A 72,089-nucleotide genomic window follows, 5' to 3' on the forward strand; every position below is an offset into this window, starting at 1 on the left:
ATTGCATCATCAGCATATATTTTATATAAAATGTCCCAGACTTGCCGTGATACCCATTAATTTGCAGAGATCCCCAGAGTCCTGAGATTATTTTGAGAAAAATCCTATCAAAATATCGAGACTAGTTTTCAAATGAGAAGGATTTGCGAGCTATTATTTTTCTATTAATCGTCATGATTATCATCATGGAAAGAGAAAAATAATATGTCAGATATATTTTTCAATAAATATTTCGAGAAATAAATCTTTGTTAAAAGAAAAACCGTCAAGAATAATCTATAAATAGAATGTATTTTAAAGTCAGATAGAATTAACTTTTTAAAATATTTCAGAGTCCAAAACCGGAAAGGAATTTAGAAGACCCAAAATTGTCATATTGGAAAGCGTGCTAGTATATTTGTGAATTCTTTTCAATTTCTATCTTTTCAATTTGCGAATATCTTTTTCTGTTGTAATTTAATATCTACATTTAACAATGTAGCCAAAAAGGTCAAACTTCAAATTTCTATTTCTCCTGTGCGCGCGCGCGCGCATGCGTGCGTGTGCGTGTGTGTGTGTGTGTGTGTGTGTGTGTGTGTGCGTGTGTGTGTGTGTGAGCGCGCGCGCGCTGTGTGATCATATCATAGCATTTGATTCACATTTTTTATATAAATTGTCATTATATTATATCGTCAAAACACTCGTAACATAACATAAGTGATGATTAATTAATTTTATGTATAAAAATTTATATTTAATAAATTTAAAAACAACTTTGATAAACAAAGTAAAATATGTACCAATAAAAAGATGTATCAGTAAAATATGTACCTTTTAGATTGTATATTATAAATATAAATGGAATAAAACATAATAAATTTTAATATTTTCAAGAAAAAAAGACTATATCTTCAAAAATAAAATAAAGTATAATGATCACGATTGTTCCAAATCAGGATAAGTTACAAAAATTAGTTTTACAAATCTTAAATAGTATTCTTACCTGTTTTATTGTCCTTTACGTAAACCGGTAACCTACAACAAATACCACAAACTGCTACTGACTTTATAAAAGTGAGAAATTCATAGCAATAAAAATGACAAAACTCATCATACAATATTTATAACCTATCATATTTCATATTGTAAACAAGATAAAAAAATTCCTTACTGATTCTATACCTACATCTACACCTACATAGTTTCTGTGAAAAAAATCTTTTTGTACGCCGAGTCGACTATTTATTAATACTATTTATTAATGTTATACTCAACTTTATAAAGATACAAATGTTACATAGAATCAGCATCCCGAAGAACTTAAATCTATTTATAATTGTTATTATATTTATTTTCATTTACATGAGTTATTATACGAATTACAAATTAATGTATAAATTTATAATGTATAAATATGTATAAATTTTGTAATATTCGTAATATTACTACTTGAGTCTCTCGCTGCAGTCATATTGAATTATGACGTCAGAGGCGAGAAATGACATGTAAAAAGTTTCTTGCGTCGTATACTTTATTTTGTACTTTTTCCTTAAAAACATGATATTTTCATATTCTTAAAACTTGTAAAAAATATCAGAAAGTAAGATATCTGGCCAATAAATCACGTAAAAGTGTACAATATTTCTTGAAATAATGGTACATTGCTTAGTTATCAGAAATTACCAGACTACTAAATCTAATTATTAAATAGTTAATTTTAATATCAGCTGAAACCACATATTTATATTTTTTTAAGGTAAAAAGCTCTGAAATAGTTTACTTACAAATTTGTAAGACACATCAATAATTAATAAGTTTTTATCCGTCACCGACGAAGAGTTGAAGGGCTTCGGTGTAAGCGAGATGATCTCGAAAGTCTTTTTCTGGCAGTTTCGACCATCCCACTGCGATATAAAACCGCTGCATTATTCGATATGTCGCCGCCGGAGGATTCCGCGCGGCAGCCACATTGAACTGCGGTTGTCGTTGCTCCGGCGACAAGCTATGGAGACGTCTAGGACATTATGCACGGACAAAATCGTAAAGGGACGATTTTACGAATGTTTGAGATCCCCTTCGTGTCCCGGCAGCCGTCGGCTATCCACTATTCCCACCGTTTTAAAACGCGCCCGGATAAAAGCGACATACAGCAAGAAAACGATAAAAAAAAAAAACGCAAATGTATGTTCTTAATAAACAACGCAAAATATATATGTTCATTTATTTGTCGGATAGAAAAAATGTTTCGTTAACTTGTTTTATAATTCGCTACCTCATTTCCAAAAAAAAAAGACTTTTAAATTTTAATATAGAAATTTGTATATTAGTAAATCTTATTTTAAAATTTACAATATTTCATTTATAATATTTATAATATTTAAAAATATTTTGAATCTTTATCTTTATCTTTATCTTTATCTTTATCTTTATAATTAAAAGTAAAAAATAAAGCAGGAAAAATATATCTTGTAAGAACTGCTGTAACTTATTAATTTACGTACATTTTAATTGTTACGTTGTTATCTTTATGAAAAAAACGTACCTTTTTTAGAAAATCTTTCGTTTCGTATGACAAGAATTTTATTTTAAATAATAAAAATAAATTCTATACAATGGCAACATATAATTGATTGAACAGTTCGAGAGATTATTTTTAATATTTTGTCAGAAACAAAAAGAAGATACAAATCCGTATCTGACGAAGGCGCGGCAGACTGCTGTCCTTCACGATTCGTTGGTATTGCAAATGGTCTGCCTTGAACCGAGGCCGGTCGGCCGCAGAATCCAGGATTAAAGTGAGATACTCACGGATACGAGGCACGACGTAATTCTTTAATTGCTTCGGCTAATTGGCTCCGAGTGGCGCCACAACGCCACGGAATATCGTCGATGACAATTATTCCGCGGAAAGCGAACGGCCCGTAAATTGTCCATGTTTTTATTTCTCTCTTAATCGACTGTGCTCTTCACTTCATGTCTCTCTCTCTCTCTCTCTCTCTCTCTCTCTCTCTCTCTCTCTCTCTCTCTCTCTCTCTCTCTCTCTCTCTCTCTCTCTCTCTCTCTCTCTCTCTCTCTCTCTCTCTCTCTCTCTCTCCCCCCTCTCCCCCTCTCCCCCCCTCTCTCTCTCTCTCTTGATGATTTGAATGCTTTTTCGTGCGAATATAATATAGAAGCATAGATGACAAAAGGAAATCTTTAACGTGCAAATCCGGATGTTTGCTCAAGCGCAATGTCATCGGCAGATTACACATACAAGTCTAGTTGTATGCTTGAATACTTCGCATTCTTGATGAGAATTTATGGGCCGTTGGAAAGCTTTTGATTTTATATCATATCGGCGTATATGGTATATGACTTTGTAAGTAACGTAAGATACATGTACGTACGTATATTTTGAAGAGCGCCGCAGGATGGTGGCAATATAAATACCTAGAAACACGCAGGGTTTTACACACGCGCGTTTAATGCTCCTTAGTTCGGATAATGAGTCCATAGTATTAATGAGATTATATAATTCACGTTAATTATTACAAGCAACGTGAAATATATGAAGCTACCGTAGCGTCGGCTACAAAATTATGCATGTATCTATTATGTATCTGTCATATCTATCATAGTAAATTTTATAATTTTATAATTTTAAAAAGAGAGAAATTGCATAATGTTTATACTAATTTTAAAATATGTGCTTTCTTTATCTGAATTTTATAATATTTTTTGTAAGTTTGTACGCTTTTACAACTCTATTCATAATTATTAAAGTAGAATTCATAATTATTAAATAACTGAATATCTTGCTTTTATTTCTTGAAAAATTTTCAATTGTATTCAAAATTTCATATTTGTAATATTTAATAGTTAAAGAATCTTTCTAGAAAATATCATAATCAATTTATTTTAGTACAAAGATGTCAATTTGATCTTTTTATAAGGAAAATATTCCGATTAGATACATGAGCTTCAAAGATTCATAAAAATGTTCTGGATTAAATATCACGAATTTTGATTAGAACTTTTGCAAAGCAAAATTCAACTTTGGAATTGGAACACGTTTTGAAATTACATCGCCGTCTGTGACGTGCATCTTGTGAAAGTTCTTGTAATTAGCTTACGTATTAGATTTGTAGGCGTCTTCGAGTCTTACTTCTCGGTGCGCAAATGATTTATGCACAGGCGATACGAGCGACTTATACGATTCCGAGGGAGAGTAACATTGACGACGAGGTCTCTCTAGCTCGTCTCTGACAGTTCAACGAGCGAGGAACATCTATAATGACAAACCGCTTTGGTCTCTCGCGAACGGACGGACACTGGGCGGTTCAGGGCCGTGGCCAATGTTATAAATGCATCGTCGAAAAAAAGCGGCACAAACCGCTTAGGGATCTATCGATAGATACGATATCCTCGACGCGCGCACGAACGTGACCGCGGTAAGATCGATTTGTATCGAGGGGGCTTGAGAGAGGGCGAGATGGATGGGTCGGGCCTCGAAATCTATTAGTCATCACCCACACGATACCAAGACTCTCTCTTTCTCCCTTTCTCTCTCGTCGGTGCGGACAGGTAACTCGAATCAATGGCATTGTACCTCGCCAATCGTGATGTACTTTTTCCGAAAGGAACGTTGATAGGTTCATGGAGGGTTGCGATCCATTGGAAATCAGGATGATAAACAAAACGAGAGAGCGCACAAGTATCATATAACAACTTCAATTACGCTAATAGCGCTAAATTCCGATTGATAGTACGGTCGCGGAGATCGCGAGGAACAGACTGACTTAACATTATCCAATTTTTATCTTATCGCGATGATAAGAACTAGTCTATTAACGCGAAGCGTTAATTGTTGAAACAACTAGTCCAATTTACAGCGTAAATATTTTAAAATAATAATTAAGACTTTACATATTCTTCGTGAAAATTTCTAGAAACTTTTAAAATATTAATAGAAATGTTACTATCTTACTTAGAGACTACTAGACTATACAGAATATCTTGAATATCTTGAGATATTTGGATATAACAAATACGCGACGTGGATTAAAAACGGCTATTATATATACGTACGCATTTATACGCATTAACTTGATTATGTTAGTTATTCCAAAACACAGAACGAACTTGATGGAGGGGCTTAAGCCGTCTCGTCGAGGTTGCTCACTTCCCGCCACTCGGGAGCACTTCGAGTCCATTCACTCAATTCATTTTCATCTCCAATTCACCGTCCACCCTTCTTCCACTGTTCTCTCATTAGCGTTCTTTCCGGTGACCCCGAGAATCAGAACGAGATTCTTCCTAAGAAAATTAGCGCTCGTTTCCGTCTGTAAGACTCAATTATTCCTCGATGTGGAACGAACATGGAGGCGGACGGCTAGTTGTTCGCTTTCTGTCTGATTGAATATGTTGTAATGTATCATGATAACTATATGGCAACAGATTTATTTATTCAAAGAAGCATGATATTTATCTTAAAAAGAGGAATAGCCAAAAGAAAAGAATCAAATTGAATAAAACAAAAATTGGATTTATAGAAAATTCTAATCTATTATATTTATATATATATATATATATATATACTATTTATATTATATTTATTTATAATCTATTATATTTTGATCATGTTATTTGATATAAAAAATTTGTAGCTGAAGAGAAATTAAATAGAGATTAAATTAAATAACTGTATTAAATAACTGTAAATTGTATGTCTGAGAAAGATTATACGGAAATTGATAATATCGTGTATGTAAATATAACTATAAAATAATAAAGACAATAAAACAAATTTTAAGCGCCAAATTCATTGAACGTCTACAAAGGTCGTTCGATAAATTAGGTAAAAAAGCAATAAAATCACCTATTTTCTGGAAAATTATTTTTCACTTTTCGACGTAGTCTCCTTAGAGCTCTACACATTTAACACCCAGTGATGTTTCAATTTTTTGATTCCTTCGGAAAAGTAGGAAGTCTCGAGGCCTTCAAAATACGTATCCACAGCAGCGATAATCTCCTCATCGAACAAAAATTTCTTTCCCCCGAGTCAAATTTTGAGGTTTGGGAATAGAAAGAAGTCACAAGGGGCCAAATCAGGAGAATAGGGTAGATGGGGCAGCAATTCGAATCTTAATTCATGCAATTTTGCGACTATGGAGGTGTGAGCCGAAACATTCTCATGATGAAAGATGACTTTTTTGCGCGCCAATCTCGGCCGTTTCGTTTGCAGCTCTTCGTACAAACGATTCAGAAGTATAGAATAATATGCTCCTGTGACTGTTTGACCCTTCTGTAAGTAATCAATGAAGATGATTCCTTGGGAATCCCAAAAAACAGTGGCCGTTATCTTCCCGGCCGACAAAACAGTCTTCGCCTTCTTCGGCGCACATTCACCAAGCGCTATCCATTGCTTCTACTGCTGTTTTGACTCGGTTGTATAGTGATGAATCCAAGTCTCGTCTACGGTCACGAATCGATGCCAAAAGTCTTGTGGATTGCGCTTAAGCATCGACAAACACTGCTCCGAAATTTCTTTTCGCATGCGTTTTTGATCGATGGTCAGCAATCGCGGCATCCATCGTGCACAAAGCTTTGTCATTTCTAATTCTTTGTGCAGGATATTATGTACCTTATCTATTGAGATGCCTACAATCTCAGCTATGTCACGCACCTTCATTCGGCGATCTTCCATGACGATACGATGCATTTTTTCAATCACTTCTGGCTCACTAGTGACTTCAACTGGACGTCTGGGGCACGTTTCATTTTTGGTTGATGTCCGGTTGATGTCTCTTTTGAATTCATTAATCCAAAAATAAACGGTCTTCAACGCTGGTGCAGAATCCCCGTGAACTTTGTTCAATTCGGCTTCAATCTACGCAGCCGTCCACTTCTTTAAATAAAAATGTTTAATCACTGCACGGAATTTGTCTTTCTCCATTTTTACGACACCTGCTATCATGCTCACTTCCAACGTCTGCCACATGTAAACTAGTTGTAAAAGCGTCGCTTTTGGCTGAAACTTGGTATAAGGCAATTTGAATAGTGTTATTTCCTGGCCATATACTACACAGTTTATTGTGGCGCTATCTCGCAAAAATTTATCTGACTCATCGAACGATCCTCGTAGTATTATGTGAATATAATTTTTATTTGAAAAAAAACTCTTATTTTTATTATTAGATAATAATTTCATAAGAAATTGTATTATTTTAACATTTTTAGCGATATCCGCGTAACTCCTCACTATATTATTTAAAGAAAAATAACAGAAAAATGTATATAAACTAAAAGATAACTGTTTCTTTTGATAGATAATTTTTTTCGAGATTACATTGGCTATAATTAAATGAATGGATAAACAGCCATTTCTATTAATATAAAACGGAGAGTAATAAAGTGTCATTGATCTTCATTAAACGTTATTCAAAATAGAACGTTGAATTAATAGAACATGAATTAAGAGCGCGAATTCAAGAAAGCACTTGTGTATCTTTGTCTCAATCTTGTATCATGTGAACAATATCGACGGCACAGTCCATTGTAATTGTATTTGAGCAATGTTTCAATATAAAATTTCAATTTAAACTTTGAACAAATAATGGATACAACCGACAAAAGTAACATTCAAAATATATTTCAGAACTAAAATAAATGTCTCGGCAAGATAATAACAGAGAGAGAAAGTTAACTGGCATCCTCAAACTTTTCGTAAACGAACGCTCGTTTATAAGGTTGTGTTTCATCTCGAAATTGAAGTTTAGTAACTCCCATTGATGACAGAGGCGTGTACAAGACGAATCTGTGTGACCAATATGTCGAAACTGAATATAAGGCGTGGCACGATGCTTTGCTAATACTTGGAAAAATTCTTTTTCCAAGTATTAGAACATTCGTATATTTTTCCAAAACGAGATCACTATAATAAATTTATATCATTTGACATTTTCTTTCGCGGAAGAACGGTTGCAATTCAAGGAAAATCACATAATAGAAGACAATAACGAATAACTTAGAAAATTGTTGTAAATATTAATGAATATTATTGGCAGTAATAATGAGACATCGTTGCCGAGACACATTTGCTCGATGCAGCAAATAACAGACGCTTTTCAATAAGGGCTTAATGATATAATATTTCCCAAAAAATATCTCGGGAGGGTTCCTCAAGCATATATCGAGGAACATGTATATGTTCACCCGCACGTTCTATCGTCGAATACTCGTGGCGACTGCGGGGATACGCTAGGGAAGTTGCATCCGTCGCACAACAGGGGGTGAACGGTCATTTTTTAGGGGTGGACCCGTGTTCATGGGGGTAAGTTAGCTAACGAATCGTTTTTCTTCGAGGGTCAGAGAGAGATATCGATGTATAAAAATAAAAAGGCACATTCATGCGCGCGTCGAGACGAGCGTCGATTTATTGGATGATGCCATTACAACGCACTGCCGTGCATATCCGTAACGATGAATTTTAATATGTTTTCGAGCCGTCATTCGGAAAACATACATATACAATTTATATCTGTCAATTCATCTGTCAATTTTAGAAATCAGACAGAGAGACCAATCGAACTCCAGGTTATTATTAACGAAATGCATAATTTGATGGTTTCGAGTGATCAATGCTAATTATTTTTGTATTGTGATATTTCAGTGGTTTTCATTTTTTTCATGCGAGAATTTTCCGTGGAGAATTTTCTGGAAGGATATTTATTGAAAGGATATCCGGACGATTCCGCAATATCATACGTTACACAAAGATTTGATCAAAAGCTTGGTACGGTAAGATACTGTCGTCCAATTTATTGCAAAATCGAGTGTACCATTTGCTCATCTTGATTTTTGATTATTCTCATTTTTCTTCGAATGTGTACCGCGACCCGCGATCTCTTAGCCTTGACGCATCTCCGGGAAAGGCCGTCGTACTCGCTATGATAAAACGGCGGCGTTTTGATTTTCGGCTGACTAATATGTCGTAAAACGCCGTGCAGTGACAACGGGCGGAGCTGTAAATCCCATCATAAAATTATGCCGGCCGCGATGTACGTGCGCAAAACTATAAATATTAATGCTTCTCCCAAAAATAGTTCCTCCCTTTGGCTCCGTTTCTCCTTTTTTTATTTCTCTCCTTCTCGCTTCCTCGCAACGGCGCCGTAAATCAAGTCGCTAGAAGGAGGTTGTCAACGAAAAATACGGCGGATAAAGGCGATCGGGGGTAAGAGTTTGTTTTAGATGCCAGAACCCCTTTCGTTCGGCGAGAAACATTGCTTTCGGCAGCCGCGACTTCCTTCGAGTACCGAGGATTCATATGACCCTTCAATCGTTTTCTATCATGCTTTTCTATAAAATTTGCGTGTAAATCGAAAAGCATATTGCTCAAAAAAGATTCAGTTCGTTCAGTTCATGAATAATAATTCCAAATAAATGTTTAATAAAATGTATATTTTATCGCCATACAACAGATCAGTTTATATATTTCTAATATTTTAAATTTTGAGATCATCGGCGATATCGAATATCCGAGGAAAACAAAATAAAATTTTTAATTTCATTATCATATTTCGAAGATTTTTCATATTTTACGTAGTAGGACTCCTCCTCATGACTTTAGGATGGGACACAGACAGCCTGCAATATTTTTGTCGGCGATCCTTTTTAAAGATACGATCGATCCTTATCTATTCGTGCATCGCAATCTTATCTCAGAACCACTTCAACCGCCCACCGCTCCGTCATCTCACGATGCCGAATTCTGCTTTGATCCCTTGCTTCGAGTTTACCACAGGACAATCAGGGAACTGACACGACTATTTGGAAACTAACTTCGGAAGAAATTAGCTGAACAGATCATATATGAACATTATGGATATCAAAATAGATACAAATAGTACAAGACATGCTTGTTCTTAAGGCACGTATGGAATACGATAAAATAATGCTGGCTCTGTTTCTGTATTATGAAATTGCTCGGAATAAATTCCGATCAATTATTCTGTTTTCTTCTAGAAAATACAACAAAAATTTAAAAAATAATTGAATGAATGACTCTATTTCAAACAATTCTATAGTACATACCTATAAAATATGTGTACATTAATTATAAAATTATCATTTAAAATTTACATAATAAATGTATAGAAAAATTGACTTTCTTGGGTGAACGTTATCTGCGATGGCGATGAAGATATATTATTTTAAAACAATTTCCCTTCATTCTTCTAAACTTCTAGATTTCATTTGTAAGAACAAAATTATCGTTAATGATATGTACTGACATTTAATAAATAGCAATGCCTTCCTGTATGTGCAATTTTACACGTGCATGGAATGTGCTCATTTAGTGAATAACGATTTATTAGATTTCTCATCAACCCGCGTGTGTATCGGTGGGGGCAACCGGAGGAAAGATCCCACTGGCGCGGCTCACCGGCAGAGTTTGTCATTTCACTAATGACTCTGAAACAAGATCTCGGATCCAGATCGCCGCTTCTCTCCTCTTTCCTCGCCTTCGGTAACGGCATAATCTATTTCTACCGTCCAATCTCACCGCGGAATCTACAAACTTTTGCGTGTCGGGCCGCATTCGTGGCGGCTGCTTTCGGCTGCCTTACAAGTGGTATTTTACAAAGAAACATACACTTTTAGTGAATCGTAACGGAACTCTAGGACCGTAATCCTACTGATCATAAATCCTACTGACTTTCCAATTATGTCGGGTTTCACGTAGAATTCTCCATGTAGCTATCAACTATGTATCCATGTTTTGTTTTCATGGGAATACTTTTAACGAACTTTATCCGATAATACATAATTGAAATGAAACTTGATTGACAAAGAGAATCAATGAATTAAATATTGAATTAAATAAGGATAAAGAAATAAATATTATATATTATTTAATCTAGTCAGTTTACTGGAAGCTTTTTTTAAAATCAAATATCTATTAAAAAAACACGTTACGTTGTTATTTAGTAATTTGGTATTTGAATAAAAACATATTAATTTACGCCATTCAATTCAATAGAACATAATATTTGAGAAAAGTTTTATGTTATGTATGACAATATTTGCACATTGTGATATTCCTTAATTATAGATTAATTATAGATTTTATTTAATTGGCAATATTGAAATTTTGTCCAAGATTAAGATATTAAAAATGTAATAATTTCTGTTTACTATGTTTGTGAATAAAAATTTGTTTACGTAATTTTTAAAAATCGTCGATTTTCCTCTCATCACCGTTCGTTTATACACTCATACGCAGGTGGGAAAATTGAAGAAAATGAAAACATCAGTCAGAAAGCTAAGCGGGCAATATCCGCCTTCTCGAACCCTTTCGTACCATTGGCCATGACCACGCAATAAATCGAGCCATTCAGCTTAATGATTAATTAAATATAATGACTGCACCCCCTCGTCTTTCCCCGTCTCAGCCTCTGGTCATGACTGATGAACCGACTAAGACAATATCTGTCTTGTAAGGCTTAAACCAAATGCGGACATAGATGCATGACTACGCTCAGAACATTGTAATCACATAAGAAATCATGCGGGCGTATATGTCACACTAGATAATTTGGGAAGCAGTCAATTTATATAAATCAAAAAATGAGAAAAATTGTAAATCACATTCTTCTCTTCTGCTATACTAAAATGTCATAATATTTAATTATTGGTAATAAAATTATTTTATTATCAATAATTCACAATAATTTTATTTTTGTTTAATAAAATTTGCACGATACAAATAAATACTTTAATATGTGAGATATAAATAAACCTTGTGGTACAAAAGCTTAAAAATTGAGTGTAAATTCTAACGTATATAATAGTAAAACAATGAGATCGTAAACGCTTTTAAAATTACTGTACTACATATGTATCGCACAAAAAAGATATATCTTCGAGCGCACAAACTCGCTCACGCGCATTATATACGCATAGATTTGTCTTCGCTCGATGTCTCGCGCTGTTAGTAAGCAACAGAAGGTGGATGGAAAGCATCATTCAGTCCGTGCCTCCTAAGTACACGAAAGAGCCGCAAGTCCACCTTTATGGTAGTTATTAATATCAAATAGTCAGCCACCGTGCCCATTACGGGCATAATGGGACACCATTTTTTGCCGCGACAATGAGGCACCCCGTTAAAACGCTCGATGTATTTGCATTATTTATGCGGATGATTAAGTTGCGTTAATATATTCAACGGCATGGCGTAGAACAGAGTGATGTTAGACAAAGATCACGTATATAAATAGCTATGGCGCATATGTATACACTGAAATGCTCGTGAAAGATTAGATCCGCATATACTCGCCAATGTAAAGCAAAATTGAACCCTAGTCTGAAGTTGGAACTGTTGATCATTTTTCCTTTTCAGTGGGAGAGCATAAATCATCTCAGCTATGTATACCGAAGTTGCCGCAGTGTTTTGAAGGATATGCATATGTTCTACTTCCTTATTTGATTAATTACTATTCCGCGTGATGTAAAATATCGTTAATCATCCGTTCGACACTTTTCTTATTGACTAAAATGCAATGGAGATATTTAAATAAAAATGAAAACTCGGCTTTTACTTCGTCTTGAGTATTGATTTTCATATTGCTAGGATCAAGTATATCCCGTAAATAAATTTTACATGAATAACATATATTATGAAGTTATTAGAAAATGTATTAATACTGACAAAACATTCATATTTAATTAAATGCGTAATAATTTAAGAAAAATTAACTAAAAATATAAAATATAAAACCAAAGGAGAAATAGGAGGAGAAATTTTCCTAACTTTTCCTAATCTGCACATATAGCACTATTTGTGATATCAAAATCGACTCAAAAACTAACTTCAGGTAGGTTTCAGGTAGGTTTTTTCATATGAATTATCATACAGTTATATGTTAACAATAACTTATGACTAAGCGTTATTGAAAGCGTTATTGAAATCTCAAGTATTTTCTAATAGATTTAAATTTTAGAATGCAGAATATATTTTAAGTAACTGTTTTCTTTGACAGTTGAATGAGGTTTTACCTGTGCATAAGGAATCAGAGAAAATAAAGTTTGTATCCCTTCTTTGTGAAAAATGAAAAATTATTTTGTGTAAAAGAAAAAGTTTACGCATCTATCTTTTAAAATTATGTACGTGCCTTGCATTCTAAAAATATTATATTTCATCACGCATATTTGTTGATTTTATATTTTTCTTCTCATTTTTTATTTATCTACAATTATTAATATATTTGAATTTCTATTAAAAAAATGAATTCATATAATTCTGTGATCTATATTTTTATATTAAAAAGATTTTTTCATCTAAAATAATAAAAAAATAAATAATTTTACGTTTATCATTAGATATAAGCAATATTGTAATAATTTTTAATCAATATAGAGTTAACAATATTTAAAATATAATGATAGAAGGAACGCAATAAAAAAATTGTCTCATTTTGTAAATAAAACTGAATTGTTTATAAGTTATTTTATGTTTTTTATCGAAATATATCAAAAAAACATAAAAACATCTAGTAAACTATTAACTTCTTAATAATTTTAGCTTAATACTTTTATACACAAAATGATTACAGAAATCATATTGTACAGAAGAAAGTCATATAATTTCATTCTAAAAAATAACGCTCATAAAAAAATATCGACAATGAAGGAAATTTGCGAATTTGCGAATGAAGTATTGTGACTTCCTCAAAACTCTATAAATTTTTTTATTTGATATATTTTTTTTCTAAAATGTATTATCTAAAGTATTTCAATATAGGTTTCGCACCTATTGCCCTGTTTATTATATTAATAATTAATAAAATACAATCAATTTTTAAATTTTAAATATTATAACTACAAGTATATTTTTTATTTTTCTTTTGTATATTTTTTTTCTTATATGTGATATAGTTCAAAAAATTTAAAAATTATTTTTATTCAAATTATTAATAAAAGATTTTGGCTTAGCTTTTATTATCTTTCTTTTTTTATCTAATATATATTTAAAGAAATCTATAATTTTTACAATTAACTCAATAACTGTATCAATTTCTATTCTCTATATAAAGTTTATTGTTAAAAGTTTATTCTCCTATTAACATTTTTTTATTAAATTAAAAATATAAATAGCATATAAAAAATGTTCGTAATATAATATAAATACATAACTTTCGATAAATCTACTTGACCACACATTATATTTAGATAAAAATATAAAATCTAATCCAATTTTCCTTATTACACTGAGAGAAAACAAAATAGTTCTGACAATTATATTTATGGCAATTATGAAATTTAAGTACTTGCGACTACATTTCAAAATAATAAGTACAAAAGTAGTAAAGTATCGTACAATAAAAATATAGTCACGGTAACAAATATGTAAATTATTAATTAATAGTGAAATAGCGACTCAACTATAATGTAGTGATAGTTATCTTCATCCAAATATGATGTTACATTTTTTTCAATTTAGATAAATATTTTTGTGAAGTAAGCATAATGTTACAATATCATTGAAATAAGTTCAAAAAAATACATATTGACAGCAATAATATACAATACATTAGTTTATCTAACGATTTACTACAAATGATTTATATTACTACATTTTCTTGGTTCATATAACTTGGTATTCTTATTACAATTTTATTATATTATTACGTAGTTGAGACGCTATTTGTGTACAAATTTCTAATTGTTAGTGACTTTTTTGTTTGAATGTACACAAAAAATGGTAATTAAAATTTTATCTTTAATTCTAACAAATTCTGACAATATTAAATTTAATATTTACACATAAACTTTGTACTTGGCGTTAAACTTTGTACTTGACGTTTTGTAATAATGCTGATTCATTATTATCGCAACTCATCATCTTATCTTAATTAGATAATGCTCGCTCATATGTGGTGTCGATTTTTAGATCTGGAGTTTGTATTATTATCGCATTATCTGTTGCCAACAATCACACAATAAAAACTAAATCTTACGTCTTAATAGCTAAAATAAAACAACAAAGCTAAAACAAAAAAGAATTGAAAACTGCATAATCTTGGTATAGTTATATGTTTCAAATGATGTTTACGTATCAAGAGAGAGAAGGGTACTTCTTCGTACGACGTGCATAAAATCGCGGAACGTCGCTGCACGCTGTTTTCGAGTCACAGGGCGTGAACGCGTGCAAAATTTCCGACATGCGCTTTGGTAAGCGCGACGCCTATCCGCCCGTGGTAAATTAACGGGCACCTCCCTGTCCAGTGGCCTCCAATGACCGGTGATGCCGTTGGCGCCAATAGTACGCTGGTAACCGCCAGGATATGTTCACCAGTGGTAGGGACCACCGTTAACATTCGTGTCGCTGAACGATCTAGTAGGGATAGAAGGCGGTCTTAACCACGGTGGGGCGGCGAAACACCAGGTTGGACGATGCACAGAGGTTAGGCCTACGGTAGAACGAGGAGGGAACGAGAAACGCGCGCGGTGAGAAAGCAGAGAAAGAAGGGGAATCAACCGGACTCCGAAATCAGCCGCGCATCGCCTCGGTAGGAGTTCTTTACTTTCAGTCCCGCTGTGAACGCAGCAAGGAGCGCTACGTGCGTTTCACCCTCACCGCACGACGCACGCGAGTCGTTGTTATCATCGTATTGTTGTTATCAACCTACATTCGTCCCTGAGGAAGATATTGTGTTTACCTATCGAAAATTGAAAAACCGTCGAACGAGGCGTTTAGAAGCGCGAAACACCGTTGTGTACATCGAGAGTGATGAAAACACAAAGAAGGATGATCGATCGTTGACGTCACGTTTTCCGATACTCTAAGAATTATTCAAAAGTGTTATAATTCATACGTAATAAAATTATCATCATCAAGCGCGTTCGTGGTGTTATTGTACGTGAAATGTGAGATTCCTTGTTAATCGGAACAGAATGGGACTTGTGTTAACATGGAAATATGAATATTACGAGATATGGATATCGCAACTTAGAACGAGCAGCTTAGTAAAACTAGTGAACTAAAATGAAGTGTTCTGAGTGAACTATGACCTGTATACTTTCTACGTCAAATGTACAATTTTGCACTGTTTAATTATAATTTATATCAAAATATCGCAATCGTCGCAGTAATCGATGAGATAGGAAACTAGATAACGTTCAACGACATTGAAAATATATTGAATATCTTATTTGCCTAGCAATTCGACATGAGCCACATTATCACCGACAAAATTTCTTGGTGCTATTTCTGAAGTCGATGTTACACCAATCGCGATAATGAATTACTTAGAGATGCCAACTCACTCGCATCATATCGTCAATCTGGGCGTCAAGCTATCACCCGGAAGTGCCGCGGCAACCGGTGGATTGACGGATCCCGGTGCGAGTGTTCAGCCATCTCCGGCTGAGGCACCGTCCCAGCAACATCATCATTTCCACCCTCAAAGTTACCCGCCGCATCCTCATGCCACCCCTCACATGGCTCCTCACATGGGCCATCACATGGGTCACCATGCTAGTTACGCGCGCGACTTTATTATTCGACGAGAACATGACATAGCGACAGCGAGTCCTACCACTCCTGAAAGCGGTGGACTGAGTCTGTTCACGCCGTTGCATCACGATGCTACAGCCGCGACGATGCAACAATTTCCTCATCACCCCGGTCAGCATCCACTGGCCGCTAGCCACTATCCCGGGCATTATCCTCAGGATACTAGATCGCTACCTTCTCATCACCAGTACCTTGGCACGCCGCACCTGACGCCGGCTATCCACCACCAGCAACACCCAGCCATGAACCATCCGGGTCATCACAGCGCCTTTCTCAGATTCATGAGGCCTAACGGTGCCGGCGGCGTCAGTGGCGGTCACGCGGGAGCCGTCGCCGGCGGCGGCCATCATCAGGAGATTACCTGCATGTGGATAGATCAGGACACGACGTCGCCAGAGCAGGGGAGAAAACTCTGTGGTAAAATTTTCAATGCCCTTCATGACATTGTGTCACACCTAGCAGTGGACCACGTGGGCGGACCTGAGTGCACAACGCACGCGTGCTTCTGGCAGGGTTGCTCGCGTAACGGTAAGGCCTTCAAGGCCAAGTACAAACTCGTGAATCATATACGAGTGCACACTGGCGAGAAACCATTCTCGTGTCCGTTCCAAAATTGCGGCAAAGTCTTCGCCCGATCGGAGAATCTCAAGATACACAAGAGAACGCATACCGGTGAGCACTATTATTATTATTATTATCGTCATTTACTACTCTCTTGCCTCTTACCTAAAGTATCTCTTTCCTGCAGATTTTATCGATGTCGATAACACGATTTTATCACGGTGCATTTGATGATTTTCGTATAGTAGAAACTGATTAACGTCTGTGATATAAATATCGACCTACGAAAAAGCTAATTAGCCTCACAGATTTTATCTACGTACGCCATCAAAAAAAGCGCGGCATAAAATAGCTCGCATTTTTGTTTTCTCGAATTCCATTCTCGAGAATTTTTCGGATCCCATAAACGTGACGCGTTCACGATCTAGATGCCCGGATTATTCCACGGATCTGAATCGAAATTTCGGATGACCTTTCCACGAACCGATTCATCTCAATGTCTAGAGAATCGTATTAACTCCGTTTTCAAGATCTGCCGCAAACCTGCACCAAACCGCATAAATTACATCCATTTACATCGTAAGCTAGCGTCCTTTTCGCGGTGTGAGTCACTCTCAAATCTCGCCGGAACTCGGCCGAGCGTGAGAATAATTAATACGGGAACCGACCATTTATTACGTCGCGACGATCACGCAGACAAAGAGGAGAGAGATTTTCTAGTTATCGTTAGCTTAGTTTTGGTTTCCGCCAATAGCGAGATCGCGGAGCTTATTGTTAGAGTCGCAGTAAATAATCGTGAGGGCCTTAAGTTAATATCATCGTGTCTCTACTCTTTATCCCGGAGTCTTCTTACTTTCTTTCCTTTTTGCTCGCCTGTCTCATCCACGAGACGCCCCCGGCGCCTCGAGCCGTTTCAATATAATCAACCGGCTGTTTACGATGACAAGAATTTTTCGAGGCGCAATTAAGAAATTACCGGGCCATATATCGTATCATTTTATACCTACGGCGCGCTGGACATTGTATTTACATATTTATTCGTGAGACAAGCGCTCCATTGGTCGATGCGACGGCTAAACGCTAGGCGTTAGCCGTATCGTTGCTAAGCCTGCTGCTGTTAGCGGATTCCTTTCTCTAAAATTATTAATTCCGTCATATAGTTTGTTTTCCCACAAATTTGCCTAAGTTTTTCAGTTACTATAATTAATAAATATATATTATTTTACAGTAACTCGAGTAGAAAATAAATTGGTAGTTAGCCAGTTGCTGGTTAATTATTGGCCATATTTTGATTTCTTACTAAAAAAAATTGATTATTATACGATGATGATATTAAACTAAATAAAATATATACGTGAGAATTTTATATTATTATCCGCCTAAAGAATAAATTGAAAAGAATTAATATTATATTCTTTCCTTAAGTAAAAAGCCGACAAACATTGCATTAATAATTAAATAAATAATTTAATATACGATAATAATCTTTGTTTTTTTATTTTTTCTTCTTTATTTACTTGTTTACAAAAAATATAGAAATAACTACTAAATGAGCTATGATATACGTTTCTTAAAATGATTAAAATTTAATTTGCTGTCAAAAATGTCCAATTATTAATTTGACAATGACTTATAATTGCTATTGCGTGAGAAAATGCCTTATAAAGAAATATGGAGTATTATATCTTTATATAAAATTGGATAAACAATTCTAGTATTATAAGTTGGCAAATCAAAATAATAATAGGTTATTCGATTTTACATTTTATTTTTTTCATCTCTTGAGTTTTTATTTATCTTTAAATATACGTTAAAAAAATAAATTAGAAATTAAATATTCGAATGAATAGTCTGTATTCAGAAATATATATTTTATCAGTAATATTTCATAACTCAGCTAACACAGAGAAATCTATCATCCCCTTCACGTAATCTAGGAACACGTGTGGTAACATGTCGGATATGTATATTATTTTGCGCGTACCCACCCGCTCTTAATGACTTTTAATAATGAAATCGCACGGGGGATATACGCATCCGGGGACACACCACAGCCGCAGGTGCCCGTATTTTCGTTCGCACGATGCGAATTCGTGCGCTCATCGTCATACTCACCCCGTGCGCTGAGGGCAGTATATCACGTGTGATTAAATTTCGTTTTCATTTATAACAAACGCCACCCTTCCGACGCCATTGTGGAGTGTGAGCTCTCTCTCCCGTAGCCCCCCTCTTAACGGTACAGTTGACACTTTGGGACGCCCAGATCGACATTGTGCCACCCTCTGTCGCAGTTTGAGATATATATTGTTATAACAACTATTGTTCCCTATTTCGAGAGTTTAAAGATTTAACCAAGCAAAAAGTTTCATTTTGTTAAAAATTTAACAAAATGAATTTTTGGAGATTCTTAAAAAAATATATGCTTTTTGGAAACAATATTTAAAAACTTAATATATATACCCTAATTATTTACAGAATTAGAAAGAGAGAACAGTACCTATTTATCGGTCAAGAGATGTTAAATATGTAGAAAATTCGGAAAAATTAACGAAGCGATTACGATTCGAAATTCGGAATCCTTTGTTTACAAATCATACACTCAATCTGCATGATCGCAACAGCTTCGATATCATAACAATCTCCGAATCCTATCAACTATTTAAGCCTTACGGCTTTTATGTTCCTACAGATATGTATATTTTATTATTGTATAATTTGTGTATGTATTCAATATATGTATTCAAATTTATATATTTATTTTAATTAGGAAAAATTTGGAAAATAATGGTCTATATTTTCTATACATAGTTTTTGCCAAAAATTTAACTTTTTAATTTATAATTAATTTTTTAATTGCAGTTTCTAATATAACAAAAAAGTAATAAAGTTGTTTATTACATGAAATATTTAAAAACACTATCAAAATTTTTTTAATAAAATATTGCAAGAAATAAATGATATCTAATAAAAAATTTGAAACGGTATAACAATAACGTGAAAACATATAATGTGAAAAGTGCACTATTTAACACAATACCCATAAATATAAATTAATTAGATTACATAATATTTTATTATTACTTGTATATGATAATGAAAGTTCTCCTGTAGCGTACACATATCAAAATCGGGTAGAAAACATATTAAAGGCGTCCAGATGAATAAAAATTCATTTCTACTTGTGTGCACAACAACCGTCACGCGACTCACGTCGAAATAAATTAGCTTTTTCGAGAAACGATCCTCGATGTATGCACGGCTTCACACATTGTTTTCGCACATTACTCGTGAACATACGCATACGTATGCATCACGCCTCTTCATTACGCTTTTTTTTCTCCTCCGCTCTTGTGGCTTCTTTTATTTCGTTGTCAAAGTACGTAAATACGATTTGACAGCATTATTCTGTCAGTCACAAATGGTACCATAAATATTTTCCTCTTGTGTATATTCCACACATATTCTGTCATTATTTCGTTTGGATGTGAAATAAATCTGAATTGTATAATTTTATTTGAAATTATCTATAAATATTGCTCAAAATATTAAAATTACAGAATGTAAATTCTTTTATGTAATTACACGTATAAACAATATTATGCAAACAACTTATATGCATTATATACGTATAAGCAACTTATGTAAACGAGATTCTTTTTAAGAAGTTAAGTTAACATCTCTCTCTTTTTCTTTTTTTGTATTTTATGTTGTATTTATGCTGTATTTCTCTATTTTTTCTTCTCACAGTTATTATATATGTATTTCTAATGAAGAACTGTATATTAACTATTAAAAAATATTTATTATTTATGTAATGAGTATTAGGTGCAAATAATTATATTCTTTTAATTAACTACTTTAATTATTGCATTAATATATTAATTTATAATCGACAATATTTCTTTTATAATTCTATTTTTAAATTACTAAATTAAATTATTTTTAATTTGCTCTTTAGCAAAGAGCTACGAATTTCTAATGATTATAATTTTAATTTATTCTCTACATAAATATTTCTCTCTTGCATATACAGAAATGATCGTTTCTGCATGTAAAAAATTATATTACATTATGATTATAATATCATTAATGTAGTAATATCGTGCTTCAGAGTCATAAGGATCCCAAGCACAAATAGTACGGGACATGGTGACGTTGCATTTAACGATGATCGATGGGATGCAGCATCCATTAGCATAGAAATGATTTCGAATCGCGGTATCGAAACGCCAGTGTGCCAGTAATTATACGACAATATAGCGAATTGAGGTAAACTGAAAATGTTGCCGCTTATTCCGGATACACGAACATGAAGAAGAAATGCAGCGAAGTAGGCAACCGGTCGCAATCTGTTCGTCGCGCGATTGGGAAATAAAGCGCGTGTTGTCGAACCATTCTCTTCTCCCCCCTTCCTCCCGCGGACGATCTGTCCTATTAATCCGCAGATGCGACCTGGTGGAACGGCGTTGGTCATTAGGCTAAATCGATATGCATTTTAAAGCAGCTTACACCCCTTCTCATCTTTTCCCCGCAACGGAGAGAGCGGCGGGCGAACGGAGGAGAGAGAGAGAAAGCGAGAGGGGGTGGAAAAAAAGCGCGATGAATAGTCTGTTACGCGTGAAACCGATCTCGCGTGGAACGGGTAGCGACGATTGGTCAGATCGACAATGGATCCTACGGCTTGTGCGCCATTGGTCAGGATTTTCGGAGGGTTAGATGGCAAAGAATGGGGGGATGATACGGGATGAGTCGTCCACGAGGGGAATAAGCGTTAAGTAGGGGCGAACCATCGTGTCGAGAAAGGGCCATACGTGCAGGCGAGTAAATGGCAACTTATTCAAGCTGCGACGCGATTCGCCTCTGTGAAAGAAGGTATATGAACCGGTTTCGCTAATCCCTTAATTGTCAGTGATGATAAACAGAGCGATGAAAAGCTTGATGGTTCCGATCGTTGATCTGTCTAGGGAGAACTTTCCGAACATTAAGGCTTTTTTCATCGCAAATGCGATAAGTCGATCGTGGACAGCTCGTTAAAATATTTTTTCGACAAAATAACATCTCTGATAATTGATTGCTCGTTCTCTCTCTCTTTCTCTCTCTCTCTCTCTCTCTCTCTCTCTCTCTCTCTCTCTTTCTCTCTTTCTCTCTTTTACTCGAACATTTATGAAGATATTGAGATTGGTTTTATTTTGTTCGATTTGTATATGTGTATGTATCTTGAATGACGGACGATATTGCCGACGAGAATCATTACTATTTTGCCGGAAGTCACGCCGTCTTTTGAAATGGCTCTGGCAGAGTTACCGATCCGAAGGAGTTGCCGATTGTTGCCATGCCGTGAGTCGCCGCCAATGTACAGGCAATTACTTTCAGGCGCGGAGAGACTAGTACACTCCGTATTTTTGCGCCGTCGGACCATGGAAAGGATGTAAAGCGTGGAAGAGTAGAAGCTGGTGGTTTGCCTGTGGGTTCGCCTCACGGGACGCCGAGCGTACGAAGGATGCATCTCTCGACGGAGAGGTAAAGCAGAGAGGGAAAGATGAGGATGGTAAAAGAGAGAAGTCGAATAGGATAGGAAGAGAAATTATGAGAGGAGAAGTACAGGGAGCCACACGAGGAGCGTTGCCCGAAGCACGAAACGATATTTGCTCAAGCAAAGGGCCTAGCTGGAAATCGATGGCGATCGACAGCTCCAATGTATATTGAGTATATTTGCATATAATTAAGGAGATTATTATAGAAAAGAGTTTAACGAGCAATGAATTAAATCGAACGATTTGCGTCCAAGCGCGGAACAACAGAAATTTGTCGAGACAAATTTGCGAATCCGTTCATTGTGTCAGTAACATGAGATCGTGACAAAATCAAATTCTGGTATTTAAAATTTTAAAGAAGCTTGAATTGAATAAATTGAAAATTACTAATTCATTATTATTAACAAAAGTTAATCAAAGTGTGAGAAGATAGTTATATATATATATATATATATGAAATGTTTTCTTATTGTAAATTTATGACCGGCAACAAAAAATTAAAAAACTTAATGAAGAAAAGTAATTTAAGTTAAAAAAACTCAATAAAGTCCTCTTAAGAGTTAAGATAAGGAAATGAGGAGTTAAGCGGTAACAATATATCTCTGTGTCTGATTCTGAATTTACAAAACCATCAAATTAACCATATTGCAAAACCAAGATTGAGAGCATCTCTCCAGATATAAATCTCAGTTTTCTTCTGCCTTAAAACGAAGCGTGATCAATGCCGAAAAAACTTATTGCACAATGGATTAAATGTGAACTTCGCTTTGACCTCAACGACATATTTATGGAATATCATTATAGAAGACGTGAGCCGGTTTCTGGCACTAAAATGTGCGCGCAAAGTTAATAGACCGTAAATGTTTTTAGGCGTGATTTCGCGAAGCAAACGATTCGGAATTTATGCGTTTTGCGCATTAACAATGCCAAGAGAAATACTTCTAAGAACGATGACAGCAGCATCGCACCGAGGTCAGACGAAGAAACGATGCGGGCGCAAGATTATCGTATCGACGACTTATCGGAATCTTTCTGTCGGGAAGATCGATCGAAACGAGCAGCCAGCACACACCTCGATCGGATCGAGAAATTCGATTTGGAGATAACGCGCATCGTGAAATCAGGCCGCAATTCTTCGGACGGCTATGGTTGACAGATATATACAATTCTGCGATATTTCTCGAGAATGCTCGACGAAGATCGATAGATCGTCGCATATCTCTGACACCATCAATAACGAAACGAAAGTTCAGAAAAAGTCATCGGAAATTCAATACAATATATCGATTAGTTTTAAATTAAAAAAAAATCTCCTCATTCCAAATCTCTCCTTCTCTAATGTAAAAATCACCAATATTAACAAATTTGTAATAATTAACATCTAGTACATACAAATTTCATTTTGCGCTCACTTCGTGTTTTAAAAAAAAAGATATACGCGCGCGGAAAAGAAAACGGATGTTGCCGGATAAGATAACGCTCGATTGTGACAATACCATGTTTTTTCATATGGTGCGAAGTAAATTGCCGAGTATCGCATGGCAAACAACGCGGAAAAGTCCAGGGACAAGCTCGTGGGTCGATAAGAACGAGACAATCTTTCGCGCCTGCACCTCGAAAAGCAGCCGCCAATAAAAGACCACCCCACGTTCCTGTTTATACCGCGCGCTTTGTTACTTGACCGCCCACACCTTCATCGATCGCCCGGCACGACGCGCTCGCTCATCTTTTGACAGCGTGAAATATAAGGCGAGAGGCGCAAAACTCGGAATATTCCCGTTATTTTTATATCGAGGAATGAATCGCCATCGCGAATAATAATTGAGCGGATAATAATTGATCAGGATAAATCGACATTATCCGCCACACGCGCACAATACGTAGGATTAATCGATGAAAATTGAAACTGCCCTTCATCTTTCATTTCAAGATAATTGTACTCTTAGAATAACGATTTACATGATTCAAATAAGAATAGGTTATAGAAAAACTAAACAGATTGAGAAACGTTTTACAAAATATTTTTTGCTAATAAAGATCTAGAGAAATCCAAGAAGTGACCCAAGTCGAGAAATCCAAAGTAAAGCTAAACACGAAAATAAACGTACGTACATGAAACGCTATTTGTAAACATTGGAAATTTCACTTATCATTTTTATTCTATCTAGAGAATTTACTATATAAAGACGGCAATTCAATTTCTCATTAGAATGTAAATTGTACGTTCTTGTATTAATCTTTTTATCTTTCAGTTCAAAATCATTTTTCACATAGATTTCACTAAAATAACGAAATAACGAAATTTTTATATATTTTCATACACGTTAAGTATCACATTATATAATAAAATTCCGCAAATTTAGATATCTCTGCGGTCATATTCGAAGTTCTATCATAAAAATAATTCAATATATTGAATTCATAAGCCTGACTTACGAGCATCTTCTCACCTCTTCAAGTTATGAAGGTCCGATGCCGAAACACTTATCTCACTCGCGAAACTGATTTAGACAGAAAGATTTGTTGCAAAAGTGGCGGGCGCCCGGTCGTCAGGCCGTCTTTTAGTCGTAGCCCCCGGCATTCTCTCACCTATGAAAGTTCTAACGATCTCGGTTATATAGTCCAGCAAGGGTGCCGAAAACGCGTTCTTAACCCATCAATTTAGTTCGCGACGATCTATAAAAATTGTATAACTTATTTCCCACGCGTGTATAAAAGCTTAGAAAAATAAAAATAGCACATAGGTAACGATTAACATGTTTATTTTATTGACAAAATTCGAATCGCTGGCGTGTATTTTAAAATAATAAAATCCTTAACTTGAGAAATGCATATAGAATTTTAAAGTAATTGTAACGATAATTTTTATATATGTATATTTTTTTCTCTTTATTATTATTATTATTAATAATTGTGAATTAATAATTGTAGAATGTTCTTAAACGAAATATAATGACGCGCACTAAATTTTTTTATTTTTAAAATTTTGATATTTGCGTTGAACAAATTTTATTGATTAATATTTTATATTGAAAAGATATTTTAAATATTGGTTCTTTCACTTTGCTTATCCTTTAACTGATTTTTAAAATTTTGAAAGCCTACAAATAATCAAATGTATTCATTCTATATAGATACATTCATTCTAATAACTAGATTATTAAATATTGCAGGACAATGTGTTTACGCTTATAAAGTCTGTCTCTGGTTCGCCGGAAACGAGCGTTGATACGATTAATAGCCGTGTCTCGATGTTGACAGATAGCCAATAAAGATCGGAACAATTGAATCGGTTTGAACGATGAAAACCAAATACCACTATTAAACACAGAAAACCGCAATGCGTTCGTTAAATTGATGTTGTCAATATTCGGATAGCGAAGCATATATGTATATATATCTGGATTCTATCTATCTATCTATATATATATATATATATATATATATATATATATAGAATATATATAGGATATATATATAAAATATATATATATATATATAGACAGAAAAGGTAGATATATCTTTAGTGTGTGTATAGGACTCGTGGCACGTGAATGGCTTCTTCAAAAATAAGACCAGTTAATTATCTTTGAAACACGCGTACCTACTCTTTGGCGAGCACTGGTAATGGCTGGTCTCTTAAGCGTTCAGCTGAAAAAATAATGAGGCATTGCATTTCCTAAACTATGAACGCTCGCTGATGCATGCGCAAAATTGCTTCCACTATTTAGGTCTCGTGTCTATTTAATGCCAGTAATTTAACGTCGTTTATTATTACAGCAATTAAACTTATTACCTAACTACATAATTAGTTCTATTCTTTTTCTTATTCATTCTCCATCTGATGCTTATGCTGTTTTAAAGTTTGGCTTTTAATTTTGTGTGAGATTATTTTCTCTCCATGTTAAACTATTTCATTATTATTAGTTGTCGTCGAGTAGATTCTCCAAATTAATGGTTATTGAATCCATTTAGCTCTATTTATATCATTGGAATTGAATTAGAATACTCGTGTACACATTTACGTACTTTCAGAAATTCGTAACACGATAAACAAAATTTTTATTAACATTACAATTTAAGGAAAACTCTTTTGGAAGCAGGCAATAATTGCTAACTGAAGTTTATGTCGCGGCTACCAAGACTCAAACTGTCGCATCTTGTTTGCGATGAAATGTTCGCGACATACATTCGCAGCAATTAAAAGCGTCTACCTTCATCATGAATGGTTCTCGGCAATATTAACACTCATTAACATACCTATTACTTTCTACCGATGCTAGTCGCGTCCCCTCCCGAGGATCGTTGTAAATCAATCACGTAACACGCGATTACCCAGCAAATAATAGATAAGTAATTTCCTCACAATTAAACAATGCGCGATAAAGGACGACTGATTGAGCGACGAACTTCTTGGATTTCCGATTACGACGTTCACAAGGAAACGTATAGGATTCATTACATTTACACACTTACATGCGTTGTGTGCAGGAACGACGCTGCGTGGAATGTCACGAAAAAGACATTTGAAACGCTAAGAATATCCTGCGTTTCAAACTAGCTCTCCCCCTCCTTCTCTCTCTCTCTCTCTCTCTCTCTCTCTCTCTCGCCTCTCTCTCTCTCTTTTTCTTTCTCCTCTCCTCTCTATTATCGTTACGAAAATAATTATGGAAGATACCCTCGCATTGCCTTCGATGAATTCGATCGGCGCAAATGTAGTGTATGTCTTTCCTCCCGGATAAATTACGATCGTGCATTCTAAAATTTTTCAAGGTGCTCCCTCAACCGGGAGCGCGCGGCTTCGCGCCAGTTGACGTAAATGCGTAGGTGCAAAAGCGAGATGAGATATTCCGCGTGCGGAAAGCGCTAAAAGAAATCAAACATTTCTGGTTATCTTCCACCGGGGGATGAGCTGTTCGACAAGAAAATAACTCCGCTCCGCTCTTCTGTTCGGAATAAACGCTTCTTTTCATTCTGTTCTTACTGCCACCACCACCACCACCACCACCACCACCACCACCACCACCACCACCACCACCACCACCACCATCATCATCATCACCACTACCATCACCACCACCCTCCCTCGCCCCCGTCCATTCCCCGTCTCGCCTTTCCGTTCTTCGACTGGATATAGATTGGAAGGTACGGCTCGCGGGCCGGACGAACTGGCGCTGTTATAAAATAGTACGGGGGCATTAAGCGCGCCGCTAAGCGACTGTATATTATTCTGTTTGTAGCCACACGTCCGCGGGCTAATGTTGCCATTCCTGAAAAAATCCGCAGCTCCCCGGCGTTTTTATTGGCGCCTTCGCGCTCGCACGTGATATTTTTTCGATCGCGGTGCTGGTCTAATCGGAATCGAATTTATCGTTTAACGCAAAGCGCTGAATACCGCGGAATGCGTATATTTTTCGGATTAAATACTTCACTCGTGGGCACGTGGTATTCGACTGAGCGATTACATACTGACATTGATTTATTAAGATTTCAGAAGGTTGATATCCAATACAACATCCAGCGCTCGAATTTATTTCAAATTTGCCTTGATTGGACGAAAATATTTTTCTTCTCTTTTATATATGTATATATATATATATATATATATATATATATATATATATATATATATGTATATATAAATAAATTATTTAACTTTAGCTTAGTTCTTTTATATATGGATTTATTTTATTAATTCTCGATATTAATGCGAAGTTTCAAAGATGAGAGAAAGTTCATTTTACTAATGTAAAATCATCATATTTATATAAGAAATAGTTTACTTGTAATTAATTAAAAATTAAATTTCTAGATTATACATATTTCTCTTTCATGACTATTTGATATATTAAAAAAAAATTAATGTACGTATGATTTTTCTCTTTATTAAAATAATTTTCTCTATATTTATTTCTACCTGCAAATCTTTTTATCGATATTTAAATAATTTTTCTTTAATTTATAATTTTGGAAACGCAATAGATTAATAACTTAAAAATTTCTTTTAAAACAAAGAAATTAATCTAATTTATCTAATTTATCTAATTTATCTTCAAATGAATTTCATATCAACAGAGTCAGACTTAAAAATTCATTACAAGAAATATTTACGCGTAGAAAAAGGCGTGTAAATTTAAGTTAAACAAATTAGCATTAGTAAGTAAGCAAGTAATATTAGCAAGTAAGAATCCGTAGTATAGGAAGAAAGTGAGAAATATATTTGGGACATCCGCGTGTTCAATTATCTCAGGAATCTCCCGGATTCAATTCTCGACTTTATGTCGCAATAAGTGCCGGAGGATCAAACCGTGTGCAAGCGCGGTCATTAAACCTGCTTGCGGTTCTATGATCCTTAACGGAAGGCACTAGTAGATGGCACTTTATATGGGAGCGGGGCATCTCACGACGCGCTTCTTGTTGCGCATCAATGGAAACGGGTAACCGAAGACGGGGTAAATCACTCCGAGTTTCGCCGCTGGCTGCCGTCATTGGTACGGTAGCCCTCGTCGAAATAATACCGGCGTGCTCCTCCTCCGGTCCGTGCCGTGTACGTTAAAGACGCCGTCGTACAATGACGATCATCGAGAAAATATCGAGTGTCCGTAACATTATACTTTCGTGCGGTTTAAATGCCGGCGTCGGTGTCAGGGCGTGCGCGCGCGCGCGCGCGCGCGTAGCTCGCCTTGTTGCGTGTCGACGAGCGGCAAACGCGTAAAACCGACGGTGCCGCGTGTAATCGTGAAATGCTCCTTGTTCGTCATACGATCGGAAATCATCAGGAGTTTGCCAAATACGTACGACGAAGTCATGGTAAACATCTCTTTTTTTTCGTGGGTTGCGTTGCTGCCCGGAGATCTAATATATTTTCGGCTCTGGGACACATTTGGATCGGTATAGTATAATATTATGAATCTGAAATGTAGAATTTACATGGCAAAAAGGAGAATATGTTCCAATAATTTCGATTGAGCGTAAATTGTTTATTTAAAATTTAAAATCAATATTTGACGCAGTTGTGCGTATAAAAAAAATTTATCTTTGCGCATTTATAAAATAAATACGGGTTTTTTTATTACTAATTAACCGTCTACGTTAACTAATTAGCTTTCTCCGCTTCCTCTGCAATTCAATTTTTTTCTACTATTACATTCTATAATCTTATTTATACCATTGCCTTCTGATTACAGTGATTAAAGTTATTTTAGGATTTTATTATGGTAATTAATTTTTATAATATAAACATATAAAAATAATACTTAATAATATATTTCAATTTGTAAGAGAAGAGTTGAAATTGAACAAAAGATTTAGAGAATCATTACTGACCATCATTGATATCAATTCGAATACTTAGTTTAGGACTAATTTTTCCCAACTTATCTAATGCTACCGAGCATCAAAATTTTGCGAAAGCTGATGCGATCTCTTCGCAAATGATATGTCGACCGAGTCAGAGATCAAGTCGAATCTTCACGAAGGGCTCATTACCATGGCCCGTCACCCTCGTAACGGGTCGCGCAGGTCTACGACGTTTTTCCCACAGTTCTCTCCCGTCAGAACGCGCCGGAGGAACATTGGCGGATGTAGAAGAAGAAGACGAAGGAGAAGGAGGAGGAGGCGGAGGTTCGGTCGGTTGTCTCCGTGGTCCGGTAGAAAAGGTCGAAAAAGGGAGGGGATATAAATAAAAAAAATGAGAGAAACGCGGAGGGAGGAAAAAAGGAGGAACGAGCAGAGGAGCGGAGAAAACAAAACGGAATTGCGGCCTAGCTGCGGTGGATGATTTAGGGGGCGAGGGTCGCGGGTCGAGACCGGGCTCTGGAATGCTGGGTCTTCTTCTTCTTCTTCTCTTCGAGTATTCTCTTCCCTCTCGCGGTCTTCTCGTTTCTTCCTCGTAACGCTCTTTCCCTCTCTCGCTTGTTCACTCCCACTTTGTATCTCTCTGCCATTTCGTCCACAGTGGAATCGTCGTCGTCGTCGTCGTCGTCGTCGTCGTCGTCGTCGTCGTCATCGTCGAGAAGATACAGGAGGAGTAGGTGGAGGAGAAGGAGGAGGAGGAGGAGGAAGAAGAGGAGGAGGAGGAGGAGGAGGAAAGAGAAAAGATGATAAGAGACAAGGATAACAGATAGAACATTTACATAGGTCGTTAGTGCGGGCAGATGTAGGGACGCGTTCACGTATACCCATGGTAACCACGTGTCCACCTTGTGCCTCCGGTTCCTGATCGTGAGACTCCAACTTCGCGCCGCAAGATCGACTTCCTATTGTCGCGCGAATTTGTCACCGTTTCGTTTCGTTAACAGCCCTCGCGAATAAATGATTTCGTAACTCGTACGTGTAATAGAGACTCGCTCGATTTTTCATCTTCATAGAAATGAAATTTCCACGGTAATTCAATTTTTTCAAGACAACTGCTATTGGTACCTGTGCAAATCTATTCTTCGAGATCACATTGATCATATATGCAGTCAATATAGAACTCGATTCGTTGGCAATTTTTCTCTTTTCATGAAATGGAAGGAAGCCAAGACTCAGTCAACACACATTTGCTAATGCTGGCAATGCGTGTGCGATTTATCGGCGGATATCCTGTCTCTTTCACGTTTGTCATTCGGTCTAAGATTTTTATCAAAAAATATAAGAATCTAGCTTTTGTTATATAATAATATTAAAAGATACATTACTGTATAATGGCACATGTCACAGTATATTTAAAATAAATTTTATTCGGAAATTCATCAATTTCGTGTAAATGATCCTTTTAAATGGATAAAACGATCCTTATATTTCGTTTATCACTGTAAATAGGTGTAAATCTTTTTGTATACAGCCGATAGGTATATGAATACTTCGAATTTCTTCTTTAATCTACTGGCAAGAGCAAACCTTCTGTCCCACGGACTCATGTCGGGGATTGACCTAAAGGGCCACGTCAAAAATCATACGGATACATGTCTCAGGCCGTTTTGACGTCAAGGCACACCAGCCCCATTCCATATTGTAATTTAATTTCGTAATCCGATGCCGTGTACCTTTGGCCATGGAAATTATCAGGGTTCCGTGTGACACGTTATAATTTTCTCATAAGAAATTCTGACGAATTGAGATTAGAATAATTCATAAGTGAGCATTTCTCTTAAAAAAAAAGTGAAATCATTTCCGTATCAAACACATGCGAATAAAATTATTTACCAAACTTTTCTTGTCGTAGGAATACGATAAATTTTTTCTTGATGAAAAAAGATGAAATCAATATTGTGAAAATTTATATAGCAACATTATAAGAGTAATAACTGTAAATTGTGCAATTGTGTAATTGTGTAATTGTGCAACGATGCTAAATGTCATGTATTAAGTGCAGTATAATAATACAAATTTACGTCCTACAATTGTATTGCTATGTATCACAGATCGTTTGATTGAATATACAATTGCTTCATCATCAAAAGTTACTCAACATAGAATACATAATATGTAATCTGTTGTATAAAAATAATTTCAACGATATTCTCAAATAATAAATGGACAGATGGCAATATTTTATTCACAATAGTGTTCGTATCGTATACACATAGATTTGTTTGACTTTCTGTAGTGTATTTAATTGCTACTTAATAATGCAAAACTTTGTGCTCAGAAATGTAATATTTATTGAACAATGTCAAGGTTTTAATAATATTAATTTTGATACCTGTATGTATCATGCAGAATGAAGTTATAACTTTTAAATATAAACAAATAAATTTATAAAATTGTCAGCGTCAATTATAATGTTAGTTATAAGAGAAAAGGCAATTTATAACCTTATGTTTTGTTAAATAATGACTAAATCTTTACTAAAAAAACAAAGAATTATTTGGTAATTGCCTTTACATGTTCAAATACTGAAAGAATGAATGATAATTTCAAATATTACAATGTGCACAATGTACATTATGATTTTTATGTAACCAAACGATGAAATGCACGAAAATTGCGTGTGGAAAAACATTCTCTATTGTCCCATGTGTATCTGCTTGAAGATTTACTGCAGCCTATCGATCATCGCTATCGCAAAAACGTGTTACCAAAGTTTTTACGCAAATCTAACAAAATTATCTTTGCGAGACGTGAGTGTGAAAAGTCTCAATAAATAAAATCGCACCGTGAAACGACGTGCATGCACGCTAACGGCGTATCAGCGATAAAAAAGAGGTCTGCGTCAGCATACGCATGTGGATGATTGTGCGAATAAGAATTATATGTATAAAATACGAAATTTCGTACAAGAAAGAGAAAGAGGAAATATGGAACTGTAAGGAAACAAATGTTACCAGAGAGAAAGACATGTGTCTACAGAAACTGTACGAAATAACCGTATAAAAGAGAGAAAAAAAAAATTGCAAAGCATTTAACATAAAGATCTAATTGCGTGCTTAAAACGAGTGCGTAAACTTGCGGCATGGAAAACCATGAAGTTCGTTGATAATACAATAATGAAATATAAAATAAAAGAGGAAGGGTCAAGCGTGCGCGTTGTGTATATTAGATGATAGGCCGTAAAAGTTGTTCTCTCCTCTTCCCCCTTCGCCGTCTCTCCCCCCCCCCCCTCTCTCTCTCTCTCTCTCTCTCTCTCTCTCGCTCGCTCGCTCGCGTTTCATCCTACCTCTCCTTTTTTTCCATCCTCTACTTTTCATTTCTTTCGCATCTCTCCTCTCGCTCTCGGTGCATATGTATACGTTCGTACCATCCGTGTATTCGGAGAGAGGTAAGTTTCGCCGGTCTGCGTTATATTTACGAAGAGCCCCTGCCTCTCTAATGGTTTCGATGCGCTCGGACGCAACGCGGTACCTGTCCCGCGCGGCGTGCACGCGTGCGTGGGGCGATTCCTCATGTGCACGCTCGCGCGCGCGTTCGATGCACACATTCGCGTGTGCACGTCCCGATCCTTGCGACGCGCGATCCGGCCGCGTGGGGAGGAGGGGGAAGGGATTCATGCATACACACGCGCGCGCGGACTGCACGGGCGTGAATTATACCTCGCGCGAGATGTCAAATTGCTCGCCATATCGTAAAATATACAACTCCACGCGCTGTGGGAAACATTATGTTCTCTCCCGGTCCTCTTCCTCTCCACCCTCTCCTCCCGTTCCACCTTCAGCCACTCGATGTCCCCACCGTCCACCCTCTCGCAGATCCTTTTTCCCTCCGCTCTCTTTCTCTCTCTCTCTCTCTCTCTCTCTTTCTGTTCTCGTTCTCATTTCTCACCCCCGCGCGCGGCCGTCACGATTCGCAAATAAATTTGCATGGCGCACCGCAGTCGTATTAACGTCGAGACGGTTTCGGCGCCCGCTTCCGGAAATTCATTTTTCCATCGGCCGCAACATAACGCTGCCGTGACATAACTATTACGCACATATGCATATAAATTCATATAATTTATTATAATAAAAAAAGCAATTTGTGTGGACCATTAATTGCGACTATCTTTAGATATCTGTATAATATAAAACCAGTTTTATTACTTCTTGAGTGATCTCTTTATATTAGGAATATTTCGAGATAACTTCGATTCTCTCTTTTTCTACAATATTTCGAGAAATTTACACGAATTGTAATTCATATGACCTATATGCTTTTCGTATAATAGAACGCGGAAAACATTTCGGTCTTCGAAATTAGATACTTTGAAGAGAACTGCAACGTTGTCGTGCAGTTGTGTCCGTCTGATAGACTGGGCGTAATATACCTGCGACTCACTTCGATGATCTGATTTAGCGATCTTTCTGCCACGCCTCATGTCTAATCGCTAGACGAGAGAGAAAGAGAGATCGGTGCCGTTCATTAATAAACCTAAAACTGGCCCACACACGAGAGCGGGCTTTGAAGAGAGTGCCTCGTCCTGTCCGAGAGAGATCTCTCTCCCTGAAGACATTCCGTCTCGTTTGAGGGGAGGGAGTAGATGAAAGATCCATCGATGATACATAATGTATCGACGCGAGAAACTGTCGAATCATCGACCGTCAATAAATACCGATCGATCCCGCGCCAGCGTCTATTAATGACTAAACGTCGGCTAACCAAATTAACCGTGACTAAAGTGTGTTTAACTCGGCATTCCTCGTACTCGCGTAACATTGTTTAAACTGCCCTGATTACCGCACGATAAATCATGTGTACATGATTTCCTCAGTGATTTTGCAACCCTAGAATAATATTCTTTAATGCAAGCTTGTCATGCTGACAGAAACATTAATGTTAATTTTTGCTGAGATGCAGGTTATTTAATTTTACAACATAATTTTGAAATATTAAATAAACTTAACAAATGAAAAAGAATCTATTATTTCAATATATAAAGAAATATTTTGAAAATGTGGAAAGAAATGAAGAAACTTTTATTCTTTTATTTTCGTCTCTTTATTTAGTTTTATTTAGTTTATCAATATTATTTATATTAATTTAACAATAGGAATAATTTGATAAACGGGAAAGAATTGTTCGTGCGATTGAGAAGAAATCTTTTTTTTTATATGGCATCTAATGAAATTCCTCCAAGATTACTTGCCGTTACCGCAGCAAGGTTAATGTATCTTCTTACTTGCTCTTTCTTCAGTATTCTCCCTTTCCTCTGCCATCCCCTCGTTCTTATATTCTCTCAAGTATCCGTCGCGCGAGGTTTCCCCACTTAATCCTGTCCGTACGTAAATCATGAACTTCCTTCTCGACGCCTGTGCGAGGGTACTTGGCAGGACTATCCACGAAAAAAAAGAAGGAAGGGTGAGATGCGAGAATGCAGACGAGAGCAAATCGAAACTTTTCTGAGAAGTTGTTTTTTCTTCGCGCGTTACTGAAATGCTTGCTCGAATTTTTTCCTTCTACGATTGAATAAGTGAAAGTTGTACAGAACGATGTAGCTAAAACACTCTCACCGCTGATTTACCCAGCCGCAAAAATCGATCCTTAAGAATGACGGAGGTGTTCTCGAAAAAGAAAAAGGCGGTATATTAAACACCATGATACAAAAGAGCACGGGATGTTGTGAAGAATAGCCCAGAGGTACAAATAGTCTGAAATACTATCGGACAGGAAAGAAAGAAGGCTAAAATAGAAGGCGCAATACCTAAAAGTAGAAATGTATATATATATATATATATATATATGTATATATATATATATATATATATATATATATATATATATACAAAACATTGTATTTGTGTGTTATACATATATAGTATTATTCGAAATACAATTGATCCTGATCCACTCAAAATCCAAAATATGTTAATCCCTCGATATTTCTCTTCGGCCGAACGTTCTTTCTCTTTATTTTCTTTTTCGTTCCTTCGAGAGATTCTCTCGCCTTCTCATTTCCTCGGCTGTGTGGAAATATTACAAGTTTGAGGTTCAAGGCCGCCGCGGAAAGCGCCTTTGGGATTCATCGGCGGATTCGACGTGGAAAAGCTTCCAGATCTCGGACAATGGATCTCTAACAAGCCCTGTCGCGACCGCGTGCATCTATACATATACATTTCCTCCTTCCTCCTGCCTTCTGCGGTGCCGTTTAGCACCGGTGTACAAAGCTATAACAATGCACCGCTGAATTCTGTCCTGCGCGTAAGCCCACTGGAGCCTATTTTCGTTTTCCTTTTAAAATCTCAAACCGTGCTGAAGCATGTCGGACCGGCGTCTGTTTGCTCCTAAGAGTGTCACCGCGCAAAAGTTGACGATATTTTCAGTAGCTCTCGAAGTAAGGGATAAGGGCGCGTGTGTACTTTTCGCCTCAATGAGGATCTTTGATCCCTCTTAAGGGTACTCGAACGACGGCGAGTATCCTACTTTACAAATCATGTATAGAAAAACCACGCAAGTCAGAATCTTTTCGATTTATTATTCTCAGTTAAGTGGAATTATATCATATAAAATAACTAACTATATAGGAAAAATTATATTACATAGTTAAGTATAGTAAATTAAGTTAAGTCAATAATGAATATAAGAAAAAAAATTTCGATTTTCCTTGATATTAACTTTTCAATATTATTTCTCGACGGAATTAAGCGAGCGTAAAAAAAAATAATAATAATTATAGAGCGAGATGAAAAATATTTTGTATTTTGTATTAAATTATCGCAAAATTGAATTTCTCTTGCTTTCTAAAGCAAGAAAACATCTATACTGGCAATATTAATTTCTAAAAAATGAACGTCGTACAAAAGGTTTATGGACGGTCGAATGATTTTCAGAGATGCGTACGCGAATGCAGAAACACGATTTCTTCTCGTAGCGAAGATATACAATTATGGGTCAGATGGGTGCAAAAGATAGTCCGTAGTGTGACAACTATATACACACGTGTTAACCATAAAAAATGCCATCTTCCATAAAAAAAATACCATATGTTTTACATGCGAAAAATTTTTCCATGTTAGGATGTCAATCGAACCGCTCTAAAAAAATATTTTATTTGCAGAAATATGCACACATTTTATTTGCAAAAAATATCGATTATAATTAATCAATCTAATGACCAATGCTATAAATTGTCGTATTATCATTTCTAAAAATTATATCAAGGAAAAAGAAATTTTTAATATAAATGCCAGGATAATTAGCCGCACGAAACGGTCGTATTATCCGATATCTGACAACTTATTCAGCAGTTATGTCGCTCTCGAAGCTGAACCTACAAAAATGCCGCGAAGAATGCTGTGAGAACTATACCGATTGTGTCCTCGTACCGGTTTCCTTGGAAGTGATAGCTCGGCCGGATACCGACCCTGGTAATTCTAGACGAACAACCGGGCATACCGAGCCTCTGGCGCCCCTATCTTTTATGCCAGTAGTTTCTGAAAATCTCAGAGCTTGATCTCTACCCCGGATTACAACGGGCGAAATAGAGAAAAAGAGAAAGGGAAAGAAAGATAGTGAAAGAGGTGGTCAGATCGCGCAGGTCGTGCGACGAGCGACGAGGGAAGCTGGGAGAGAGATTGGTTGTCAGCGACAGCAGCAACCACAGCAGCAACACGTGTGCGCGCGCTGGACCTGGCGGCGTTTACATAAACACGTATAAACGTCATGTAAACCCCGATGCGACACCAGTTCTCCGCATTCTGGAAGTGTATGTGTGCGTATGGTTCAACGTGCGTCCGTGAGAGGTTCTGGCGACGGTAGCATCCTCAGGCTCAGATAACCAGGATATACGACTCTAAACTGCACCTACGTGCGGGGACTCTTCTGGGCTACCGAATTTTCGAGGAGTCACGACGAAATATCAAGATAGCGACGATAAGGATGCACGGGGACCGGATCAAGGATGAAGGGCGGTCCGGTTGACCAGCGATTCTCGGTAAAAACTGAACAAATATCATACCGAAGGAACTCGAAAGCTTCTGGTTGTTGAACATATAGTCACTAAATTTTTCCCACCATTAATTAGAGACGATGAATATTTCTTATGGTACGAGTGAATAGATAGATTATAGAGGGAACAACAAAAGATAAACGCTTTTCACTGTGCTATCATACCAGTAAAGGATCAGATATATAAACAAATCTGGAGCGGTGTGATAATTTCTGAGACGACTTAGATGGAAGCGAGATCTGCTTGGATCGTCAGAATGTTATTTGGGTCAACTATTATCTTATCCTAACGCGATCTGGAGGTAGTGGCCTAACGTGCTTTCCAATAGACGTCGAGAGGTGGATATATTATGGAGGCTCTCGTGGGGCATGATGAAGAAGATAGCATTAAAGCAAGCGAACAAGAGGAAGAGAGAGTAAGACGCGAGAGGAGAAGTGAGGGAACGAGCAAACACTCGAATTACTTCGGCAAAGAAACATCTGCCGATGGCGCTCTCCCTTTCAAAACCAACATGGCGGAATGATCGGCGCATCAACCGGTAGTTACGTTTACCCACGGATCTGCGGTTCTTTTTTTCCTGCATCGTTCTCTGTGCTCTTTTCCCTCAGACTGATTCCTTCCCCTCGTTCTCCAGCTCTTCCGCGCGCACGACCACCTTGGCAAAAAAAGTCCAGTTGCGTTTTCGCAGGAGCATCCCGAACGTCCGTCTTCCTCCTCGCAACCAAGCGCTCGTGCGGAAAGAGGAAATGTTTTCTCTCGCCAATACAGATCCGGGATTTCATCCCGTCGTGATCCCGTAGTATCGTGAACAAATTGGTGGGTACACAAACACAGCAGGTACTACGCAAACAAATCGCCATCGGGACTCCTGATCCGAAATGATAGAAGTAATCAGAGATTGATGCTGGATCTCGACCATTCGGTTCTGCAATCTCGGAAGTGCACAACGAAACAACGGTTTTTTTTCTTTTTTTTTTGAATCTCGTCCTATCTGAACAAATGCATCGATGGACGATGATTAACGTACGCGGCTAGTTTCAATCTCTCACGACAAACGCCACTGATGAAATCACCTTCCTGTGGCGCGTTTCGAGATTTTAATTCTTCCCGAATGTTCCACCCAACGCTCTTTAAATCACAATGTTTATTATTCACACTTCCTCGTTTTCGATCCCTTCCTGACGTAGGAAAAAAATCACCAATCTCTGAACCCCTCACCGTCTCTTTCGAATTGCTCGGCGGAAAATAAACGGCAAACAGCACGCCGCAGAAAAAGCAAAAAAATTGACATTTTACTGATCACAGATTATTTGTGCAAGACACGAAGTGCCTTGAGCACACGAATAGATTCGATATCTTGTGATCCTAAACCGTAGTAAGATCAAGTCACAACGATTTAGCTGCGACTTTCATATCTCTTTGGTCGATCGCGATGACTGAAATCGATATACGTTCGACGAGAGAACCTCCAATATTTCCTAATGCCGAACGTATAACAAGAAAATTATCCACTCGAGGGGCTTCGAAAAATGGAAACGAGAATGTGGAAGAAGAGCGCGGTTGAAAGGTCGCCGTAAAAGTGGGGAGGATGGTTTTCTCGATCCGGTAAGGTTTGCAACAATGTCCGGTGGTCCCAAGACTGGTGTCCTCCACGAATACAATAGCCGCGAAAATCATCCATTATCCGTGCTAGATTCATGTACGGAAGAGAGATGACGAGAGAAAGATGAAAGAAAGATGGTGAGGCTGCAAGTTTGGGCCCATAGAGAATGGCATACGCCCATATATCACCCAACACACCGATTTTTCCAAAAAATGGAATCAATGAGTCTTCCTCGAAGGTGCATCAAGAAAAGATGAGATTCTATACTGGTTTTTCAGTCACCTTTTTGAGCTGAAAACACTTCCGATCAGGCGACTTTGACCATTATAGAAAATGAAAATTTGTTATCCTAACTTAAAATCCTTCCTGGAAATACGTTACTCTAGGTATTTCACGAAACGAAATATAACAAAATTAGAAATAGCATGTGGAAATACATCAATCAACGATTTTTAAAAAATAATTTTATTGAAAATTGAAGATAAAAATAATTTCTATAAAAATAAAAAAAAATGCATAAAATATGATCAAGGAACGAATAATTAACAATATACAATATCAGCATCTCTGATTATTTAAACTTCAAATTTGTGCAGTCTCCATATAAATATAAATATATTTTAAATAATTGTTTAAAATTATATACAACAAATGTGCGATAGTAATTGTTTGATTTTTATAATTTACATAGATTAAAATCAATATTTTTATGATTTAACAAGTAAAAGATGCATCTTCTGTTTTAAGTACTCCATCCTCCGATAGATAAAGTACAGACTCACGGTCTAAATCTAGCCATCGAACCCGCACATTCCTCCATGACGCCAGTATATTATATATACACACACACACACACACACACACACACACACACACACACACACACACACACACACACACACACACACACACACACACGCACAAGCTCGCGCGTGTATTGCTCTTCGATTCCAGCCGTAGCCAAAACGATTATAATAACTATTTTATCCGGCGCGGATCTGGGCCATTGTGCCTCTCCATTCTGAAAGTCATAACATGGTGCCTGTACTGCCCTTCGGGAACTGCCTCGAACTATGTTCCCCTTTTGGCTGTACTATACCACGGTGTAACCTGGTGCACCATGAATTTCAAACACACGCATACGCGCGCACACATATATTTACGCATATACACAGATGCGTGTGTTCGAAAATGCGAATGTGATGGTCGACACAATCAGACCCGTCACTAACTACATCTTACGCATATGTATGCGTCCCTATGCGAATGTATATTGTGACTGTGTACATATATATGAGTATCATATATGTATTCATGACAACGACAATTATCTTCGAAGTATATGTACATAGGTACAGTGAACAAAATGCGTGCATGAAAATTCGCATTGTCGTATACACAGGATGTTTTGAAAGTACGAAACATAATCTTAATGAAAAATGTTTCGTTAATTCGATGCCAATTGTGATTTAAAAAGAATTTTGAAAAATTAAGTTAAGTACCTTAATAAAAATTATTGAAATATCCAATTAAAATTTCGCATAAATAAAATTTACTCAAATTTAATTAACATTTAATAAATAACGAATTTTTGTCTATCTAATTGCGTCTCAAAAAAGATGTGTTTTGTGAAAAGGATTTTATTTTTAATTGTTTACGATGACTAACTAGTGGTGTCTCGATATTTTAATTAAAAAAAAAAATCAATTCTAAAACACACAATCGATGATTATTGCAGCTAACAGCAACGTTTTTGGGACACCCTATATTCAACCACTAGCGATCATGGTTTCGCGCTGACACTAGCGTATGCTACACATGTGTGAATGCGCGCGTGTAACGTGTATGCACGCATATCTGTGTGTGCGTATCGCGGCGGTGGCACACATCGACCACCGGCAATATTTCACAGCATATTGTTGCCATCTGCACACGCAACCCTGCGCGCACGACAGAATGCATGACGTAGGAGAGACGCGCGGCTTTTATTTATCTGCTATTTATTTGCCAACGCGCGCGCTACCGAAGCGCGGTACCCCGACTCACGACCCTGCCGGGGACAGATTTGAAAAGTTATTAATCGTTCTGTTTTGGATAGGAGTGCCGAGGCACCCTCGCCCCTTCCTCATCGCTCCAGACGTACTCCTTTTATGCGAGCTGTTGGCTAACCAGACGACGATGGCACATATCGGCCGTGCGAGTATACGTGTGCCCCTTTCGATCGGGGCGGAGAGGGGGGGAGGTTGAATCCTGGAGAAGGTGTGAATCGATGGGTGGAGACAAGCCATAACAAAAAAAAAATTGAAATCGAGTCGACTCTTTTGCGGAGCAAAGGGAGACGGATTAAGACGTGATCACTACGTTCGCTATGCACGTCGTCGTTTGCTCGCGCGAATCATAAAAAAGAGCCAAACATTCAAATTATTTAACAAAATATTGCGAACCCGGGCTTGATAGCTTATCTTTCCTTACGAATATGTATAAGTCAATTCATAAATATTCACATCGTTGCGAAAAAAAAATATCTTGCATACGGTAAGACGCAATATCTCGATGGAGGATACGCCTTTGCGATCGAGATAACAAAAATGTCGTAAAGTCCGATAATTGAAATCTTTCCGGTGGCGAATAAAGAAACGAAATTGCAGTGTCGCAAGATAAGAGGTGACGCCGGTGTGCGTGAAACCGTTATCTCCATGACTTCATAAATATTTAAGACGCCTACTTGTATATGACGCCCATGCCATGGATGCTCGGACCGGCAATGTCCGAATAACTTAAATATAATCTGTATCATGATGATGGGTCGCTTCTACAATCGTACTTTTATCGTAATCTCATATCGTAATCTTATCACATTTTTAACATGTAAGATAGCTATGCATAAAAATTTAGTGAATTCATCTTATCCGTTAAAAACGATTAGTTATAGTTTTCACGCTTGTAAACCGTCTTTATCGCAAAGTAAGCGATGTTTGCTTTAAATAAGAATCTATTTGATAATTTGTCCTTTGTCTTAATTTATGCAGAATTTGTCATCAAATGAATGATTAATAAAAAAAATACAATGAAAAATTTTAATGTTCTTTTAAATATTATATTTTATATTTATAATATTTCCTAAATATTTTTAACATTTCTAAGGTCTTTTTATTATTAAAGATTTCTAAGAAGAGGGAGAAAGCTCTCTCTCTAAGCTTTGAATTCTTTCATTTTGAGTGTCGCAAATCCGATCTTGCTTGCCAAACTATACCCCTTAATACTCATCTCAGTGCTTTATGCGTTTTGGTAACACATATTCCCAATTCTAGCCGCGATTCGTCCCCGCAACTCAGCCAAGGGTGAGAGCGCGAGTGAGAGTAGCCATTTTTCCCATAAAAAAATCCGCCAAGTTCGCGCTTCCTGTTCGCGCGTCTCCGCTCTTCTCGAGAGAGCAACGCCAGGAGGAAGCTCCGGAAAAGGGAGTAGAATACGGGGGTGTGGACCGACACGGTAAAATATATTCCAGTCAACTTCCGTTGGAAATAAATAAGAGTCACGCCACGCGATCTCGTTGCGTCCCGACACAACGGCGGCCATTCGTGTGCAGGGGACCTTATCTTTCGATATCTCTCTCTTCCCTTCTCACACCCTAAGCTAAGAGAAGCCATCGAGAGGAGTTCCGCCGCCACTCATCAAGATATACAGAGATCAAGATGAGACTCTTTGTAACGCGCTTGCGTAATCGTTCTTTAATTACTAACACCTATGTAATCGTGAATAACCGTCTTCCTAATGCATTCATAACACGACAAGGGCTGATTAATAATGATTACCTCCAATTACTTTTGATATTATTTATTTCTAGTCATTAGAGTATATACGTGAATTATATGCGTTTCAGAAAAAAAATCTAAGTCCATCGCTGTTGATAATTCTCCCTTGATTTTGTGTTTTATGTTACACGAGAATTTTTTTCGAACATACATATATATAATACATTGGATGGGATATTATTGACCCTGTGTTGTTATAATTTCTTTTTTCAGGAGAGAAGCCTTTCAGATGCGAGTACAGCGGCTGTGAGAGGAGGTTTGCGAACAGTAGCGATCGAAAGAAGCACAGCCACGTTCATACCTCCGATAAGCCTTACAATTGTCGAGTCTCAGGGTGTGACAAGTCTTACACTCATCCCAGCTCGCTACGCAAACATATGAAGGTACGAATCCAATACGAGTTAATCATGAAAATAGCTTGGCAGACAAATGAGAATGCACTACTAGGAATTCGATTCTATCGTTTATACATTTGGGTTGCTTTGTTTTGCAATGTGGCTTTCAAATGTATCCAAAATTCAATTTTGGATACATTTTTTAATAAAATACGCATTGTCAGAATATATTGTCATTTTATGATAAAAATATGAAAAAGAACGTCAAAAAAATATAAATATATATTATTAGCAAAAATCTTCGATTAAACTAAATTATATTGATGTGTAAATAATTTAATATAAAAATTAATGATGAAATATTTTGTATATTTTTCAAAACAGCAAAAATTAATTGATATTAAACTAAATAAATAAACTATGAAATAAACTAAATGACGCGATATCGAAAGTACTCGTGGTTTCTGAGCTGGCGATCAATCGCGTAGATCTTAATCATATTCCATTCGTGTTAAAATTTAGACTTCTGTTCTGTTCATAGATTTGCTTAGCCGCTGAAGATTAAATAAATAATGAAACAAAACCGCGCGCTGTTCCTAAAACTACAACATGATTTTTTTCACATGAACGATCACGGAATCTTAATAAGAAATTATCTCGGCACGGAAAGATAGAAGGAGAAGTAGAGAACCGTACAAAACCCAACTTCCGAGATACACGCGTGATAGGTCAGCTTCACCGGGAACGCTTTCGCTGTTCCACAGTTTTCGCAGACGTGATTCGCGGAAGGCAGTCGTCGAGATTTGCTCACTGAATTATGAAGGAAGGACCAGAGAGATGGAAACGGATCCTTGATCCCCGTTGCTTTCATTCTGGATTTCTTAGATCAGACGAAGGTGCTACTCTTTCTGCTGATCCTCGTGATCTCGCTCTCGATATCTCGACGATCGACTTCAAGTCTTCCAACGTCCGTTACGAGTCACCTACGAAACATACTGTATAAATCAGAAATATGTTCTGTATATTATGTATGAAGATATACCAAAAAACGCACGTCTTTTTAACTTTCGAGAAGATAATACTAAGTAATTTTTAACGATATAACGTCATACGATGACTCTTGCGAAATTATTTTATATATTTTGTATAATTATTATTGACGTATTATAAAAAATGTTATGTTCGATAAGAAAGATATCACCTTTCAACTGAACAAATAGAATGAGTTTAGCCGAGCAGAAAAGTCTTATATAATTTTGCGAAGTTTAAAATAATTAATGAAATATTAATTTATAAAAATCTGCGAATAAACATGCATCCACAGCTCAGCTTTATGTGCGCTGAGTTACAGTTGTAAGAAATGCGAAATGTTTGAAAATATGCACTATAAACTGGATATTGTAGAGCATATCTCCAAATATTTTTATTTACGTACCTAGCAATCGTGAGCGTAACGCTTTGTTGTCCTTTTGCATGAATAAATGTTTATTCGCGAATATTTATATATTATTTAATAATTAATAATACATTAATTATGGCAAAAATCGCGCAAAACAGTAGGATTTTTCTATTTAGTGTGGCCCACTCTATCGGTTTACTTGCGCACAGAGATAATCCAATCTATCCCATTCTTTTCTTTCCAGATACATGAGGCAGGCTAGTGCAATTATATCCCTTTCGACGTTATTCTCTTTCCAGGTACATGGATTGACCTTAACTGAAGGTAAAGTAGGAGGAGGATACGAGAGCGAGGGAGAAGAGAGTAGCAGCAGCGGGGGTAGCCTGTCGGTGACTGGTAACACGGAATCGCCCCAGCCACCTCCAGTTGTCCCGACAACGACAACAACCAATCTTCCACCTACAAGTCGAACCATCGATCCCTCGACTCGTGGAACGGAGGTGGCGGAGTGGTACGTTTGTCAGGCACCGACAGTCGGACCTCAACCAGGGCCTCTGCCTGGTCCAACACCGCCGCATCATCTTGGTCATCATTTCAATCAGCTCATTCACCATCAAGCAGCCGCTTATTAGGAGATGCCGCAAGCATGTCCTGATGGTCGAAATGTGACCAAGAGAATGTCTTTCTTACCGTCTTCGTTCCTACAAATCCTATCCTACCCTAATCTGATGATGTTTGAGATAATATGCCTTGCTGCGGGATGAGTACGTTTTCGTCAAAGGAAATACAAATGACAATCATCCGTCAATTTGTTGGAAATTCATTTTCCGAGAAAATGTTTAACGATACATCCATGACGAAATTTCGTACTCGTATATGATGTATCAATCAGACATGTTGATGCATTATATAAAGAGGCTGACAGATGTTTAGGATGAATCAAGATATTTAATTATTGCGTCTGACATATTTAAAGTATCTCGAAGTAAAGCTCGTTTAAATTTGAGAAGAAATTTGGATAGATAAATATTTTTGAGCGATGTAAGATTAATCATATATGATTCGTTCGTTTGAAATATTTATAAATTAAATAATTGAAGGAAGAAATATGTTTTATAAAAACATTAATTTAATTTTTTGCACAAAAGACCTCTTATGATCAGTTTATCTTTGTTTGTTTCTAAACACTATTGTCTTCAAAATATATAATAAACCTTTTATATTTTAAGAAAAAAATCACAATGTTTTCACGCTAATCTATTTGTTTTTTTTTAACATTCTGCGTATAAAAATATCGAAAAAATTAAAAATTAAATACTTTTTGAAATATTAGTTGTACAAAATATATAATAATTATAATAATATAAAAAATATGATATAAAAATAATATAAATGTATAATTAAGTTAAAATAATATATGTTGTTTGAATAAGAAAATAAAGAAATTTTGAAATATTAGAATAATGTTACAAAATATTATAAAATATTAAAAGAACAAAATATTTTTTTTTAATACTTTTATCATAATATATTTATACGCAAAATGTGAAGAAGATTTATTTATAATAATTGTAATACTTTATAATAATTATAGTACAAGATAAGTTTTATAATAATTATAATAATTATAATAATAATAAGGTTTATAAATGACAATTTTTAAATATTGAAAAGAATTTGCTATTTATGTACAAGATTATTCTGATCACAAGATGTCCTTCGAAATAAAATATGTACAGTTTCAACAAAATTTCTCAATAATATTTCTCAATAATTGTTTTAATAATTACTATTTCATAAAAACATTTTATACAAAAATATAATTTTTGTATGATGAAATATCCAAATTTCTTAACTTGGACTTTGCAGTGTAATACCACTGTTCATAAATAAATTAAAATAAAAATGGAAACTAATTATTTAGTTTAGAGGCTGCAGGCAAGTATCAAATATTTTAATTTTGACATTTATTATTAAAGTTATGATCCTAAATTTTCAACAGTTTTTAACCATAGCTCATTATTAAAAAATTATTTATTAATAACTTTTTAACAACAAAAATATATTGATGATACAAATATATGTGTTAGATGTTATATGTGAATTTGTTCCTTAATTTGAATCGTCGCTTCATGCTTCATCGTATCTTTCATATCGTATCTTATCTTTAATACTTGTTGTAATATATTTTTTTAATTATTTTATATATACATATTTATATTGCCAAATTATTGCAAAATAAGTGCTTGGACAGAAAATCTGTTCCTTCTGTCTGTATTTACATCCCATAAACATTCTAATTTCACTAAAATTTAATTTTAATTTCGAGTTAAGAATAGATTTATGTTAAATTAAAGTTTTTTCAGAGTAAGTCAATGTAAGGTACCATCCTTTTCCAACCTTCATTTATTTAAATTCATTTATTTAAATATTCACATGTGGAATTTATACTTGATAAAATATAAATTTTAGCACAGTTATATTTATTTTATTTGTTAGTAATTTTTTAAAAAACAATGAATGACAACTTAAATCTTTTGAATATTATTCAGGATTATAACTTTGATAATATATTAATTATTGTGTCAGAATCGAGACAACTGTAACAACATTTCCTAAACTGAATTATTAACTAAAGATACCTCCGTGATACAATAGGAATTTGAGTTAAATTCTGAAACACGATTGATTTTTATTAATATAGTGAATTATTGAGATACAATAATTTTAGATACACTGAACTATAGGTATGAATTAGTAAAGATACATGATCTAGCTCGTCGCTTTGATGCGCGAGGTACTTGACGCAAAGCACGACCATGTCTCTTGACATTAGTGAAGCTCGTGATATGTATATATCATATATTTACGAGGATTATTCAAATATAAGATGGCATTTCGTTGCTGTGCACTGCTTGTGCTAAGCTGAAGAAAAGAATAATTACACGGCATAGGTTACCAACGATCCGCGCTAAGACCGGATTAATCGCTACATTCAGAAGGTCATTAGCCAGTTGAAGAATGGTATCTGCAATCTGATTTTACATAGCACGCCCAAATAATGAACAGTACTTTTGGATAGTATTTCAATAGTACTGATCGAAATAAGTAATCGAAATAAGTTCATATGTTTATTATGCTAATAATTTATTTCTTTTGTTTATTTTAAACGAAAATCAGTAATTTCACATTTTGATACTGATTTTCGGTTAATTTTGCAGAGAAAGTTCAGTTTGGTAATGACTTTAGAGAACATTTGAAAATAAAAATACAGAGATATGCAAATCAAGATTCTTTGATGCCAGATTGAATCAAATTTTATTTATTTTTTTAAATCTGACTCGACAAAATTTTATTTAAATCGAACCATTCAAATGTTGAATTTTAAAATGTAAAGGAAAATTATGATGTGAGAAAAGTAATATTGTATATCATATAAAAAGTAATATTATATATTATTAATTAATTATTCCTCAAAACAAATTTATATTATATATAAATTTGTTTTAAGGAATATGATTTATATATAATTATTGACATGGTATTCAATCTTTTAAATTTGAAATTTTTGAATAGATCCTGATTCAAATCCGAATCTAATCGTATCTTATATACTATAATTTCATTTGATTCATATTCGATTTGCCTATCTCTAAAAAGTACGAATATTACATTATAAAAAAGGAAAATGGCTAGAATAATTCCATTTGCATAAAAATTTTATAATTAAAATATAATTGTAATATGTGATTATTGCCAATTTACTATTGTGTTATCATATTTCCAAATTTTGTGTTTATTTTACAATTAATTTAACAAAATAATTTATCATCAATTGTCTTTGTGATGTAAAGCAACTAACAAACCAATTTATCTTCTTTTTTTGTAGAAAATTACAATAAACTATTGTGCTATTTTGAAACATAAAAGACTGAGAATTAAAACATGTTTTCTCGCTGAATTCTGGTCATCTAATTATAAATTAATTTTTAAGATTGCTGTACTTGAAAATAAAGAATATGACGAAAAAATTTTCTTGCATGCTATATATAAAGAAAATTTTATATATAGCACAATTGTACCTCTTTCTGACTTATTCGCTGTGATTATTCTGAGATCATACTTCGCCTTTTATTTATATCAATTTTTCAAACTCTACAATTTTTATAAGCGATTAGAATTATTATAAATTCGTTGTATATACTATATTATAGTTTATAATATCGAAATTTATTTCACATTTTCCAGTTAGAATTTGCTTTTTAAATATTGTAAAATTATTTTACAATTCTTTTTAATTTCGCAAAATAATAAAATTAATTTCTTCTCTTCGTTATATATTCTGACACTTTTTTAGATGCAAAACTTATGATTTTGTAAGGAAATTTTTTTTTAAATCTAGTAAAATATTTTTTGTGATATATGTATTTGTATTATCGCCTCTACATCGACTATAACAAAACATACCATTTTACGTGTTCGAATACATAGATAGGCAAACAGTTTTTTGTCATTTTCGATTTAGAATTTATTTGAACATGCTATAACTAGCGTATAGCATATGTAACATGTATAGCATATGTAACATGCTAGACGAATTAACAGGTCAAACACAAATATACAAGCCACGCTCGTGCCTCAATTTATTAATCGCCAAGTAATTAGTGCGAATCTTTTGTTCGTTTACAAGCAATTTCTCACACGCGCTTCTCGTATACTCGAATTTAAAGCACGTTCGTAGTATTAGCGAGAAAGGAAAAAGAGAAACTGATCAATTGCGCTTTATTTTGGTAAGTGCGAGATATAAATATTTTGCAAGACTTGGCGAAAGTACATAAAGTCATTGTACATAAAGTCAAACGCGATAATATAAACTACGGCGGCGTAGGTATTCAGTGTAAAATATTTACAATTTTTATTATGTGTGATATCCTGTAAATTTGAAAGCGTAGATAAGCGAATGTAACATTACTGTAATAATTATTTTCGTTGTGTATATGCTTATTATATTGACGGAGAAAAAAATATCAATTGTCAAACAATATTGTACTATATTATACTTGTTTCGCAGGAAGAAATATATTGACAAAACACTATATTCAGATGTAGTCTTACTTATTTCAGACGTGAAATAATCCTACACGCATACGTACTACATATTTTCTACAAAGCTTTATGATTGATATTTCTCTTTCTAATCTGTGTCGAAATTGTCGAAATTTTTCGTTGATATATATATATATATATATATATATATATATATATATATAATATTATATATACGTATATACGGAGCTATTATGAATTTGTTATCAGTATCGATATTGATTCTAAAAAGTCAATATGTTTGGTCAATTTTATTATGCTCGGTAAAAGTAATTTTATTAAAAACATATGAAGTAAATACATACACGAAGTCTATACGAATAATAAATTTTCTTGACAATAAATAAAGTATTTATAATCAATTTAATTCATGCTCCCTCTTCTTTCTTATCCTTCTTGTAATATGAATAATGGCAAGGAACGCGTGTCCCGGGTCTCTTAAGATTCCTAGGTAAGATTATAGAAATCGTTTCTTCAGTGAATTATAAATATCGTATAGCAGATATAAGTTTCTTATTAAACTGGCTCCGAACTTAAGGAGCAGGGAGCGTATTGAACGGATAAAAAAACGGGCAAGAAAGGGGACATGTGCAGGAAAGGTTTGGTTGGCATGGCGCCACGATGTGTCTAGGCACCTACGCGAGAAGGAGAGAGAAGAGAAAAAGTGGAGGAGATAGCATCGGCATCAGGACGACCGCAGCGTTTTATTGCTCGATAAGCAGATGAATTCGTCAGATAATTTCCAGGCCCAATGCAGATGATTTTATTAGCTAAACCCGTATGAGACTCCGGAATTCTTCTCGGGTCGAGGATTGAGATGACACGGGCTCCGGGAAGATCACCGAAGATAAAATGAGATACCGAGGGAGGTCCAACCAAGTGTCCTCGCGTGAATTCGTACGTGATCGATGATTTTCGGATATGCTAATCTTTCGCGCGCGATGCGCGGATTGTATATACGTATATACGTTCGCGTTTTCACGTTCCGATTTGTGGCACGCAACGTGCAACGAAGTAAATTCATTACAGACGCAGATGCGCCGTCAAAGCGAAACGACAAGACGGTGGAAATGAAGGCGACGATGCAGAAAGACGAGCACAAAAAATATAATTCCCCGTTCTCGGGTATGTGCTTTTGTCTTGCTGCCCCCGTCCCTAGCTCCACCTTTTTTTCGCCCTTCTCATAAAGGTGAGATTCGTATTAAAAAGGCACGGCACATAATTAATGTCCGACGGTCACGAAAGACGACGCGGAACGCGAGCTGACGCCGGTATCCCGTACATGTGCCGATTTATAATGAAACACGCATTCCTTTACGCGCGTGTGCGTGTTCACATAGCGCTTATATGTGTCGCGTGCCATAACAAACCGCGCGACTTGCGCACGTGCGTGTCGTCGACATATGCAATCGCGAAAAGCGCTTCAATTAAAGTTTTTTTTTAAATCAATAGTAGAATAATTTGATATATGAAACGTTATGCGTCAAGTGTTTTTGTCGATTCTTTACAGCCGTATCTTTCTTATTGTGGAAGCTGCTGCTCTTCTTCTATATTCTTTTATTTTATTGATTTATTTTATTTATCTTCTGGATAGTTTATAAACTTTGCGAGTAAATGTCAAGAAAGTCTGAATCTGTTAATCATAAGACTCTATTTACAGTGTTTAATAATTTTAAGAATTTTCAATTTTTGATTCGTGAAATAGCTTTATCATAACTGTTAAATTAAATTGTTTCTTGTAAATAATTATTTACCAAGTCGTGTGTAAAGTTCCCAGATTTTCAAAATTCCAATGGTATGCTGACATCATATATTAAAATTTTATTATGATTTGCAGTTAAAGGCGTGAAAATCGATTAAATTAGAAAGAATTCAGTCACAACTCGTAGATACTATTACCGACGCACTTCCGCAACAGCGGTGTAAAACGATGTAAGAGGATTAAAAGGCTCAGCCGATTGGCTCCCATTACCGGTCCTGTCCCGGTTGTAAATCCTCCATAAAGCCATTGATAAATCACGTGCAACTTCGTGCGACTTCGTGCGACTCGCCTTAACGATCGTTTCGCGAGTCTGCGTGCTTACGGAAACTTTAGCAACGAGTCGAATTTTAAACTCGAACCACGATCGTGTAATCGAATCGCGTTGTCAAAGTCTCATGTCGCTAGTCGAGTGATTAATCATAATTTCTAATGACGATCTTTCTGCATATACATATTTTATACATATGAATTCTAATTAGTTATGTCTATATAAACATTAATAAAAGTTTTGTACTTGTTCAGTGATAAGTAAGAAGATTATAAGGATAATTATATATCAGAATTTAATGGACATTAATATATAAAGCAATATTGCGTTATTAATCTTAATTTTCATTACGTCATTAATCTTGTTTGACACGTAATAATTTATTAACACATCATTTATTAATGAATCCTTTAATATTATGTATGCGTGAAAACATACAATACACTTTCTATTAATTATTTATATTCGTATTTGTATAAAAAAATCAGATATTTCTATGACAAAGCTGAGAGACAAGCTTTTCTAAAATTTCTTTTGAAAGAAAACATATATGATATAACGCTATATCTAGAACAATTTACGATATAACAAATGAATCAACGATCAAATGAATTAGGATTAAGGTTATCCGATTAAAATTTTCCGATCAAATTTTAATTTTCAGTTTCTGCAATTTTCAATTTTCAATAATAATCTAATATAAATTTTAAACATAATATCTAATTAATAATATCATTATGTTCGATTTCTCTCTCAAATAGTTTGTCGTGTTACATATTTTACGTGCATTCGCGCTATGTAACTCTTAACGGAAACACTTGCGAAAAATTAAAGATTTCAATACCTTATATGAAAATATGCATGCCATTTCTTTCTCGCAATGATCGCTGTCGAAGGGTTAAAGGTTGCTCTGCTGTGAAGTAGTGGAAATGTGTCAAGCGTTGCAGAGTCAGATCGTTCGTGCACCTCTGTTCAAGAGATAATGCTTGGTCGCACCGCTGTGCGTTAAGTATACTAGACATCATAAATATTTTTATATTTGTAGAATACCTTTCATATAATTATTTTTAAACAAATTTTTCATCTAGATACTTATACACTATTTATAGTAAGAAAGTGGACAACAATTGATAGGTAACGTTTGACGTATTTTACGTATAAAAAAATGAAAAAGATAAATTTATTCAATAAATTATTCTCCATGTTAAATACATTTATAAAATACATTTATAATGCTTTTTTGAATTTTTATATTTTAAAAATTGAATCTAAATCTTAAACCCGTTTGATGTATCTTATCAGTATCGACATCTTTACTTAAAACAGCTGCCGATATAAAGTTTAACTTTCGAAAGTGTCGTGGTTTATCTTCTGCCAGGTGGCTAATAATTCGATGAGGAAAAGAAACACATATCATTATATATAATATATTTTGATAATTTATAGAAAAAAATGTTTATTATACGTTATATCTTTGTTGTCATTTTTCTTGTCTTTTTCCATCCAAAGATCGGACATGCGTAGTGATTTCATGTATCAATACTAGACACGACTCTCTGGGTTGAAAAGTGCCCATCTGGATGTTAAAATATATACGAGGTCTAGTGTACATGTGGGACAGCTACGTGGGCGTGTACGTGTGCCGGTATGATCTACGGAGGTTATTACAACGGCAACGAGACATGACGCGAGTGCTCACCGAGGATACTATCGATTCCTCTCTACTCTTTGGCCTCTGCCACGATATAACATCTCGGCCCCGGCCCCGTCATCGGTACTGGAGTTCTTACCGGAGTAAATACACAAGTCGCAGCGGACTGCTGCATTCCGACCGTAATGGGGCGTCGCGAATGTTTCTTTTTTTTCGGCCCTTCTTTCGGCCGTTGGTTGCGGGAATACATCTCGGTTAAAGCTCGTAACGTCGACAGACGAGCTTAATGGCACGAAAATGAAAATCCTGAAACGAGACGAGATTTCGCGCGATCGGAGAAAGACGCTCTGAAATAATTCCATATGCGACAATTTTTTTTTTAATTTTTTGTACAGAGAATAGAATCGCGCGGACATTTGAAACATTAATAAGATATTCGACGGTAAGACGGTAAAATCCGAGATACGTCGTACGTCGCGCTCGTCATCGCCGATAATTGAAGTTGCTCCGCAAACCCGCTGAGAGTACTTTTCGTTATCCGTAAGCGTGAAGTATTATCACGAAGGAGGATAAATGGAAAGAGTCCGCGAGAGTGGAAGAGGCGCGAAAGAGGAGGGCCAGGCCAGCGTTTACCCGTCCGCTCCGATCCGGTGAATGAGAGGCAGCGGGAGAGCAGAAGAAGAGAGAGAGAGAGAGAGAGAGAGAGAGAGAGAGAGAGAGAGAGAGAGACAGAAACAGAGAGAAAGAGAGAGTGAAAGGACGAAACGAGAATCGAATGAGAACGTGAGCCGGAGAGTGCAATTTGTAGTCGCTCTCATTTGTCACCGCGTCTCTACCCCCTTCGCCCTTAGTCATCTACCATCTTGCCCAGCTTCTCTGAGAGAGAGAGAGAGAGAGAGAGAGAGAGAGAGAGAGAGAGAGAGAGAGAGAGAGAGAGAGAGAGAGAGAGGATTTCACTCCTTCTCCTTGCACACGTTATATCCATCCACTACTTCCACTGTTACCACCACTAGGTAGATAGGTAACTCCCTCGTCCTTCGGTTTTACCTTCTCCACCCTCTTTGTGTCGCTTGCACGTTCCTTCGTATCATTTCTCTCACCCCTATCTTGGATTTTCGTAGGACAATTCTTATCAGATAACAAACAAAGACTGATAAAAAATACAAAGATATTATTGTGAAAGATTATTGTGATATGAAGATGCACATACATAATAACATATATATAATTAATCGAAGAAAATAAATTTAAATAAAGTAGAATGAATGTATTGCAAAATAAATAGCGCATAAGTTAAGAAACGTTTTTTTTTTAATAATCTGACATGAATTATATAATGCTGTCTAAAGATAATTTTTTCCATAAATTTCTAAATTTATTAAGAACAAATTAAAACTTCGATATCTCATGGAAGAATTTTATTTAAAATTATCGCGAAGTCTTTAAGTCGCGTCCTCTCTATCCACACGAAGGGTAGGAGAAAAAAAGGCAAATAAAATGAAGTGAAACAAACCCGATTCGGTCGTTCTCGCGCGATAGCGCGAGACAAACGCGATGACTGCACAGCCGCGATCGCCGCAATAACTTCATAAAACGTCTTTTGGTCTCGCCCAGGAATCATATCTTCCTCGACAGCTTCCCCGAGGAGCTTAAACTCCGAGGGACATGGCTGGATTCGGCCAATGGCACATTTCGGTATATTAACACGTAACACATCAAGAAACCGTCATACGGGCGCACCTGTGCTGCGTCGGAGGTAAGGATACGCGCACACATACGCGTGCACATTATTATTTATACCCTGTAAAAGCCGTGTTTCCTCCTTTTTTTCGACTCTCGACGCGCGAGTCGAAGTGGAAACCGAATTCACGTGGCCAAGTTATAAATGTCCGCGTAAATTCGAGGCTGGTTAGAGATCGTAAAGTAGCGTGATACGATCGCGATACGGGTCCCGATGGCGTGGCACAGAAAATCATAAAGTCGATCCATATGTCGTGAAAGGTCGATGGGACCCAACCTTCTAGGTCGATTGCTCGCTGGCTCTCAAGTTTATTCGTCTTTTCGTTCTCTTTCATTCAACCACGGCGTGAGTCTCACTACTTTGTCGCGTCTGAATGTCTCTTTTATTAATTACGGCATATTCGCACTCGTGTATTAATATCGCAATATATTCCGAGCATATTCTAAGAAATTCCTACCGTCGAGATTGAAATTCTTTTCCGGCTTTCCCGGTTGTTTATTAAATATTTATTTATCTGTGCTATACTATACATGTACTAGGCGCATTATGAATTTCTTTCGTTTAATTATTTAATTATTTGTAACATCAAATCATATATAATTCTTTGATATAAAAATATACATTTCTATCCGAGGAATTTTTATAAATATATTTCGTTTATAAATAGGAATTTAATATTCATTCCTAATTTGTTCGACAAACTTATTACTTGAATATATTGTCATAGCAAAATTAGTGACATGTCATTGTATGTCACTAATTTATAATTAAACTTCTCTTCTCCAATTTATTTTTATTCTCTAGATATTCATCGCGTGATAAACATCAATATTGCATCGTAATCAATGAAAATTTATATATTTTTTGAAAGTACAAGGACAGGAATATGACATTTCGCTTTCGTGCATTTGCGACGTTCAGTTTATGTATTAAAAGCTCACAAAGATATGTTTGAAAATTGGGAATCGGAATTCCACACACAGAAATGAAAAAACGTGCTGATCTTTATTGATACTGGAAAACAAGTGACTTAGATGTCAATGGATCGACCTGTCCAGCACAACTACATACAAAAACGATACTGACGTATCAATGTGTGGCTGCCACAACAGGACGTCCGCTCTTATTATTATAAATTATTTATTTGCATTTCCAAATGATCCTTGAAGAATCACGGTATTATGCTAATGCGAAGATTAACATATAGGGAGGCCTGGCGCGATATTTCAACTCGCCTCACCATTTAGACTGTGGGAGTCTAGCCACGGTATTTGATCTCTCCACACGACTCGAAAGAAAGGCGCGGGCCAAGGATATTTTATCATTTCTCCTGTTACAAAAAGGAACTTACGAGAAGCCAAGGAATTCCTACGGATAGAGAGAGAACAATGCTCTCACGCCGATATGTTTAGCTGTTAATCGAGCATTTTTCATACGGCGAAATGGAATCACTAGATATTCCTTACGATATTTAGCGCAGATATATCCAATTAAAAGTAAACCCTCACGCTACTCTTAGAGATTATTCTTGTAATAGAATATGTAGAGCAATTTTTTTTATTTATATAACTTGGAAAGATTGTTATTTTTTAAGACGTAATTAGATTTAAAAAAAATTAAAAATTCTTATAAAATGTACTAAAGACTTTGTACTTTTATATTGTGTGAGCATCTGAATCCGGTATTTTGTGACGTCAAGAATAAAATCCATAAAAAGATTGACAAGAAAATCGAGTTAGGAAACTAGTGCGAATGATATGTAAGAATTACCTTGCTTATTAGGAAACAATAAAATCACGGTCCTTTTTTATTCAAAAATTCGATATGCGGCGAACATTCTAACCTTTTGCTAATTTATTGCTACGTAGACAGGCGGGTCGGAAATTTTTCGCGCAGTCTTCTCTCGCGAGAGGGCTGTCGGCCCGGAGCCCTCATAAATGACTTAACCAAACGTAATTAACGATGGCCTATCATTATGTAGTAGCGGGACCACACCCTCGTCACATTATATGTTTATAAATCAGCCCGGAACGGCGACTAAAAACACGACGAAAATCGAGTGTCCGGAGGCGCCTCCTCACCACCGATCGTCTCGGAGCAGGTAGAGGAATTCTTATGCTAATGATTTTATGATCGTGGAAATGAATGCTCGTCATATTTTTTTAATCGCCTGGGTTTCCACGTACGCGAGCCCACGGGACGGGCAGAGACCGAGACGGAGACTTGGAAATCGTTCCTTGTCTCCCACTGCCTACTTTATGTCCACCCGTTTTTTATCCCTGTTGTTACAGTCTTACGGCTGTGCCCGTCTTATATGCGCTGTCATAATCGTAAAGTAACTCCGAAAAGGACGACTTTCAGCGTTTCCGAAGATTAAACAAAAATGTTGGCCCGGACAAGCTTAAACTCAATAATTGAATGCCGAATACATTAAACGAGGGCATTAAGCGGATATCGCTTAGCGTGAATACAAATAAGCACGTGTACGTGGTAATTGAAACGTGAAATATGAATGGTTAAAGTTGGATAAGCAGGGACGATAAACACTGAATCATCATCGGGACTTTAATTCCGCGTTCCTATGGAGTTTGCCTTGTTCAATTATTAATAAATTCGTGCGACCGTATTACTTCAATTATAATTTATTACCAAAGATTTAAAAGATTACTTTTCCAGCTGTCTAATATTAAATTTAAAAAACTGATATTTAATGACAAAAAATAAAATTGATATCTAAAAAGACTGAAAAGAAGTTATGTCGATGAAAAGACTAATTCACCAAATTTATCTAAAAAAATTTGTCACAAGATCAAACATTTTAAGACATTCTACGTGATAAAATAAACTATTTTATCGCTATAATAGTAGATTTCTTATCTTCTCTAGTAGTGCTTTTTCAAATTCTCAATTTCATCGATGCTGACAGTCGCTCTCGAAATTCCGGTATGGAAAGTGCGAAGATGGTGCCGTGCGAAGAAGATGTCAAAATAAGTGCAGCGAAACATACGGGATAAGCATTATGAGGTAACAATTACATTGTGCTGCGGCGCGAACCGCGTATGCAAATGCAAGATCGCCGTAGACAGTGGCCACAAAGGTGCTCGGGCGAGTAGTGACTCTCACACTCGCGCATTCCGGGCAGGTGTACTAACAGCTGAGTCCAACCACCCACTCACATACACACGTACACACGTACACATCTAGGCTAACCTGACACCTTGATGGATACTATCGTGTCCCTTTCTTGCGTTGCATTGCATTACATTGCGCAAGGTGCGTCTGTTACGATTGCCCTCTCTAGCGAAACTCACGATGCAACACTTGAGAGTGTATTGCATAAAGTGAATGACGTAACGACGAAAAGATGCTTTGAAATCGATTAGAATATCGTACAAGAGATATAAATATTAAAACTGATATTATATGATTGTGGATAGAATCAGTTTCAATGCAATAATCGTTATACAATTTTTATAAACATTAATTAATGCTACTTGACATTTAACTGATTCTCCACCTTCTCGATAAAGCGACGTATTAGATAAAAAAATAGTAACAAAAAATCAATTCAACAGTAGTTAATTCTTAATTATATTTTGCAAGTATATTTAAAATAATAAAATTTCAAATATTACGAATTTCAAATGCACAATCGTAATAAGATGCGATTTTTCCGTTTAAAGGATACTGCAAATAAAAATAAAAGTTACAACATCGTCATTTATAAAACTAGCTTACACAATAATTCAATAATAACTATTATAATCAGTTTTAGTATACTTTTTAAAGTGGTGATTCGAAGATCACCTCCATACACATTATTTCATTCAAGAATGAAAGTGGTAATCTATGTCTTTAAATTGACGTAAAAGAAAAAAATGATTTTATACATTCTTCGCCCCTCGTACACGGCTCAAAAGTCAGTGATGAAACTATATCGTTATTCAAAGATAGTAGCGGTTGTTAAGTGCCTGAAATATGACTTCCTTCCGTCATTCGAGCGGGAAACGCGCGCCTTTAGTTTCGTTCCTTCACGTATCGCGCCAAAACCGCGAATCGTCTTTCCGGATTGCGCGATTCGCGGCCTATTCTCTCGTACAAGCGCGCGCGAACTGATGCAACGGGTGTCAGCCCGATAACAAAATGAAATTCTCGAGCAGGTGGTTGACTCGCGGGGCCAACAGGTTAAGAAGGCGCGCTTCACGAAATGACTCGTATCGCACATGCTTCTCGTCGGACATTTTTACGCGCTATATAGGTCAAAATTAGCATTTCCCCGCAGTTAATTGCGTACGAGCGGCTTCCCGGTACTCGACCTTCTCTTTCCATCTCTCTCTCTCTCTCTCTCTCTCTCTCTCTCTCTCTCTCTCTCTCTCTCTCTCTCTCTCTCTCTCTCTCTCTCTCTCTCTCTCTCTCTTCTTTTCACCTCCTGAGCCGCAGCGGCGCGTGTCAGTTCCGCGACGCGCCTTGCTTAACTCGAGTATGAAAATATAGCGCACGGAAATTACGGGGCGCGTAGGAGTATTCACCGTAGTAGAGTGACTCGAATACCGCGATCGATATCTTGGCGTTGTGTTCGTTGCACGTTGCGAGAGAGCATGCTGGCCGATTCTGGTCGAGAAGGTGGTTCTATATCGATGGCGAATCTTGATGGACTTTGATGGTGATTAGAGCTAGATTATCGATCAGTCTGAGGGGCAATTTCTGCGACGTCGTCTAACTTTAGCCGTAGTTTGATCGTCCCTTCATGTCGCTAGAAATCTCCGTCGTTGATTAATTTCTATTCCAATTTAATTGATAATTCATTTTTCTTTCGTTAAAGGTTGAAAACACTTGAAAAAAGAAAATAAAAAAAGAACACTTTGATCTACGTATAAAATTGAGGTCAATATAATATAATATCGGAAGAATCTTACGAGAAATTGTAATTCTTTCTTGATTTTAACAAATTTACAATAACTATCGTATGAGGACTTGCGGATGTGATCGGTCAAACTTGCATACAGGAGGCAGGAAAAAAGCATGGCGATGGTTTTCTGCGGCGATTCGCCCATTGGATGTTCAGGGAGCAAGGAGTGCGTTTCGAGCTGTGAGGACGAGGCAAAAGAATGAAGTAGGGACGATAGCGCCCGCGGGGATGAAACAACAATCTAATCGCGGACGCCATTTTGTTTCTGCCTACCGGAGCAGTAGTTGATATATGATCCCATTGGCTACCAAGCTGTTTGGTTCCCAGCTCTGTACCGGACGGCAGGCACGACCTCAACCTTATGGTGCCCGGTATACGAGCCATACGCCCCGACGTTCTCTTCGGGTTGCCCTGGCAATTAAAATTCTTTTCCTCCCGCCATGGTTGCTCTCGCTGCTTCCCCGTCTTCGTGTTCCCCGTCTCCTTCTCGATCTTCTCTCGTTCTCGATCTCCACGTCTGCTCCACCGTCAGCTTCTCCCTTTCTTCCCCCTCGTCTCTCCTCATCGTCTCTCTCGGTACTCGACGCGATATGCGCCGGCAATTAAAAGTGCTCGCTCGCCCCGGACGTTTACACGATCCTTAACTCCTGGTAGCGCAGGGGTTAAGGGAACTGACGTGCTCGCTTAAGTAGCTGGTCAAGGGAAACGGGTAATTATGCGAAATGTCGGCGTTTCCGAACGCGGCGCGGCGCGGTGCGACGCGAGCCACATTATCGCGGAGTCGAGAGGTCTCGTCGATTCTACCAAGCAACGATGCAGCTTCGTTAACGATCCAGAGAGGAGAGGAGGTCGGGGAGGTCGGGATGTGCGATAGCTTGTATTAAGCTAACGGCGCCATTATAACGCATTAAAATCCGCGCGCGGTATTCAGCAGTCGCTTTGCCGTGCGCCGATGACTCGAAGAAATCGAACAAACATTCGATAATAATGTTAATTTTTTTAAACGTTTATGATCGCACTGTGCAAGTTGCAATCATGCTCTCGAGAACCGTTTTTTGATATATCAATTATATAAAAAAAATTGATTAAAAAAGATATTAAATATATTTTTGAAGAGAAAAAGTTTTGAACTGAACAAGGAGATTTACTTAAAAACTTTTGTCATCAAATTTTTTAAATTAAATCAAATCATCATATTGTAATTACTATTCATTAAAATATGATATATTTAATGATGATTAAAAAAAATTACCGCTACTACCGAAATTACCACTATATAATTAAGAAATCTAATAAAAGAATCAGTTATTTTGTAAAATTTCAACTATAAATTAAAATTTTATATAAAAATGACTCGCTTGCGATCTCTGTTAAATCGTTTAAACGCAGATTTTTCTCTTTTTGATGCTCGATATCACAGTTTTAGGAGTATACAGAGTATCATAAATTCCCAACACAGTCCTTACTCGGAGTAAAATACAATACGAATCGGACGTCTGCGAGATATATTTAAATTCGACCTATTTCTCGCCCGCGCGACAGTCATCCAGCTGTTTTATCAGTCATGGTTCAATTACCATGATAAGTAACTCGCATGCGGTCGTTTTCGAGCAGGTGATTCCCAATCGACTCTCGCTTTACTAGGTCGATTTATTCATTTACATTTGCCCTGCGCACCTACATCTGTTTTTCGCGCTAACATGTAGCGATCAACGTTTCAACTTTCGAATATGTATTCATTATTTGTACTTTTGTTCAGTACATGTATTATTATAAAGATTTTTGTGGAAGCTAATAAAATATTAGTGAGAATTTATTATGTACGCTAAAATTCCATAAGTCGCCTGTAAGAAAATTTTTATATTTTTCTAATGATAACAAGATTTATCAAATAAAGAAAGAATTTTAAATAATAACTAATATTCTCTCAAGTCCCAATCATTTAATTAAGGAGGCTTTATACATTGAACCGTGAAATATAAAATTTAGCTCAGCCAAGTTCAAGGACAAATATAAACAGGTGATAGAAATTTGTCATCTCTTATCGCGAGAATATCGCACTACGCGCTTTTTGGTGGCACACGAGCGGCGCCTAAGGTTCTGGAACGTTCCGGCAAGAATGCAAGGAACTAATTGTCATACCTTCATCTTCGCGACCGCCGCATTCTCAGAATGCTCAGTCGTGGCGATATGCGACCGATTATAAACATATAAAATGCCTTTGCGATCGTTCCTTACATTCTCTAGTCATAGCCAGAGACAGATGGCTCTTTACCTGCTTTGACAAATCCCGTATCCCAATGTTTTTATTTACCCCTTTTTTTCTACTCCATCTTTTTTATCCACAATGAACTTTCATAAGAAACGACGCAAAGCGTTGTTGCGATAATGGATGAAATCTTTTATGATGAAGGTAAACGAGACTCATAAGACGAATAGAGACTAATTTGCATCAGCTTATAGAAAATCAAGAAAAAAATTTTTTTTTTAGAGAAGAAAAAGCAATGATTGGAGAGATTGAAGGACTAATCAATATATGTCAAATAATTATATATTTCAATTATAAATTAATATTAAAATTTAAAGCAATAAAAAATATTTTATGTATCAATCTATATGTATAAATGTTTCGATCAAAATTATAATCTTTTGTAGGCATTTGTACATTATGGCATCAAATACGATTTGCAAAAAATAACAATTTAGCCATTTAGAATAACACGTACTGTTTCTTTTTTTTTCATTTCGTTATCAACGAACGCGATTCTGCTATTAGAAACATGGACGAAATTAATTATGGAACCGTATCGGATTAACACAGATTGCCAAGAACACCATTCACGGCGTGCATTACCGCCACGACAGGACAAAAAGGAGTTACTAATTTCGAACAAGTCTATATTTGGGGTCCCTCGCGTGTGCGCCTCTCGCCATCGCCTGCCGCCCTCTCCGTTGGGACCCCGGCGCGCTCGTTCTTTTAATATCGTCGTCGGGCCCCGGACACTATAATATGCGAGGTCTGTATACGCGAGACCAGGTCCCGGGCCCTGCTGCTTGTTGGCCGTGGTATAGGCTATAGGTACCGGGGCCTTAACCGTCGCTCCTCGGTCGCTAAAGCTAAGCGTGTATACATGTTCGGTGCATAAATAAGGAGCGCAGCTCGGGAGGCATTAAATCACGCGCGAGGATCGCGTGTGTGCAGATGGAATGGGGCAGGGGCACGGAGAGGAGAGGAAACGAACAGAAAGGAAAGGGCTAGAAAGAACGAGGAAAGGAGAAACAGAGGCGGGATAAGAACGAGGGAGGAGCGCGGGTGCGACGTGCAGATAACCCGAACCACCGGATCCACAGGATGTATCTTCACGGATTCGCGGTGCTACGTCCGCGTACGGGCACGCACCCCCGCCGAGCCAATATGCCCCTTGCCATCAACCGTTGTCCACCTTCTTGAGTAGTCCCGCGATTATGCTGAGAAGTATCCGTGCGGACAGTGAACGTGAAGCAGCCACGATGGAGTCTGCGGTCACGTCCCAGAATTCAGTTTCGGGGATGCGGAAGGTAACGCGCAGTAGACACCGCAATTAAGTCGTTACGCGATCGAGTTGGAAATTCTACATCGATTTCCGATATCGTAAATATATCGCTTCGTGCTCCCTGGCAAATTAATGTCGCTAATATGAACGATAAATTTTGAAGGAAATAAGCTTCCTCATATTAAATGTTTGGAAAATATGTTTTAAAATGACCATGGAATCGATATAAGCAAAAATTCAACACGCACAAATTTTTCTGTTATTATTTTGTAATTAAATTTGAATTTTTGTCTTTATATAATATAAAAAAATTAATATGTGCGATAAACTTACAGATTTGATACGACAGATTCCATAAACTTTTTTCTTATAAATTTTCGAAAAAAGTTCTGTTCCATTTAACAGTTGATTTAAAAGATATCTTATATAATATGTTTATATTACATTTCTTATCTTTCATCATATCATATAATTTGTGTAACTCGATTATACTATAAATACCGAAGAATTTTTAAAGAAATCTCGACGACAAGAATTGCAAAATCTTGACACAATAGTGGCGAGTTTAAGGCAAACTGGTTGGTACGCACATTAAGGGCAGGGAAGTTCTTGAGGTAGACGCAAAACTCAATCCGTGAGCGCCGTCCGAATCCCGTAACGAGACGGACGCGCAAAGTGGAGGAGAAGAAGAAACGAGGTAGACTCGAACGGTATCCAAAAACGCCTCGTGCAATCTATCACGCGCAAAGAGCGCAGCAAGAAGCGAAGTTAGGAATGTTAATGTGGGCAGCGGGAGCAGGCAGTCGGTGCGCATGCGCCACCCCCCGCGGAGCCAATCACCGCCCGAGAAATGGTAGCTGCGCCCGAGTCAGCTCCTCGCGAACACCATAAGCCCGGGAAGATGGAAGAAGAATCGCACGACTCCTCTTCGCGTTCTCTCTTCTCCTCCTCCTTCTTCTTTATTCTTCGGTCCTTCCTCTCCTTCCATCTCAACATTGGATAAAACGCGGAGGAGGAGGGAGGCGTGGAAACGAGGCAACAGCGAGAAAGAGCGAGAGTAATGAGAGAGGAGAGAGGAGAGCCCGACTGTGTGGAAGCCCGGACGCCGATGAGGACCCGTAGAAGGAGGAAGAGGCTGATTGCGTCCGGGGCGCGTAAATCTTGTTGATGGAAATTGTTCGCGGACCTTCAGTTTGTTCGGCGATTACATCCTGCGGCGAACGCGTTCGCCGGTAGCGGGGCCTCCTTTCTCTGTCTCTTTCCCTCTCCTTCTTTTTCCTATTCCTATCCCCTCTTTCTCCTCCATTCCCTACGCCTATCCGTCTGCCGAAGGACCTCTTTCTTCACGGACGCCGAGATTAATGAGCGTACCGCTCGGTACTTTTAATTCCGAAGAGCGAGTGCAAATAAGTACCGCCATCCGTCTTGCCCACCAATTATCACCGGGCAGGGAGAGCCTGCTCTTTCTCTCTCTCTTTGTCTTCTGTACTCTCATTTCGGTTTCCTTCGACGTCGTCGTCATCATCGTTGCCCCTCTCTCTCTCTCTCTCCTCTCTCTCTCTCTCTCTCTCTCTCTCTCTCTCTCTCTCTCTCTCTCTCTCTCTCTCTCTCTCTCTCTCTCTCTCGTCTCTCCTCCCTTTCACGTCTTTACGCAACGAGTATCAGTTTGATATTTGTGCCGAAAAGATTTCTAGCCGTGCAAGTTCGAAAGAGAGTCTCGCGATGATGGATATCAGGTGCATCGATAAGGGTAGCGCGGTAACTGGTAACGCGTTAACGTTAATGAAGACACCGTCCTGCGCCGGCGACTTTTTTCCTCAGTCTCGTTCCCTTACCCCTTTTCCCTCCCTTGTATTTTAATTCGCACATCACGCGCATTAACTTCAATGTATGTTACTCACTATGCGTATATTCCGATTTGCGTTTCGCCGAATAACGAATGCGTTGAATTTGCGAACGTGTAGCGCGCGCGCGTGCGAATGTTTCTCTTCAGCGAGGGGTATCCTGAGGATAACGGAGAGAAAAGATTCTCACGCGATGCCTTCGCGAGTAGTGGAGCACATACGGACTTCGTTAACTCTCAAGTTTATTAACTCTCGCGCTACGGCGAAGCGATATAATGTATAGCTTTACTCATCCAAACGATAAGAGTATGTTCTAAATATGTTCTACATATATAAAAACACGATGCGATTGCTTGTGTCGAATGTATTACGCTCCTTCTAATGCGAGATGTTATCTGTTTCTCCATAAAAAGAGGCAAACGGAATTTGATAAAAAATTCCGTTCGATTTCCGTTCAATTTGATAAAAAAATTTATTCGAATTCATTTCATTCGAATATATAGATTTGTTAAGAAATATATTGATGAAGAGAATGATCGATAAAACTGCATTTGTCGTACAATATATTCACGAAGACACTGTTTTGTGTATATATATATATATATATATATATATATATATGTGTATGCGCATTTTGATTTAATCTCGAGGTTTATTGCAACGTCGAATTTGGTTTCCGAGTAACCGTCATGCAGCCGATGAACAAATGATACGTTACACCCACGTCTACGGTCCGAAATTGTCTATAGACGCGAACGCGCGCAGCCTCATGCCGCACGAGGATCCTAAATTAGAGGAATGTCTGATTTACATCTTAAGATATCTCGGATGAAGCTATAAATAATTTCGGTGGTGGAATGTTAATGCGACCCTAGATCAGAAAGGAACTGAGCGAATGTTCCGCGGACCTCCAGTCCACGCTCGACGTCCAATCAAATTGGAAATACTACTACCATCGCCTACCAATCCGTGTTGTGCCTTCTCGAAAACAGCGACGAAAACAGGTCACGTTATAGTCTCACGTAAAACGATCGAATACATATTAATAGTCTGAATCACATGCGGTCGATCGTCGCGTTGGCGAACACAACTTATTTGAGTTGCTGTCTCTTTCTAAGAATACAAAAAATGCAGGGGAGAGAGAGAGAGAGAGAGAGAGAGAGAGAGAGAGAGAGAAACTCGATCTCACTATGATTAACTATCTGTGGTTTTGAATATTTTTTTAACATTTAATCGATGACGAATTACTCGAAATATCGCAGAGAATCGCCCTTGCCGGGAATTCTATTGTGCGACCTATACGTGATGTATCTTATACCGTAACGATAGGTGAAGGTAGCGAGAGAGACGTACGAGATGCGCGGGAGGCTGAGATAGGGACAGAAGGAAGAGGGGTCACGTGAGGGGTTACGAAGAGGAAACGGGGGGGGGGGCGCGGCGCAGGACGGAGGGAGAGTCGAGCTGTCAGAGGCAGAGACGTTCTGGGATGGCCCCCATCCTAGTCCTCGCTCTCGTCGTCCTCCTCGTCTGTAATCGTGGGGGCGGTAACGTAGTCCTGTGCCCGACAGGATCACATCGCCACGCCGCTACTGTACCTATATATCTATGTACGTACAGCACAACGCGTGGCGTTGCCCTGCCTGGCAGGCAAGTAACGCGGACTGCCAATCTCGGCCGCCTAACGCAAAATCAAGTCGGAGATTGTCCCATTGTATAACCCAACGCTCCTCGTTCGCCCGCCTTCGAGAAGCTTGCGAGATAACCGTCAACCTCGCGCGCGGTTGCACGTTTCTACCGGAAGGCGTGGAGGTAAAACGGACGATACCGCGTAATAAATTATTGTGACGTACGATAATTGATACTAGATTGTGCGATACTCTAATGTCGAGCACAACAAGAATGATGATATGAAAGAAGAAACAAAAGGAAAAATGTATTATTTTAATATAAAAATATAGAACTAATATTACGTATATAATTTATCTTTTGCCAATATCTTATGTCAATAGTTGCAGGATGTATTAGTATATGAAGCGATTAATCCGGCAAGTAGTTAATTTTGCTATATGACTAAGTCAACACGATTCTCAAGAACATTTACAAAAATAACGACTTTCTTCATGGGGTATGACATATACGCTGTGATTACTGGATGAAACAGAATACGGAACGCAATCGATCACAACATTAGAGATATCGTCGAAAGTAACCTGATCTGCGGGGTAAGATAAATAATAAGCCGACAATGTGCGACGGGAGGGTCAAGAAACTTGGCGTCTATAGTATCCTCTCTCTTATTTATAAGAGAATCTCTTCTCGGAGAGTTTGATGATGTAATTTATATTACTATTTAATAAAAACAATAAAAACACAATTTATAATTCACTTCAGCTAACATTAAAAAATAAAGAACTATTTCTTGTATTTTATTTTGTTAATTAATCAATCTATTTAATAGTCAATATATAATACTACTAAACATTACAACACTACTAAAATATAGAATTCCGATATATTCATATCTCTAATCTAAATATACAATATAATATAAATATAAAATATAAATATACAAATATAAGATATATCGAGGCATTCATACAAGATTCAAGAAATCAATGTCGCACCTACAGAATTCAACACGAATTTGCGTTTAATTCAGCTATATTCTCCGAATCATGTGTACTCGATTAAATCACGCGAGATTAAACAGCAAATACGCGGAAGATAATCCGTTCGCGTCGAAACATAATAATTCTTGCGCCGCAATTCCGCACGCATTTAATCGATCACGCTCTTTCTCGCTCTTTCTGAACGCGGGATTAATAGGTCTCATCCACGCGGAATCGGCACTCCGTAAAATCCCTCGGGATCCTAGAACGGATAATATTCCGAGTTACGGAATAAGGAAAAAGGAGAGACGAAACGCAGATACGAAAAAGAGGAAGAAGAAAAAGAAATCGCGCTGTATCTCCCGAATTCGGAGCCCGTCGAGACGGAGTCCGCCATAATTTCAGCATCGATCATTCGCGAAGCGTCGGTCGCCCGCGCAAAAGCGTCGACGAGTTACAGCGGAACCTCCACGCGCGGTGTCGCAAAAAGAGTTACCGCACTGAGAACACGAAATACTTTATTCATTCGGACGGGGGTTGGCCCGAGGGGTGCGTCGGTGTGCAGTCATGTCCCAGCGATAAAGCGTATATAGAGAAAGAGATGCCAATAAATATGTCCCCGTCGGACATGCAATATGTATGCCGATATCTGCCAATCCGCGGATAAGACCCGCGGATCCAATTCACCACGTCGCGACTTGTCTCCGCTTCTTCTTCTTCGTTTTTTTTCTTCATCTTCTTCTCGTTCTCGAGGCCCCGACATCGTCGGCGCCGCAAAAAGGGCCCCGGCTTACGCGCGAGCAATCTGATGAACGTATTGAGATGAGATGTGCCGCCACGATGATGATAATCGATACCAGGGTTTCTTAAGTTGGATCTTGGTGGTCGGATGTTTACACGGAGGTTCTGCGTTATCCCGTGTTGTTTAACGCATGTTCACAGTACATACCGACAGCAAAGAATTTTTCCATTAAAACATTAGACGAAAGGATCGTTCATATCACATGCAATTGTTATATTGCTAAAACGTGCGCGCAATTTTTGTCTATTCTATTTTTTTCTCATAAAATTGTAAGTTCTTTTTGAAAAAATAATCCATATTGCTAAATTTTAAAGCAAGTAAATCGACGAAAATGCATTTTTAAATCATCAGTTACACTTTAAAGGAATGAGTATAAGTCAATCAAGTATAAATGCGGCACTAAATTAGCAGCTTGAGAGATTTCAAAAGATGTCAGACGGAAGAGACTGTAAGAACAAAGCAACATTTAAAGCCGTGTGAGAGAGAATGGTATACCGACCAAGTTGAGACCCTTTTTGTCACGGGTGAAAGGAGGACGATCGTCGCATCGGGTGGTCGCCGATCGCGACGGATAGACGTCCGATTTGGCAGCAAAACATTCGCCGATCTGCCGTATTAACGATCTCATCAATAAAGCTTTCCTTCGTGTCCATGCAGACGGTCCTGAGGCTCGAGAAGCACGACGCGAGTCTGTGGGCTCTCCTTGATACCGCGCAAGAAAAATCGTCAATTTGTTGAATGCACTAACCATAATCCTACGAGAAAAACAGCGCACCTGCATTTTGTATGCGCCGGGCCCGAAGAATCAAGTACAAATGTCATGTACGAATCAGACAAGGCCCCTTTTTTTGGCTGATATTGAAACATGTTGCGTGTATTAGGGGATAGATTAAATGAGACTTTTTGTTAATTTCTCGACAGACATCTTAAAAGAGCCAGCGCGATAATCATTGTTAAAATATATGCAAATTGTACATTTATTTAATATCAGAATTTTAAATTTTATCGTATTATTTAAAATTTGCAGAAGCCCGTGTTGGATCGATAGCAGTGAAACCCGCTAACGCGTTTCCAACGTGCAAGCGGTATATTGAGAAACTATCTATATGTTTAGATCTTCGTATTTCACGCGCTCGAACTGGTTAATTGACGCTAGGCAGATGCATACTTGCTTTTACCGTCCTGCTAAACGTATCAATTCTACACGCTCGGCTACGCAAATAAACCACGTATTTTTGGATGTTGACTCAGTGTGGAAATGTACATCGAAGAAATATTTGCCTTGATTCCGTATACCTACACGGTGTATCTCAAACACTGGATTTCTTCATGACAATAACATCATTTCGGATTTGATTAATAATTGAGAAAGGAAAATCCCTGCGTAATCTCATCACGTTCTTATTACATTATTACCAATAAGATTATGTTGACATTATTGCTAGCGTCATGCGAGTTTACCGTTTATCTTTACCAACAAGCAGGCTACTGTAATCAGTAATTTACAAATATAAAAACATGAGTAATTGTAATTCTAACGATCATAATATCCGACTTCATTTACATCTAAGAAAAATGTTGAATAACAATGCCACAATACTTAATGTTTATGCATAATCCACGATACGTCGGCATATAAGTGCCTCGATTAAGCATTAACGTGCCCTAGATTTATTTGCTGCACAGGGGAGCTATGGTTTTATTTCTATTCTCGGCTCGAGCGCGCGCGATTTAAGTGCAGATTTCCGGCGAGTCGCGCGAGATAACGTCATGCGAGGAGAGGTTCCGCTTCGCGATCGCCCAGCGAAAAGGAAACATAAAGAGGGGCTTTTCTTCCCGCGCACGCTCGTATATCATGGTCTCGTAATAATATCTAGTCACTTCCGATCCAAGCACCCATGTGAAACACATCCACGCAGGCCGCGATAACGTTTTTACAAAATTGTCATCATTTATTGTTTATCACATCCCAGATTTCGCTTCGCAAATATTTTCGCAACGCTTTTGAAATAAGCTTAAACGCAGATACATTATGCAAAATTTAATGTTTCCATCTTTAATATTATATCTATTATTGTCAAATCAACATGACGCGTACATTCTCGAAAATGTCAATCAAAAATATCTGATAAGTTTTGATGTGATAAAGACATCACATCAAACTTATCAGATATTTATCTGTGTATGTGTGTCAAATCATGTAATGTTTAAAATTGAAATTATATTGATTAAATTCTGACAAACAATTATCATGAAACCACACTAAAGTACGCAGCATATTACATATATTCACACCAAACGCGTTTGGTCGCACGTGCTTAAAATATTCATATATTGACGCGTGCATTCATAGCTGTGTAACGCATGGCGAGTACGCATTTCGCATGGGGGCATCGAAAACTCATGGACTGAATTATATTGTGGGTTCCGTTCTGTGACGATAGAGGGATCGGTTTTTTTTCTTCATGGATAGTGATTTTATTCCTCGATGCAATCTCACTAGGAGGAAGGAGTGAAGAAATATCTTTGAATATCTCTTTATTATTTATAATGATTTTGTCACGATTCATGTGAAACTTTTCCTAAGAAAAAGAACAAACTCTAAAACTTATATAAAAAAAAATATATATATATATATATATATATATATATATATATTACTGTTTTACATTTATAATTTGCACAATAAAGTTTTAAAATTTGCAGACAAATTCTTCGCTTTAAATCATTGAAACTTTAT

The 72,089-nt window shown here is 36.9% G+C and overlaps 1 protein-coding gene across 1 annotated transcript; it reads left to right on the plus strand.

Annotated features, from left to right (window-relative positions):
* Positions 1–15,523: 15,523 nt before the first annotated feature.
* LOC105433559 (uncharacterized) lies at positions 15,524–46,422 on the plus strand. Its single transcript, XM_089078338.1, has 3 exons — positions 15,524–17,206; positions 43,604–43,773; positions 45,424–46,422. Exons 1-3 carry the CDS (start codon positions 16,258–16,260, stop codon positions 45,754–45,756), a joined length of 1,452 nt encoding a protein of 483 aa, XP_088934464.1. The 5' UTR covers positions 15,524–16,257; the 3' UTR covers positions 45,757–46,422.
* The last annotated feature ends 25,667 nt before the right edge of the window (positions 46,423–72,089 follow it).

Source organism: Pogonomyrmex barbatus, unplaced genomic scaffold, assembly GCF_055798465.1.
Source record: "Pogonomyrmex barbatus isolate J1 unplaced genomic scaffold, ASM5579846v1 scaffold22, whole genome shotgun sequence".
NCBI classification, from domain to species: domain Eukaryota; kingdom Metazoa; phylum Arthropoda; class Insecta; order Hymenoptera; family Formicidae; genus Pogonomyrmex; species Pogonomyrmex barbatus.

Bases quoted from the DNA above. Each gene is read 5' to 3' on its own strand.
- LOC105433559 (XM_089078338.1), top strand. From the start codon at position 16,258: ATGAATTACTTAGAGATGCCAACTCACTCGCATCATATCGTCAATCTG. The intron at 17,207-43,603 runs GTGAGCACTATT...TTCTTTTTTCAG, and splicing joins ACACAAGAGAACGCATACCG to GAGAGAAGCCTTTCAGATGC. The intron at 43,774-45,423 runs GTACGAATCCAA...TTCTCTTTCCAG, and splicing joins CGCTACGCAAACATATGAAG to GTACATGGATTGACCTTAAC.